The sequence below is a fragment of the Chiloscyllium plagiosum genome, unplaced genomic scaffold, assembly GCF_037043375.1.
Source record: "Chiloscyllium plagiosum isolate Xiang-an unplaced genomic scaffold, Cpla_swu_hap1 HiC_scaffold_35, whole genome shotgun sequence".
NCBI lineage: Eukaryota > Metazoa > Chordata > Chondrichthyes > Orectolobiformes > Hemiscylliidae > Chiloscyllium > Chiloscyllium plagiosum.
The window spans coordinates 61,364,388-61,436,476 of record NW_028270173.1 but is presented as its reverse complement, the minus strand read 5'-3'; the positions used below and the strand labels follow the sequence as shown (position 1 = coordinate 61,436,476).

The 72,089-nt window shown below is 40.6% G+C and overlaps 1 protein-coding gene across 1 annotated transcript; it reads right to left on the bottom strand.

The window, feature by feature from the left end:
* Positions 1–24,184: 24,184 nt before the first annotated feature.
* On the bottom strand, positions 24,185–51,466 carry LOC148141039 (putative G protein-coupled receptor 139). Its single transcript, XM_087979057.1, has 3 exons — positions 51,397–51,466; positions 47,115–48,005; positions 24,185–24,594 (listed from the first exon to the last, which is right to left on the bottom strand). The coding sequence occupies exons 1-3, from the start codon at positions 51,464–51,466 to the stop codon at positions 24,185–24,187; spliced, it is 1,371 nt and encodes a 456-aa protein (XP_087835183.1).
* Positions 51,467–72,089: the final 20,623 nt, after the last annotated feature.

Genomic DNA, 72,089 nt, shown 5'->3' with positions numbered 1-72,089 from the left:
TCTGGATCTTTGCTACGTTGTACACTGTGCCTCTGGAGTAACTTGTTGTTTCTGCTGGTCATTAAATATGTCAAATTATTCATGCTTCGTGGAACAGAATCAGAACAAGTGGGAATAAAGGAATTGAAATGTAATTAAGGAGTTAGATTGTTATCTAGACTGAGACTCACAAACATTGACTGTTACCTCACAAAATCAGACGAGATTCAAAAGACAATATTAAACGGTCAATACAAATACCAGACGATGTTGTTTAAACAGATAAGAAAATAAGCTGATGGTGAGAGCGTAGCTGTTTGTTTCCATGTGCAAATTTCCGTTCGAATTTCTAGCAGCATTTATCTAAAATCAATCAAAGGTGAAAGTGACAGTTAACAAAACTGGTAGCCTGTGACTGCAGTAAGGAGGAGAGCATGGATTTACACAAAAAAAAAATACAGTGTAAAGTTTGTTAGAAAGAAACTGGAATACCAACAAATGAAATTAACTGCTAAATAGAAATTAAAATTTGTAATGTGATAAAACTTGAGAGCAGCCTGTTGTACACTATTGGATAAAGTTATCTGCTGAGCTGACATTTAACGAAACAAGAAACAAGTTATACTTCGGGGAAACACAATTGATTAGACAATAGACAATAGGTGCAGGAGTAGGCCATTCTGCCCTTCGAGCCTGCACCACCATTCAATATGATCATGGCTGATCATCATTACTCAGTATCTTTTTCCTGCCTTATCTCCATAACCCTTGATTCCACTATCCTTAAGAGCTCTATCCAACTCTTTCTTAAATGAATCCAGAGATTGCGCCTCCAATGCCCTCTGGGGAAGAGCATTGCACACAGCCACCACCCTCTGGGTGAAAAAGTTTCTCCTCATCTCTGTCCTAAATGGTCTACCCCGTATTTTTAAGCTGTGTCCTCTGGTTCAGCACTCACCCATCAGCAGAAACATGTTTCCTGCTCCAGAGTGTCCAAACCACTAATAATCTTATATGTCTCAATTAGATACCCTCTCAGTCTTCTAAACTCAAGGGTATACACTCCCAGTCGCTCCAGCCTTTCAGTGTTAGGTAATTCCGCTATTCCAGGAATTGACCTCGTGAACTTACGCTGCACTCCCTCAATAGCCAGAATGTATTTCCTCAAATTTGGAGACCAGAGCTGCACACAGTACTCCAGGTGTGGTCTCACCAGGGCCCTGTACAGCTGCAGAAGAACCTCTTTGCATCTATACTCAATTCCTCTTGTTATGAAGGCCAGCATGCTATTAGCCTTCTTCAATACCTGCTGTACCTGCATGCTTTCCTTCATTGACTGGTGTACAAGAACACCCCGATCTCGCTGTACAGCCCCTTTACCTAAATTGATTCCATTTAGGTAGTAATCTGCCTTCTTGTTCTTGCCACCAAAGTGAATAACCATGCATTATCCACATTAAACTGCATCTGCCATGCATCTGACCACTGTCATAACTTGTCCAGGTCACCCTGTAATCTCCTAACATCCTCATCATATTTCACCCTGCCACCGAGCTTAGTATCATCAGCAAATTTGCTAATGTTATTACTAATACCATCTTCTATATCATTAACATATATTGTAAAAAGCTGCAGTCTTATACTGATCCCTGCGGTACCCCAATGGTCACTGCCTGCCATTCAGAAATGGAGCCGTTTATCACTACTCTTTGTTTCTTGTCAGCCAACCAACTTTCAATCCAAGCTAGTACTTTGTCCCCAATACCATGCGCCCTAATTTTGTTCGCTAACCTCCTATGTGGGACTTTGTCCAAAGCTTTCTGAAAGTCCAGGTACACCACATCTACTGTATCTCCCTCGTCCATCTTCAGAGTTACATCCTCAAGAAATTCCAGAAGATTAGTCAAGCATGATTTCCCCTTCATAAATCCATGCTGACTCTGATCTATCCTGTTACTACTATCCAGATGTGTTGTAATTTCATCCTTTATAATCGACTCCAGCATATTTCCCACCACTGAGGTCAGAATAGCAAGTCTATAATTTCCTGCTTTCTCTCTCCCACCCTTCTTAAAAAGTGTTATAACATTAGCAATCCTCCAATCCGCAGGAACGGATCCCAAATCTATCGAACTCTGGAAAATAATCACCAACGCATCCACGATTTCTCAAGCCACCTCCTTCAGTACCCTGGGATGGAGACCATCAGGCCTCGGGGACTTATCAACTACTCTTTGTTCCCTGTCAGCCAACCAACTTTCAACTCGGGGACTTATCAACAGTCTCTCCAACACCAATTTCTGGCAAATAAAAATTCCCTTAATTTCAGGTCCTTCAGCGACTGTTACTTCAGGGACATCGCTTGTGTCTTCCCCAGTGAACACAGATCTGAAGTACCAATTCAATTATTCTGCCATTTCTGTGTTCCCCATAATATATTCGCCTGTTTCTGTCTTCAAGGGCCCAATTTTAGTCTTAACCTTTTTTTTTTTTGCTTTTCACATACCTAAAAAAAACTTTTACTATCCTCCTTTATATTATTGGCCAGTTTACCTTCGTACCTCTGCATATTTCCTTCTTAGTAATCCTCTGTTGTTCTTTAAAAGCTTCCCAGTTCTCCGATTTCCCACTTCTCTTTGCTATGTTATACTTTTTCTCTTTTAACTTTATATGTTTCTTAACTTCCCTCGTCAGCCACGGCCACCCATGCCTCCGCCTAGGATCTTTCTTCTTTTTTGGGATGAACTGATCTTGCAACTTCTGCATTATACACAGAAATATCCGCCATTGTTCCTCCACTGTCATCCCTGCTAAGGTATTGCACCATTGAACTTTGGCCAGCTCCTCCCTCATAGCTCCATAGTTCCCTTTATTCAACAGAAATATTGTCACTTCCGATTATACCCTCTCCCTCTCAAATTGCAGATTGAAGCTTATTGTATTATGGTCACTACCTCCCAATGGCTCCTTCACTTCGAGGTCCCTTATCAATTCTGGTTCGTTGCACAATACCAGATCCAGAATTGCCTTCTCCCTGGTAGGCTCCAGCACCAACTGTTCTAAGAATCCATCTCTGAGGCACTCCACAAAGTCTCTTTCTTGAGGTCCAATACCATCCTGATTCTCCCAGTCTACCTGCATGTTGAAATCGCCCATAACAACTGTGAGTAACATCTTGCGAAAGGCCAATTCCAGCTCCTGATTCAACTTACATCCGACATGCAGACCACTGTTTGGGGGCCTAGAGATGACACCCAAGAAGGTCTTTTTACCCTTAGCATTTCGCAGCTCAATCCACACTGATCAAACATCCCCTGATTCTAGGTCTCCCAGCGCAAGGGTCTGAATATTAACCATTGCCAACATGGCCACCCCCTCCCTTCTGCCCGTCAGTCTGTCCTTACGATAGCACGTGTAGCCTTGAATATTCATTTCCCCGGCCCTGTCGATTATCGAGATCGTTTGTTAGAATATGTTTCTTGTTTGTGATCTGTAAGTAGTGATCTGGTTTGTGTGGGGATTTACCTTGGTCCAGTTTCTGATAGCAAACAGATGGCTTGTTTTTGTGTGTGGGTGTGTGTGTGTGTGTGTGTGTCCGACTTTTCCTGGTGTTCCTCTCCTTGATGATTGTACTTTAATCGTTGGTCAGTGTTTTTGATTCAGCTAATGTTCCTATTCTTAATCATTACAAGAGATGTTGAATTTGGAAGAATTTTCAACGGACTGGACTTCTGCATCGAAATGCTGTCCTGAGACTATAGGTTAATGCAAGATAAACAGTCAACTCCATCAATATTCAATGGTAATGGATTTGTATGAAGAAATCAGCCCAGAATCCTACTGTGAATGACAACCCAGCAATACATGTTAATGGGAAGGAATCACTCCAGATTTCTAATCCTGATGTTTATTCCGTGGTCCAGCCAAACATGAAGAAATCAGACAGAGTGCTTCTGTCTGATCTCTCATCAGCAATTGTGTTGAGTGAAGGGACAACAACCTGGGAATGAGCTGTCAATCTTTCTCGTGTGGAAATAGTGAAGATAAGTAACGTCACTAGAACACATGTTTAATACCAATCAAATCAGATAATTTTCTGATTCCCTCTGCAAACTCTTGTGGAAACTGAGACTTAATGAATTGGTCCAGAATCGACGGCCTGGACGACCTATCCTTCTTCTGATAATATCATCTGCAGATGACTCTAAATGACACCGTGTCTGTCTGACTCATATTGATGAGCGATGTCTAATATGGTGAACTTGAAGCAACTCAATTTCCCACCCAGTATTTCAATGTGAAATTACAAATGGCAGAAAACTGGTGTGTCATGGCTCAAGTGTAATCTTCCCACAGGATTTAGAAAGTGTGATTGGACCTTGAAGCACTGAATAGGAACAATAGGGCGACACCCCCATCCGCAGAATAATTTTCTGTGGTTTCAGCTATCATGGTTTACCACAGCTAGTACATATAAAAGGAAATGTTCCTAAACCAGGGAACAGGGAGCCGCCAGGAAAGTACATTTCTCATTGAAGTTAATAGGTTTGCTCCTATCCGCAGTTTTGGGTTTCCATAGTAGTCCTGGAACGTAACCCCCACGGTCATGGGGAGACTTGTGTACGTGCCATTAAGGTACAAAGTAGCGTATGGTAAAGCTACCATTAATTGGAGCTATACTTCAGCAGAAAACTGTAAAAATGCGAGATAAAATGGCAAATATTAATTCACAACTATTAACGCTTTGTTTCGAAATTAGTTACCAATTTGCTGGTATTTTGATTTGAAGTTGGAGCCACAAAAAATGTGACACATGGTAAAAAGAAACATTTTTCTCCGAAATGATGATTTCTACAAAATCTAGATTCCAAACATTCTGTCTTTCCTACTTCTCTCTGAAGGATAACAACTTCCCTTAAAACTGAAATAAGCTCGCTCCTTTCAATCACATTCCCAACCAGCATTGCAGGCGTTATGTTCACAATTAATTAATATATACTTACATATATATGAGCTTCAGTTATTTGTTTGCCTCTGCCTCTAAAGATATTCTCTATTTACAATTTTCATTAGACATCAGAATCATATATAATTTTGTTTGGACAATACAAAATGTATTAAGATGGCATCATAACCAGAGAGTCAGGTTTTGTTTATTGCTTAAGAACGGCTTTAACAAGCATTTGAAAAGCAGGGCGAATGGCTATAACAAAACCAATTATCATTGGCAAGCTGATATTCATTTGTGCACATAAAGTACCAAAACACACTCTTGAGGCATCTCAGTACAGTCACATTTCCTATCAATATAAACGCCATTTTCTCAGTGAAATATTTAAATACATCTTCTGACAACAAATGGCGATAAATTGATCAAAGGTAAATATGACGGTGGACCATAAAGAACAGTCTGTTTTCCATATAATAGGACAGCATGGATATTATATACAGGAATGGACTTCACAAAGTAAACCTTCCCCCAATGAGCCAAACGTATATACCTCATCACCAGATCGAGGATAACGATCAATAGATCAGCTGCTGTCATAGCCACCAGTTAGTGGTGACTGATTTGTAAAGTCCATAATTACCCCGTAAGAGGATTAAAATTGCCACTAAGTTAAACGTATGGAGAGGGAATCAAAACAAAATCAGGAGTATTTGGCAGTTGAAGCGGCAGTTCAAAAGAGTTCAGGATAAAATTGAAACTGGGAGAAATTGATGGGTTTCGTTATAAAAATCTTTCGAGTCCGATTTATACAAAAGTCACCACAAACATAGCAAGTATGAGCAAGATGCAGCGTTGAGCAAAACAATATGATATCACTGAACCAAATTATTAAGGGTTGATAATGAAGGGTTAATTGGCTATCACAGTGACCAATTAAATGGAATATTGACCGAGTGCAAAAGCAATCGATTTTGGCTGGGTGAGAAATACAATATTGTGTAATTAACACAGAGAAAATGGGGGTTGTTTCTGAAAAAACTCATGTGCCGGGGACAGGACTGGAAGTATTAGAAAATGTCGTAGCACACATTACTTCGGGTTAAGAATAGTCTTTACATCAATGAATTTGCCCTACTCACTCGACTTTAAGTATTGGGCTGGAGTTTAAGAAGTAAAAGACGATTGACCTTTACCATCAGATTAGGTTTCCAGTAGACGATGATGACATAAAAATCAAAACCAAAGGCTCTGCAAACTCCTCTCTGGCTTCCCAGAGAATTCTAGTATAATTCTAGCATATTTTAAAATATATTGAAATCTTATGTCTCTGAATCGACTATTCTGATCAGACAGTGAATCCTCCCGAAGTCAATGAAGGGTGCAGGAGGGAATGCCTTAAGCAGCACTGGGCTGTTCATCTCGTGAAACATGCACAAGGACCACTTAGGTGCCAACAGCCAAAGCAGCAAGTGAAAGACAGAGTTTATCAGATTTTACGACAAATAATGTCGTAATGTCTACAGTCCAACCACATCCAGCGGTATTCGTGATGGACAGTTCAACAATACAAATCTTGAGATCGCTCCACAACTATCTCCAATCCTCCATGATAGATGAGAACAGGACATCACTGTAAAAGTTCATTGTTAAGCATTCACAGCACTCTTGAGCACAAGCACCAAATAGATGATCAATCTCGCACATCGAAAGGCTCTTTATCCAATTCGATCCACTCCATAGAATATCATTGAATGGCTGGAAGCACTAGCTATTGCAAAGTTTTTGGGAACTCTCAATATGACATGTGGTCCAAAACTTGATTATGATGCACAGCCAAGCTGATCCAGTACACATACAAAATGAGTAATTATCCAGCATTGCAGAGCATGTCCAAGGAGTGTTCTGAACACAAAAAGCACAACAAACCCAATATCGCCCCCATTGGGTGGCTCCCAAGCATCAGAAAAGTGATGCAAGTGCTTTCGTCAAAATTCAGAAATAACCAGCTGACTGAACCTGAGAATCAAGAACAGAAATTACCGAACAAATTCAGCAGGTCTGGCAGCATCAGTAGACAGAAAGTACAGTTAATGCTTCGCATTTAGGGATACCTGTCCAAAACTCGAAACATTAATCTTGCTTCCTCTCCACAGATGCTGCCACACCTGCAGAAATTTCCCATTAATATCTGGGGTTTTTTCTTTCTGTTTTACAGCATCCGTAATTCTTTCCGTTATTTTTTCGTCACTGAAACTTAGTTTGGGTTCTGCTAGGGCTCTCAGCTACTGACCTCATGATACCCTCGGTTCAAACAAGGACAAAAGAACTCAGTTCAAAAAATGAGGTGGGAGTGATTGCACTTGATAGCAAAGTGGCATTTTACTGAGTAAGAAATGAACGAGAGCAAAACAGGCATCAGTTGAAGTCAATGTAAAACCTGCAGCAACTGGAGTTATGTTTGGCACAAAAAGAAGATAGTTGCAGTGGTCGGAGCTCTGTCACTCAGCATTAACACATCGTTGCAGGAGTTCCTTCCAGATACATCCTCTGTCCAGCCGTGTTCAGCTGCAACATGACAAGGCCACCAGTGGGGATGATAATGAAGATTGCACATCTCCTGCATTGCTTGCAAATTCTCAAATACTGAAGCAATCCGTGTCTAAATTCAGCAAAATCTGCACAGTATTGAGGTTTGGGCTGTTATATTCATGTCACACTCAGCTCAACAAGAGGGAGTTGAATTGTGGCCCTTCGACATTCAATGACATTATCATGACGGATTTCCCCGAGTCAGAATTGTCCGTTCACCATCAACAACATTAGCCAGATAAATATTGTGCTTACAAGAATAAGTAAAAAGCAAGAATTACAACAAAGACTAACATATCTCCTGACTCCCCTGAGACTGTCCAGCATTCAGAAGTTACCAGTTCGGAGTATAATGGAATAATCCCCATCTGCCTGGATTAGTGAACACCAACAACAAGTTGTAGAAGTTTGAAATCACTGAGCAAAAATCAGCCTTCGTGATTAGTACCACATACACAATTACCTCTTCTTCCATCTCTCGTCGCAGCAGTGCGTACCATCTCCAACTTGGACTTCAGAATTTCACAACATAATCTTCAGAAAACTCATTTCAAATCCACAGCCACTAAAGGACGTTGTGATAAATATTTGTGAGTCAAAGGTAAACAGAATGATAGGAAAGGAGGGAGGTGGTAGATTAGATTCAAAGTGCATTGCAGTCTTGGCGAATGAGGCTAATCAGAAGGTCCAAGCACAAAACGAATCCATCAAAAACGCAGAAAGTTAAAAGTTGCAATTGCTTTGCTCTGTGTCAGCTGTGGAATATCAACGGTGTATAAACATACACACCAAAACCTTGATATCTCTCTTTGCAGCTCCATTATTTCTTTGAGCGTTGCTTTCTCGTGGGCTGACAACGAGATATATCATGCAAAAGTTCTGGTTTGATGAATTTGCCTTTGACAAGGGTGTGTTCATATGATGTTATATTGGATCAGTTGAGGATTAGTACTTAATTAGTATTTAATTTTAATAAGTATATCAACCGATGAAGTTATGCATTTTTGCTTGCGTGTTTGTATTTTAATTAAAATGCATTTTCCATTCTATCCAATAAATGACCAATCGAATCATATCTAGAACACAGCGCTGACACTTGCATTTAAAAAGTTAAAACTTAGACGCTCATCTATCTTCTTGACATATTTTGAGGGGGTTTAGTTTAGTCCATAATACAATATTACAAAATAGTCATAATGGAACACGTTACGTGCCCAGATGTGGGCTGGGATGCTTGTAGATTATGGACCATGAAAGCGAAAGATGTCCTGGACTGCATGCAGACAGTCTTCCTGTTCCTGGTCCGAAACGAAAACATGACGTGTTGACCCAAAATCAGGGAATACCTGCAATGTGCGAACAGGCCCTTCAGTCCACACTGATCCTCCAAAGACCCATTACTCTACACTTATCCTTGACTAAAGCACCGGACCTGGGCATCTCTGAACATTGTGAGTAATTTAGCATGGCTAATCCACCTAACTTGTACATCTTTGGATTGTGGAAGGAAACCAGAGGAAACTCACGCTGACGCGGTGAGAATGTGTAAACTCGACACAGATAGTCGCCTGAGGCTGGAATTGAATCCCATTTCCTGCTGCTATGAGGCAGCAGAGCTAACCACTGAGACTCAGTGCCTCCACTAAGCTGTTAAAAATTAGGTGCACCAAGACGATCACGTTTCAGTTTCAAAAAAATTGAGTTACAGTAGTCATTGAATTCTTTAGATCACATGATGGCGGAGAAAGGCATACAACTATCGACAATTAGAAATATCAGTTAGCTGACCGTGAATTTCAATAGGCCAACCACAGAGGTGGCAGAATCGATTGGAATGAGAGGTTTTCAGGACACATAAGAACTCCACAATAGGCTACCTTTAAAGGTGAAATGGTTCGAACAAAGTCAATGCATATTCTCTCAAATGAGAAAGTTAGAACAAACAAATTCAGATCACACAGGATGCAGAGGAGATAGAAATTTGAATAATGAAGAAAGCGTGTAGGAGGGATAAGTGCCTGGTAGAAAATAAGATGAACAACCAAGGGGAATATTGAATCTTCAGAGATGATGTGAGAAAGAGAAGTAAAGGTGAATTATGAGAAAACACCTGCAGCCAGCATAAAGAGTAATGCCAAGGTCTTCTATGGCCAATAAAAGCGTAAAAGGGTGGGAGAAGAGGTTTACACTAGGAGGCAGGGGGAATACCTCAAGTGTTAAATGAATGCTTTGCACCTGCATTTAACAAAGAGAAATGTGTTACTCAGGCCATTGTGACAGTAAAGAGAGCACAGTCACTCGAAATCTTCAAAATTGATCGGTCAACGACAATGGGAACTTAAAGTTGACAAGGCAATTGGATCGGATGAGATTCCTTCAAAGGATTTGCAAGAATTGAGGATGGAAATTATACCGGCACAATCTTTCAGACTTTCCTTTACTCGGGACAGGAGCCAGAGTGGTGGAAAATTGCAAATACTATGACTGCATTCAGGAACGTTAATAAGGACATCCTGGCAAATATCTGCACGCCCGTTTACTTTCAGTGGTGGAATGTTTCTAGTGACGCAATTATTCCGGAAAGAATTAGTACTTATATGGGAAAATAGTTGGCTTATTAGGAAGAGGGTTTCTAAAAGGGAACTTCCATGGAACTAACGTGCTGAGCATTTTGGGGAAGTAAAAGATGACTGGTAGGGGTAGTGTTGTTGATGTGGTCAACGTTGATTTTCAGAAGACATTTGGTAGAATGGCACAACAGATGTGTGAAGAGAGGTACCTGTCATGGAATAAATGGATCAGTCTTAACTTTGATCCAAAATTAGCTGGGGCAGAGGAGAGTTTATCCTGGAGATCCCTTGAGGCGTCGCTGTGAATCTGTTATTGTTCTGATACACATCAATGATCTAAACCTTGGCATTGTAAACTTTGTGGAGGACTGTGTAGAATTGCAGAAAACTATGGGCTCGCAAATCGAGTGGGATGATAGTTGGCAGATGAGCTAAAATGCAGAGAAGTGTGAGATGGTGTACTTTGGAATGAAGAATATTTTTTAAAAATCAGCTAGTGAGGTGCACTGCCAAGAAAGATGCAGGAGTGGAGGGGGATGGTGAATTTATGCAAAGTTCATTGAAAGTGACGGGAAAGCTAGAAGGAGCAGGAAGTAAAACATGCAGCGTCTTCAGTTTTATGAAAAGGAGGATAGAGTACGAGAGCACGGACATAATGTTGAACTTGTACAAGATACCTGGATCAGGCGTCAGCTGGAGTCTGGACTGAGTGCAGAAACGTTTTCCAGGGTATGCTCCAGGACTGAGACACGCCAGTTATAAGAATAAATGGAAGTGGTTCGCTTTTCAGAAAAAGACATGAATACTATATCTGAGAGATGTTTTCAAAATCATGATTCGTTTCGATAGAGTAGATAAAGAGAAATTGTTCCTGTTCTTCAGGGGAACAAGAAAAAGAAACAGATGATCGGTTTAAAGTGATTTGCAAACGAAGAAATTGTGAAATGAGGAAAATCGTTTTCGGTCAAAATAGTTTGGGGTATGAAATACACTGCCTGAAAAACTGGTGGAAGCATGTTTAATTCTTTCATTCAAGAAGCCATTGTGCTATTATTTGGTTAGAAATAACGTGCAAGGTATTGGGGGTGAGAATTTGTTTGAGAGGGGACACACAGGTTTACACTCAGTAATGATGCAGATTTAATGATCCAGTTCAGGCAGGATACACCATATCTGGTAAGTGATTACGTGGGTTGAGGAAATGATAGGAGTGATGAAGGACTGTACCTGGCGTAGCAGAGGGGTTAATATTTGCAGAATGCTGACAGTGGAAGGAAGAAGATAGATTTGGTTGGGTCATTCTGCTGGGGTTAGCAGAATTGAAGGAGGATTCAGCAGAAATTTTTAATTCCCAAGACGAATGGTAGGGAAAATAAGGGCATTGCGATACTTAATGTTATTCTTGTAGGGAGGGAAATGGGTGAGGACAGAAATGTGTGATAGCTTTACAAATCCCACACAAGCCAGTCTGACAAGAAAAATGCCCACTTCTTACTCCTGATGTTCACTCTACTTTCTTCGGACCATGTACCTTAGGTTCTGCAGCTCGCACTCGGATGCCACTTCACGATTATACATTCAGCTTGTGTGCAGATAGCGTGTATCACTAAACTGGCGATGTTTCTTGGGTTCTCTGCGTTCCAGTAATTCTCAGCTGCATCAGTCAAATGCTGCTTATGGGATTTCTTAGCTGTACTAAGTCATTATGAAGAAACCAAGGTTTCTGGTATGTCTCCGCGACTAATCTGATTAGCAATACGTACTGCATCCGTTAGTTCCCCCCGACTTCGTTGGCTCCTTACTGCTCAGACAGTAATACTTTTTTTTGGAATGAAAAACTATTCCCCGTCCTCAAACAATTAGATGGCCATGGTTTAAGAGTATCGCCAATAGCTATGTCAGCTGAATATATTGTTAGAGATGGGGTAAACCGTCCTGCTTAATTTAAAATCAGCAACACAGAAAATATTTATCCCATGCAGCAATCTGCAGCACTCGAGTGGCCAAAAACGATTCAAAGTAAAAAATCGCAAATTTATTTGCTAAAGTATAACAGAATAATTGACTCACCACTACTTACAATGTCTTTTTCTATCCCATCGTTTATCTTCCCTTCTATAATTCTAGACTGATAAAAACTTCCAATTAAAATTTGCAAAACAACACTTCTTATCTCAAAACCAGACAGCTTTAGTTCTTGTCTTCGGATTTTCCTGTGTCTTCATCTCTCGTTGTTCGGAATTCCTGCGTTACAGATTTCTGATCGAAAAGGGACTTTTAAGAGCGATATTTCTTTCAAGCAGTGTCTTACATGCTCGGACGTGACATATGTCCTCCCATCCGTTCAATTTTCCTCTGTCTTATACTCCAGAGTATCGGATTGTGTCATTGGCTTTTAAGATTATCAATATAGCCAATTGAAATTTGAAAGGAGTTTGTTATGTTCCGTGTATAATTTAAACTGATCGGACAAATTCGAATTTGTATTTTGTCTCCAAGCAACCAACTAATCGAGTTGTTCAACCCAGTGTTACATTGTTAACTTTTTGAGAACACTGAGTGTTGTGTCCGATAGTTCCACAGATCTAAATCTCTCAAAGGTATACCCACATCTTCGTAACACTTATCAAAACAAGTCCTCAGGATCAGGCACTGCAAATGACTACACTATACATTGGTTCTGTGCCTTCAGTGTATCCAAAAGTAAGGAGGAGATAATTTTTGGCTTTAGTGATTGGTGCATCATTGGATTCAGCTGAACATCTACTGTTTCATATTTCTCCTTTCTTCGTTTCCACGACTCCATCACATTGCTAATGTTGTTGAAGCTCAGTCAGTTCTATCAATTATACTGTTCTAACTATTTTTGTCTGGAATTCCTTGTATCCATTTTTGTGCCATGTGTTGCCATCACCTTCTCCTGTGTATGGAAATCCTTCGAGAGAAAGTGATCAGGAAACTGGGAATCCAAATTCCTGAAACATCAGTCGCATTGTGATTGCGTCAGTGTGTGTGTGTGTGTGTGAGAGAGAGAGAGAGAGAGAGAGAGAGAGAGGGAGAGAGGTGGAGAAATGGATTAAGGAAATACAGAAATGATATGGTTCAGGAGCAAGGACAAGAAAACAAGTGACAGCGTTTAAAAGAGAGGGAAGATGGACTTTGCAGAAATAAAGAGATGTAGGGAGAATATAAATGCTAGACGAGCTGAAACAGAAAGAGACAGAAAACTGCGACAAAGAATACAGGGGATTGGAGATGAAGAAAAAAGAGATACATGTATGTAGAGAACAAATAAATGGAAAAGAATAGAAAAGAGCAAGGGAGATAACAGATTGGAAAAATAGGCTAGTTCAGAGAGCGAGAGATGTCGAGAGACAAATTAGCAGACATGTTGAGAAACCCTGCGAGGAAAGATCTTATGAGGGAGATATATGACTCACCGATATGGGGACGTAGAATGAACCTCCCTCTCTCCCTCTCTATCTCTCTATTCATTTCTCCCTTTGAGCATCTATCTCTCCTCCTATTCTTTTGTCTCGCTGCCTTTTTCCCCTATCTCTGTCTTTTTCATTTGTTTCAATGCATATCTCGCACGTTCCATTTGTGCTCCTTTCTCTCTCCTCTTGTCGTTACCTTTTCAATTTCTATCCATCCCCAGTCTGCCTCTTGTTCCCGCTCACGTGCCATGCGTGGTTAGCTCAGTTGTTTAGAGCGTGGTAAGGTTGTAGATCCAATGGCTCTGCGAGTTATTCCTTTCTCATTAGAGAAACGATATGAAGAAGAGTTCGAAGAAGGTCATAGCATCCACGACACAAACTCTGATAACTCTACATAGATGCTGCCAGACCTGCTTATATTTTATCCAGCAATTTATGTTTTCGCTCTGAATTTCCATCAGCTGCACTTCTTTTGATTTTCCATTTACGTGAGAGTTGTGTGGTACTCGTGTATCTTGTCAGTCAATTTGTGAATGGGAACTGTGGCAGAGGGCATGATGGGCCAAGTGGCCTGCTTGGGCAGGTACAGTGGTGCTCAGTGGTTAGCACTGTTGTCTCACTGCACTAGGGACTTGTGTTTGGTTCCAGCCCCCGATGACTGTGTCTGTGGAATTTGCATTCTCCCTGTGACTGTGTGGTGTTCCAGTTTTACTCCCACAGTTCAAAGATCTGCAGGTTAGTTGGATTCGCCATACTAAATTGCCCCAAAATTTCCACTTGTTGCATGTGGATTTGTCCTGGTAACTGCAGAGATCAGGTTGTAGGGTGGGGGTCGGGTGTGGTTCTGGCTAGAATGCTTTTTGGAGGGTTAGAATCGCCTCTTTCTACACTGTATGGAATCTATAATCATACTTTAGTGTGTTGGCCTTGCTCAAATCTCTCTTCTCTCTTTCCCAGTCTGACTTCCTCTGTTTTTATCTTTCCCAACCATTTTCTTCCATTATATTTACCGATTGCTCTGCCTCTCAGTCTCAAATATCATCCAATATTATGTCTCCCCTTACTCCCTCGATTTCCGAATCTTCATTTCTTTGTTATCGCTTTTTTCTCTCTCATTCTGTTTCTTGCTCTTTCCGAGACAATCAAGAACCTATTTCTCTCAGTCTGATAGACAGTCAATAACCTGTACTCCAATGAATTCATAGATTTACCATTCTCTGGCTGAAGTCTTTTTTCCTTATCTCTGTTATATAAGGTCTCTCTGAGGCCGTGCCCTCGGGTAAAGTCTCTCCTGCCGATAGAAACAGCTTCCCAACATCCAATGTGTCCAGATCATTCAGTATTCTGTAAGTTTCATTAAGGACCCCCTCGTCCTGCCAAACACCATCGAATACAGACCCAGAGTCCTCAAACGTTCCCTATATGTTAAGCTTTTCCTTCCTGGGACCATTGTTGTAACCGGAACTGAACGTTCTCCAGGGCCAGAACATTCTTCCGAATATATGGGGCCCAACACTGTGCACAATGCACCAAATGTGGCCTGACCCGAGGCTTAAGTAGCCTCAAAAGTACATACGTGCTTTAATATTCAAATCCTCCCAAAATAAATAGCTCAGTGATTAGCAGCCCTGCCTCACACTGTCAGGGACTCAGATTCGATTCCAGCCTCGAGTGACTGTCTGTGTGGAGTTTGCTCATTCTCGCTGTGTCTGCATGAGTTTCCTCTGGATGCAATGGTGTCCTTCACACTGTCCAAAGATGTGCAGGCTAGGTGAACTGGCTGAGCTAAATTGCCCACAGTGTTCAGAGATGTGTAGGTTAGGTGCATTAGACAGGGTAAGGGTATCGGTCTGGGTGGGATAGTCTTCAGAGGATTGGTATCAACCTGTTGGGCCAAATGGCCTGTTTATACACTGTACTGATTCTTCGATCATTACATTTGTCTTCCTAACTACCGACTGAACCTGTGTGTTTAGCTTGGGAGAATCCTGCACTAGAACTCCGAAGTATTTTTGCACTTCAGACATCTGAATTGTCTCCCCACTTAGAAAATTGTCCATTCCTCTATACTTACTACCAAAGTGCATGACGTCACATTTTCCCCACATGAAGCTCCATCTTCCAATTCTTTTTCCACTCTCTTAACCTGTCTAAATCCTTGTTCAGCCACCCCAATTCCTCAACGCTAACTGTCTCTCTACCCATCTTTGTATCGTCTGCAAACGTAGCCAGAATGCCCTCAGTTCCTTCATCTTCATCGTTCATGCATGAAGTGAAAAATGGTTGTCCCAACTCTGATCCTCGCAGAACACCACCTGCCACTAGCTGCCTTCTTGAGAAGAACCTTTTTGTCCCCTCTCTCTGCTTCCTGCCAGAAATACATGCTAGCAACTTGCCTCTGCCACCATGGGCCCTTATCTCACTCAGTAGCCTCCTTGAAGCACATTGTCAATGGGCCTTCCGAAAGTCCAGGTAGTTAACATCTATTGGTTGTCCTTGCTCAAACCTGCTTGTTACTTCTGAACCGAGCTCTAGCAGATTCGTCAGGTAAGACCTTTCCTTCCTGAAACCATACTGATTTTGTCCTATTTTACCATACACTTCCAAGCATTCAGAAATCGCATTGTTCACAGTGGATTCCAAGATCTTGCCCACAACCGAGGTTAGGTAATTTGTCTGCAATTTTCTGTCTTGTGCCTTATTATACAGGTCTGCAATGTTAGTGATTTTACACCCCTCTGGGACCCTCCCTGATTTTATTGATTCCTGAAAGATCATCACTAACGACTCCCCTTTGTCTTCAGCTACTTCCATCAGAATTCTGGAGTATAGACCATCTGGTCCAGGAAATTTATCCACCTTCAGGCCATTCAGTTTTTCTAGCAATTTCACCTTGGTGATGGTCACCATACATACCTTTGCCCCTCAATGACATGATTTTTGCCTATCTCAAAGAAACTCTTGCAGTGTTCCTTTATATTATTGTCTAGCTTACCCTCATATTTAATCTTCCCCCTCCTTATCTCTCTACCATTTGACCGAAATCTTCCTTCTTTCATTTCTGCCCTTTCGTTCTGTATTTATTTTTATTTAAAATCCCCCGACTCAGATTTCCCAACACTCTCTCTGAAATACATACTGTTTGCTTCGCTCTTGAATTGTTTCATTATCTCAACCGCTTATTTTTTGCTTGCACTTTTCTTTCTTTCCTTCACCGGCAGTCGATCTTTCCAGTGTTGAGGCATTTACCTATTTGCTCGATTCTCAATCTGTTATTTCTCTAAGTCAAGGTATTCCTACTGTCTCTCTCAGCTTCCTAACCTCCATTTGTCTAATATTCATTCTCTTCTTTCAGTATCTCTGTCTCCAGCTCCTGTTACCCCCACTAACATTCACTAATCAATGTCTCCATTATTCTCTCCCTGTATCTTCTTCTCTGTTTTTGTCCTTTCTTTCTGTGTCCGTTGATCATTTCTGTACCTTTGAATCCCAACACGCAACTTTCTTTACTTTTCTATCAGTTGAACTTTTATTTTCTTATCATCCTGAGTTTCACCATGGTTCTATTTCCTTTTCGAAATATGAGCTACAACTCTACAGCAGTAGAACGACACCAGCTGAGCTCGAACAAAACTAAAGGCCGAAATGGCCTTTTTCTGTGAGGCAAGCATTCCATTGGTACGGTTGATGTTATCTTCACCTCTGGAGAAAAGTATAATTAATAATGCTGATCCCAAAAATGTCTGAGCATGGCTTGATAGTGATCAATTGTATTTCATAATGGATAGGAGCCTTTCTAGTTTGTAAGATTATAGACCAAAGTCTACAATAGAATATCCAAGTTATGAAACCAAGTTATTAAATTTACGAATGCACTCAGTTCTCTGGGTGCCGATCATAATCGATTTCATTCTACAATGATTGTTTGAGCATTAGTATCCGACATCTGTCATGCTGTGAATAGTTTTCAAAACTATGTGTTTTTCGTATGATTTCTCTGGCAGTGCAGAGTGATTGTTTTTGTAAAACCAGACAGCACGTTCCACTTGTGAGGGAGAGCACATTATCAACAATATGACGCAGGACAGAGGGCTGTTTCTAAAGAACCTTCGGTTTTTTTCATGTTTCAATGCGTCTTACAAACAGTTGTGAAGGCACTTTTCACAGTGTTCACAGACTTTATCCTCAACTGAGCCTAGTCACTTCCTCATTATGATTATTTGTGCAGTAACTGAACGACTACGGCATATATCTAATTTCATGTCTATTCAGCATATAGCACATTTAGCAATTGAAACAGTAAAACGCCCCGAGACAAAGAGTAAGACGATGGATCTCCTTCAGTTTTCATCTCTGGATACTTGGAACATTGTCCACAACTGCAAGTTTGGAGACACATGCAATCTCTGTAATAAAATGTGTCAGAAAGTTCATAATTCATGGAAGAAGTTCAAAATAAATGGGAATAAAGAAGTTACATTTTGTGGAGTGAGAGGTGAACAATCTGGAAACGAACTGTGAATATTGAGTTGTGCCTTCCTGCTGGACAGAGTGCAGGCTCGTAATGTTACTGGACTAAACAATTAAAGCTAATCAATGTTCTGAAGTGTGGTTTCAAATCGCAAAGCGACTTCTGTGGCTCAGTGATTAGCACTGCTGCCTCACAGCTCCAGGGTTCTATGTTCGATTACAGCCTTGGGCAACTGTCTGTGTGGAGATTGCACATTCTCACCGTGTCTGAGTGGGCTTCCTCCGGGTGCCTTCGTTTCCACCCACCCATCACAAAGATGTGCAGGCCAGATGAATTGGCCATGCTAAATTGCCCATAGTGTTAGATACATTAGTCAGAGGGAAATGATTCAGGGAGGGTAACTCTTTGGAGAGTCAGTGCGGTCTTGTTGGACCGAAGGGCTTGTTTCCACATTAGAAAAAATCTAATCTTGTGGAAACATATTCAACGAATTGGTGCAGAAACGATGGACTGAATGGCCTGTCTCGATTCTGATGTTAAGATCGTAGCTAACTCGATGTTCCATTAAGAGTGTTTGACACATATGCATGTGCTAATTCTCATATGGCGCACTTGAAGCAGTGCAATTTCTCACTCGGTACGATCATGAGAAAATACATAAGACAGATAGTAACTGGTGTGGCATGGCTCAAAAGTAATATCACCACTGAATTTAGAAATTGTGATTGGAGGATGAAGCACTGAATAGGAAATACAAAGACGTTAGAGTACAAAAGGGAGCATGTTAAAGCTGTCAGTCATTGGAGCTAAACTTTAACAAGACGTCTGCAAATACAATGAGCGAGATAAATTGGCAAATATTAGATCAAAACTGTTAACGTTTTGTTTCGAAAACACTCATTAATTTGATTGTATTTTTATTTGATGTTGGAGCCAGAAAAACATGACGATTGGAAACATATGAATTTTCTCATAATTGACGATTCCTACAAAAACCCAATTCAAAGGTAATCACAAGTGAAGTTTGTGGTAAAGCGCTATTGATTCTGATATAAATTGAATATTGTTCCATGGAAACTGCACTCAATTCGAGATAAACACAGGATGTTGTTTGGATTAATTCTGAATCTGACGCAAATTACTTTGTTAATTTCAGGAAGAAAAGTCTTTTTTTTACTGCTTCGTGGTGGGACATCATTTCTCTATCGATTCAGATCTTTTGTCCATGTTTGAATTAAGATAGGAATGAGGTCAGGAGCTGAGTGGCCCGGGCAGAACGTAAGCTGGGCATCACTAAGCAGTGTATTGCTGATTGGGTGCTTCATTATAGCGCTGTTGATGACATCTTTCATCACTTTCCCGATGAGTGAGGTATGCTAAAACGGCAGTAATTGGCCATGTTGGATTTGTCTGACGTTTTGTGTACGGAACATATATTGTTTAGAATGTGAAGCCATTCTCTCAACTTGTACCTCAGCCATATATTTAATTATCTCAAACTTCATGTCCAAACATCAATCTTACTTCTGACTGGTTGAGTCTTCAGAAGAAAACGTTACAATGTCAAAACTCCTGTCTTTCCAGCTTCTCTCTCAAGGACTAATGCTGATGTTAAAATGGCAATAAGCCGGCTCCTTTCAACACATTCCCAATCTGGAGAGCAGGTACTATGCTCACAATCAACTAATATATATGCACATGTTTAGCCTCAGTTATTTATTTTCCTCTGGCGAGAAAGGCACTCTCTATTTTCAATCGACATCACAATCATATATAAATTTGTTTGGACTATACAACATATATGAAGTTGGTGTCGCAACCAGAAAGTCCTTTTTTCCCCAAACAACGATTTCAACGAGAAATGTAACAACAGAATGAATAGGTATTTCATCATTTTCTTCAACTCTGCGCAGAATTACACTGCATCATTGCATAAATACAAGTGTTGGTGGTGGAACGTAACAGCTGAAGGATAAATTCTATTTCTCTAACTATATAATGCAGTCTGACAGAAATGCATCCCAATCACCACATTTTATAACAGACAGAGAATGTCATAAAAACAGCCCACGACACGAGAAAATTTGTGGATATCGAAAATATGGAAATACTGAATTTTCTCCGGTTCCTCATCTCTTGCTAATGTTAATTGACTGAAATTCACTGGCTCTGGAATCTCTGACGGACTATGTTGGCAGCTATGATGTGTCTGACCGTTAAGAGATGAAACAGTAGAATGAGGACAAATTTGATACAGGAGGTAGTCACATAATGAAGAAGTTAAATTGTTCTCCACAGCAGTGTAAAGCGCACATTCATTGTTACATTGCAAAACTAGGGGTCAGTGGCCAGCCGATATTCACTTGTGTATATAAAGTACTAGAAAATATTCTTGAGAAAGCTCAACACAGCTACATTTCCTATAATTATAGCCACCATTTCCTCAGTGAAATATTTAGATTTCATCTTCTGGCAAAAAATAAATACCCGTCAATCGAAGGTAAATATGACGGTGAACAAGACAGAAGTCTGTTGCTGCATATAATAGGACAGCATTGATATTACACCCACGAATGGACTTTAAAAAATAAAACTGTCCCCAATGAGCTATAGGTATGAGTCTCATTATCAAATCGAGGATATCTACCAATAGATCCGCCGCTGCCATGGCTACCAAGTAGTCCGTGACTGATTTGCAAAATCCACATTGACATCGTTACAATCGCCACTAAGTTTATTGCAAGGAGAGGGGATGAATAAAGTAATTACACAGAAATGTGATATCAAAAGCATCACTTTAGAAGAGCCAGGATAAACTTGAAACTTTGAAGGAATTGATCGATTTAATTATGAAATGTCATTCCAAATTAATTTATTCCAAATTCCTTGGCATTGAATACTCCAAAGATAATTAGCAGGAGTAATATGAGTGTTTAATATTGAGCTTTAAAAATGATATTGCCAAACCAGATTGTTAAAGGTTAATTATTAAGGGTTATGACAATGAACTGGAGTTATATTTCGTGCAAAAGGCAGATAGTTGCAGTGATTGGAGTTATGCCACCTCAGCATTAGCACATCTCTGCAGGAGTTCCGTAGAGCTATGTCCTATGTTCAGCCATGTTCAGGGGCAACAGTGGAGATGGTACTGATGATTGCACATATCCGGCAATCTTTGCAATTTCTCAGATACTGACGCATTCCATGTCTAAATACAGCTCGACCTGCACACTATAGAGGTTTGAGCTGAAAAATGGCGAGTAATATTCATGCCATACATGTGCCAGCTCAGCGACAGAGTTCGATTGTGGCCCCTCGACATTCAATGACATTATCATGATGGAATTCGCCAAAATCAAGATTGTCCATTCACCATCGACAGCATTAGCCAGATAGGTCTTCATCTTACAAGATCAAGTCAAAGGAAAGATATGCTACAATGAGTAACTTATCTCCTTCTGTCGAGGGACTATCCAGAATTTAGGAGTTACAAGTCGGGAGTATAACGGAATAATCATCATTTGCCTGAATTAGTGAAACCCCAATAACAAGCTGTAGAAGTTCTACACTACTGAACATAAGTCAACCTTCGTGATTAGTACCACATAAACAGTTTCCTCTTCTACCACCTGTAGTCGCAGCAGGGAGCACCATCTGCAATTAGCACCTCAAAAATCACAGATACTCTTTAGAAAGCTCTTTTCAAACCCACCACCATTAAACTCTAGAATGACGAATCCAGCAGATCCATGGGAACACTAGGCTCTGCAACGGCCTCCCAACGACCCATAATTCTAATCCGGAAATATATTCGGAGAGTTTGGGTGCACTTGTTGGAGCAAATGTTTGTTTACACCTGTAGGGATTCTATAATATCGCTTTTTCTTCAGTGGTGCATGGCCCTCGTCATGGAAACTGCTCGCAAACAGCATTGTGAGGCAACCACCAAAATGAAAGCACTGGGTCAAGAAGGCAGCTCGTCACCTAGCTTTCAAGATCAAATAGCCAGCCAACGACGCCCACATCCTACGCAAATATGTTTGCAGGTTTAATAAAGCAAAGATTGTAACCCACAGATACTGCGGAATGTTATAGAAATCAGGAGATCAACTGGTTTCTCTTAGTGTCTTGGCATTTGACAAATATTCCTATTCATCAGAATTTTTTGAAAAGTGACAGTGAACTCAAGAACAGTTGTTTCCGGTCAAATATAAGTATTCAGTTCAGAAACATGCTCTGTACGTCTCGTAATTGTAAATTTTGAACGACAAATATATTGAACCAATTAAAACCTTTCAGTCGCTCTCCCTGGTCTTGCAGGGAAGGAAATGCATAAATTGGAATTTTCATCTGAAAGAAGAGTAATTTTCTCAAAACTGCACCATTCTGAAAAGTATGCAATAACAGGGTGTATCTGCATAAATCTTCGAAGGTGGCAAGATTTATTGAGAAATGGCTGAGCAAAAGATTTAATAAATGCATAGAGAACAGGGGAATGATGATGAAATTTTAACAACTTCTAGCTAGATTAAAACTACAATACTTTGTGCCCATAACTGATCATTATACGGATCCGTGACAGGCTACAGAGGAGATTTTTAAGAATGTGTCCAGGAAAAGCAACTTTTATCTGCAAAGACAGGTTTGAAAAATTGGGTTTGTTATTCAAGAAGTGATTAGCGTTTCCTGCAGAGGTGCCAAGGATTATGACATGATTGTATAACTTAGATAAGGACAAACTCTTTTGTCCACAGTTTTACGTTTTTTAATGATCTATTGATCAAGATGCAAATGGCATGCGTATGTTGAACGAACATTGTAATGTGTGGTTACGAGGCATCTTTGCTCTAAGAATCTGGGAAAAAATATGCAGCTTCATTGGTTCCTTATATGAACGAGATTATGTTGGTGCATGGACTTTCCCCAACCCCATAAATTATTTGGTAATAAACATTGAAATAGTCCACGTTAATACATGTCATTAGTTTTTTTTTTACTTCATGTCATACAGGAGTTCTTCCTTCTATTTGTCTTCATCAAAATACCGCCACAATCATTTGTTCTTTATATACAGTTACCCAAACTGTTCCTGAAGAAAACAGATATTTAGTACAGATATTTACATCTACAAAATGCACTGCAAAATTCGAAAAAAACGATTATCAGACAGCGCCTTTCAACCTGCAACCTAGAAGGACCGTCTCAGCACATACATGGAAACACTACCATCTTCAAGTTTCCCTGCAAGCAACTTACCATCCTCACTTGGACATATATCGCAGTTTCTTCACTGTCGTGTCAAAATCCTGGAATTCCTTCCCTGGTGGCTTTGTGGGTCAAACCAAAGCAGATGGATTGATGCAGTTGAAGAAAACAGCACACCCCCACCTTCTCAAAGGCAACTCATGATGGACAATAAATACTGGTCAGTCCGCTATGTGCACATCCCACAAAACGAACATTTTTTAAAAAAATTCGATTTGACTTTCACCGAAATAATTTGTTCCCATTTTCTGACCGTGCAAGTATGCCATATTTATTCTTTTTAACAAACACAGAAAACACTCACCAACACGTTTATATAATAACTAAAAAGCGAATAGAACTTGAAGTGATCAGGAGGAAATTTATTTAAAAAGGAACTATCGTCAAGACCGAGGTGAACTGGGGAGCTAGATTTGATTGATGGATTATAAAAGTTGTGTGTTAAATGAAGCAAGCGAAACGATGAATTAAACGTATATCACAGAAAATGTGGCTGACATTCTCCCACATGTTAGACAGAAGGGAGATGACTGGGAGACGTTAATCAGAGTTAAGAAGGAGTAAAAGGGATATCTTTACAGTTTAAGATGGTCCTCGAAGAGGATAGTGAGTCCTTGTTCATAATTTCCAATTTGATCCAATGTTAGAACAATGTTACAGTCCACAAGAGAATGAAATTGGCAGACAGACCGAATAGTAGAATCATGGATTTTCGCCGATTTTTCAGTTCTGAATCATTCTGCTTCTCAGTTGTTCTCTGGAGACCCTTGCGGATTCTATTAGCAGCAATAATATTTCTCACAGTTAAAACATTGAACAAGATAACTAACAGGATTGGTGTAAGAGGCGTTATGATGCTAGATATCCATTCGAATGCTTTCCACAAAGGTGAAATGAGATAATCATCGGTTACAACACAGTGTCATGGCATGTTATCAATCTTATAAGCTGGTTCACTTATGAAGTAAAATGGAATGCTCCTCACACAGCTGATCACAAACACAGAGGCAATAGCCACGTTTGCTGTTTTGGCAGTGAAATATCTTGATCGTAGTTTCTGACAGCAAACAACTACAAGCCTGTCAAATGTAAAAGTGACAGTGAACCAGACTGAACTGTCAACTGCTACAATATAGGCAACATGATTTACTTTGCACACTGGAGTCAGAAGGAGGAAACTGATTGGTAGGTACATGCTATTAATCCGCAGCAATATGAAATGGATGACAGCTACTGCGAGATCCGCTGCAGCCATAGCCACCAGGTAGTGAGTGATGAATTTGGAAAGATCACACTTGCCTCGTGTCAGGATCAGAATAGCTCCGACGTTCACTGTAAGGCACAGTAAACAGAAGACTTAATAATTTGGTTGACATCATCTTGCAATACTTGTTTCCGACTTACATGTGAAACATTGTTCATTTAAAGACAGCTTTCATTGATAAGGGAAATCTGTTGAGAATAACTTATGCGATGCAGTAGGCAGGCATAAAATTCATGACATCAACAGATACAAAGATGGTGAATGAAAAAAAGAAATGCTGGAATGCTTGAAGAATTCAGTTGTCTTAAACAGACAAAAATTACCACATATTTGCAATAATTGTCTGTCAATAGTTTACCCTGTTTAACAATTTCTGCAAATCCAGGAGACTAAAATGACGTCTTGGTACGTTTTGATGGTTAAAACATCAAGATAAATTGTTGTCCTGATATTAATAATTGGTAGAACGATTAAACAATTTTGGTCTTTTAACTAATGGACTATGCATATAAAGAGCATTCAGCATGGAGACTGCACTTTTCATTAATTCATTGTCGAGCAGTCTGTGCAAAATGGAGAGTGCACCATTATCCCATTCTCACTCGTGTCAAAATGTGGAGAGTGCACAGTCATTGTCTTGACTGATTGTCCGTCCAAGGCGGAGAAGACAGCTAAGTGCAGTCATTCTCATATCTTTCACAACGACATTAGATTATGTATATCACAGTTCCACACCTACCTCCAACGCGATTCTGATACCTACATCACCCTTCTCTGCAAAGTACATATTTAAGTCCTGAGTGATCGAATCTGGTTATCACGCACAGACTGTCATTTAGATCTTCAAACATTTCTTTCATCATGGTCATAGAATCCCTGTTGTGTGGAAGCAAGCCATTCATACATCGAGTCTACACAAATCCCCAAAGGGCATCCCACTCACACCTACTTTCTACGTATCTCTATAAACCTGTATTTTCTATGGATAATCCACCTAACTCACATAACTTTTGACTGTGGGAAGAAACCAGAGCACGAGAGGAAACACACAGCCACAGAAAAAACATGCAAACTCAACACAGATAGTTGCCCATGGTTGGAATCAAAAACAGTCTCTGGTACTCTGCGGCAACACTCAGGTTAATCAATGAGTCACCACGCTGCCCACAAAGAACTGTAAATGCTGGAAATCCGAAATACAAATAGCCGTTGCAAGACAGCCTGGAGACAGTGTCACAACAATTTCTTACGTTGTGATCTGCTTTCAGCTTGGCTATTCCCTTGCCTGTAATATGTCTTTGTATTCTCTTTAATATTATTCATCAGTGTTTTTTTTTATCATGTTTCCTCTTTACTCTCCTAATTTAAGTTTAGTAAAAACCCTGGACTTTCTACGCTCCTTTGGGGCATGCATTCTTCTGACATTGCATCGCATCCATAACATTCCTTTATTAATCATCATACAACTGGACTATAGCTCCCTGGTTTGGCCTTACCACCTTTCGTAAATATTGGTACCAGGTCAGCCAACCTCTAATCTTCCAGAACCTCACCTGTGACTATCTCTGACACAAATATCTCAGCAAGGGACCCAGCAATCACTCTCCCAGCTTTCCACAGTGTTCTTGGAGTCATCTGATCAGGTCCTGGAGATATATCCACTTTTATGTATTACAAGATATCCAGCAGTTGCTCCGCTGTAATATGGACATTTTTCAAGATGTCACCATCTATTTCCCCACATTCTATATCTTCCATGTCCTTGTCCACAGTACACACGAATGCAAAATTCTCATTTAGTATCTCGACCATTCCCTGCGGCTCCACACAAAGGCTGCAGTGCTGATCTTCAAGGGCCCTATTTGCTCCTTAGTTCTCCTTTTTTTTTCCTTAATGAATTTTCTGAGGATTATCCTCAGTACTATTTGCCAAAGCTATCTCACGTCCCCTTTTTGCCCACCTGATTTCCCACTTCAGTATATTCCTACTGCCTTTATATTCTTCGAACAATTCATTCGATTTCTCCAGTCTGTACCTGACATATGAGTCCTTCTTTTTCTTAATCAAACACTCAATTTCTTTAGTCATCCAGCATTCCCTACACCCCCCAGCCTTTCCTTTCACCCCAGACAGGGATATCCTGTCTCTGGACTCTCGTTATCTCATTTCCGAAGGCTTCTCATTTTCCAGTCATTCATTTACCTGCGAATGTGTGCATCCAACCAGCTTGTGGAAGTTGTTGCCTAATACCGTCAACTTAGTCTTTCTCCAATTTAGAACTTCAACTGTTAGATCTGGTGTTTCCTTTTCCATTACTATTTTGAAACTGATAGAATAATGATTGCTGACCACAAAGTGCTTCCCCACCGACACCTCAGTCACCTGCCCTGCCTTATTTCCCAAGAGCCGGTCTTTGCCTTTCCATTTTGCTTCAACGTTCGCTACAATAATTGTGGAGAAGTTATATTTTCCTAATTGAAGCTCTGATTAAGAAAGGCAATTATATTCCACTTGACTCATACGGTCCAACAGGGAATATATGGAATAACACTCCCACATACAAATTCAATGTGTACTACATTATTTCGTTGCCTTACCAGGAATACTGACAGCAGCAAGAATTGGATAATAAATCCGATCTATCTGGTAAATTACAGGGTATCCCATTTTTTTGTGTTCCACACAGGATGCTGACGATATAAGGAATGATTTACACCGAGGATGCCTTATTTATACCGAAGATGATTGTCCACAGAGACAACCACCTTGGCAGTGAGAGCAGAGATATTAGTAACACTCCATTGCATAAACTGAATTGGCAAACTGAATCTTCAGTAATTTGTGTCAAGTAAAATATTGTCATTAATGGATCCACCAAAAAAAATTCATAATTCTATGGCAAATTCAGTTTCATTCCTTGAAATAATCGTGGTTTTGTTCGACAGTCCCATAACGAATTAAGTATGTGTTTGTCGCTGATGCAATCAATACTGTCAGTCACAAAGTGACGAACAGACGTCTTAGTACCGAGGTGGTGAACAATCTGAGTAAGGATAGGCCTGGTGCTGACTTCAATGAACTGTCTCATTAATTAAGCCCTGGATTTGATATGATGAAGAGTCTCATGAACGTTAGCTTTCGCTTTTAGTTGGTTAAATGTGTCAATAATAATGGCCGCACTCTTGATTTTGGAAAAAAATGTTCTGGTGTTGATTTGATTGACCATCTCAATAACAGCTATTGTGTCTATTTCTAACCAATTTCATAAACAATGAACCAGCTGTTAAAGTGATGAAAGCTTTTCCTTGTGGAAAATTGAAGAAGAAAGGACAGCGAAAATGTCAGGGCAACACAAATTAATGGCTCCACTGTGGACCACAGAAGTTGATAACTCATTTCTTTCCGTTTTTATTTTTTGATTCATTCTCGTTCTCTTCTGTTGACATAGGTTGTTCGGATATTAATACTTGCTTTCATTCGTTGAGTGAGAATTCGTCCTTTCATTAGCTTTGAAGATGTTTTATTGTTCTCTCAATAGGGGACTTGCACAGGAAGGTAAGTAGAGCACAGTTTGCTGTAACTGGAGACAGTTTCACTTTGATTCAATCGGGACTTGCAGAGGAAGCTGTGTAGAACACATTTTTTCTGTTACTGCTTCCTTCACGCAGGAGGGAGACATACACATCGCTTTACTTTATGATTTATTTTTGCAGGCTTAATCTCTTTCTGTGAGAACGGCTCCATACATCTATTGTTACCTGGTCAGGCGACGATGAAAAGACTGCTGTCAAACACATATTTCTTCGTTTTGAATCTATCAGCTTTTGGTTTTCTGCCTTTGCTCTCATTGCTTCTACAAAGAATAAAACTGAATAAAATCCTGAACCTGCTCCGCTATAATCACTGCAATAATTTGTTTGCACAGTATCGCTGGTTGAAAGTAGTATCTTTAAATTTTAGTCCACAGTCCAAAATAAAGCAACTCAAATGGCATGGTATTTTAGATTAACATACAGGAAAAAAAACACTTGACAGAACTCAATCAATTCAACTGCGGTTATTCTGTGGCGTTTGGTGTTCAGCAGGATCTATCAATTAGAATATTCACAAGCCACATAAAATAAAGTTGAGAAACGGAAGCAGATTCATGAGAAAATTGCATCGACAGGTTTGTCAATGCTTCATTTTTTCTCAATTTGATTTATTGATCGGTTCTAGAAGTGTCATTGCCATCAAATTCTGAAGAGGTATTCACCTTAATTTTACCAAATGAGTTAAACTGTATTAATGTCATGTCACACCATTTCACTTTAAAATATCACATCTACTTTGCTAATATCTTTGTACCAAGTCATTCCTGAAATATGCAACTCTGTAGTTTCTTTAGACAACGTCATTAAAACACAGTCACACGTGAAGAACATATAAATCAATTAAAGAATATGTTTGAGCAACTGCAGTATGCTGGCTTTGCATTAAAATAAAAACTCGCCAAAAATGACTTCTCACAAACAAGGGCAATTTATGGAGGACATGGAACAAGTGCCACATCTGGAATTCTGGCTACAAACATTTCCCATTCTTAATACAAAATGGAAAATCAGAAAAGCCATCTGAATGTAACCGTGACGTTAATGTGATGCACTGTCCATATAACAATGCTCCTCTTCCTGATTTGCTAAACAGGCACAATGACAACAATCTTCGTATTGATATGATGAACATTCTCAGTGAGAATAGTCCTGGTGTTCAGATTTTATTTTTGGATTTTCAGTATTTTTTTCTTGGTTGCTTCTTGGAGGAAGCAGGTTAACGATTATCTAAAATCTGGTGTAAGTTATCACATTTTAAATTGGATACCTATTGGAGGGTTAATTGTAGTTCGCAAATAAATTGGCAAAGCTTTTGGTGGGTTGCATTTGTCAGGACATTTGGCAGTTAATTAAAAGATTGATGGTTTGTAATCACCCAGACATGACGCACTAGTTTCTCCCCTCGAAGTCAATACTCGTCCGACACTCATGGGAACGTGACCCCGGAAGCAATTCCCTCCGGGGTCACGTGCTCATGAGTGTCGGAAAAGGAGAGTACATAGGATGAATGGTGAACTGGTGTAAGGGGCAGGGATTCGCATTTTGGGCCATTGGACTATCTTCAAGCGTGCATTTGACCTGCATAAGAGGGACAGGTTCCACTTGAATTGGAAGCGGGGGGCAACATCCTGATGGGAGATTTGCTAATACTACTCAGGAGGCATAAAACTAGTAACAGATGAGTTAGAGATGGTGCGGATTCCAAATCAATGGTGAGAAAAGAGAGAAGTGTCAGGTGACGACATTAGAGTAAGTTAAATTGTCAAGGCAGGCAAGAGCACGGCAATGAAGCAGTCAAGACTGATAAACTCAACTGCATTTATTTCAGAGGAAGAGATCTGACAGGCAAGACAGAAGAACTAACTGCACGATTGGATACGTGGAACTGCGAGACCATAGCTATTACAGAAGCATAGCTATCAGGAGGAGATGGGACTGGCAGCTTAATGTTCCAGGGTATAGATGTTGTAGAAAAGATGGAAAGGGAGGAAAAACAGCGAAGGAGTGGTATTTTTGATTGGTAATAACATTATTCTGTACTTTGGGGACAATATTTCTGGAAGAACTTCCAGTGAAGTTATTTGCGTGGAACTGAGAAATTAAAAATATATGATGACTTTATTGAAACTGTACTACAACACACCGCCCCCAATAGTGGGCAGGAATTTGAGAAGCAAATTTGTAAAGAGATACTTAAGAGGAAATCAAAACTGCAAATAGTTTAAGGAGAATCAAAAGGTATTTTACAAATGCATTAAGGGAAAAGGAGCACAACGAAGCAAGAAATCAGGCCCTTAAAGAACAAAAGAGCATCTGAATTTTGGAAGACAGGACATGGGTAAGTTACTAAATGTATATTCTGCGTCGGTATTTACTGTGGGGAAGAACAGATAGGGAACTTGGGGAGATAAGCAGTGTTGTCGTTAAAATGATCCATAAGACAGAGAACGCAATCACATGGATAAACCAGCGGACCAAATCAAGTGGTTCCCAGAACTTTGTTGGGAAACTAAGGAAGAAATTGCTGCGTCCCTTTCTCGAATATCTGTTTTACCAACAGCCACGGATGAGGTGCCAGAGGACTGAAAATTGGCTAATACGAGAGAACTATAGACCAGTAAGACTTTTGTCAGTATGGAGAGATAGGATTTACATGCATTTGGAAAGTCAAGGACAGATTACGGATTGTCAACATGGCTGCATACAAGTAACATCGTGTTTTTGAAGAAGTGACTGAGAAGACTGATGAAGGCAGAGTGACAGACTTTGTTAATCTGAACTTCAACAAGGTATTCAACATGGTTGCGCAAGGGAGATGGTACGCCAGGTTAGAACAAATTGGATACAGGGGCAGCTGGCCAATGGATTCTAAAAATTGGCATGAAAGTAAGAGTCAGAGAGTCGTGGTGCAGTGTTGTTTATTGGGACTAGAGGCCTGTGACCAGCAGTGCACCACAAGGATCAGTGCTGGGTCCAATGCTTTCCCTCATTTATGTGGATGTGAATATCGGCAGTACGTTCAGTAAGTTTGCAGAAACCACCAAAATAGACGGTGTGGCAAACAGTGAAGAAGGTTAGCTGAGAGTACAACGGGACCTGGATTAGATGGGCCAATGGACCGATAAGGAGCAGATGAAGTAAAATTTAGATAAATCTAGGGTAATGTATTTTGCCAAAGTACACAAGGGCAGACAATTTAGAGTTAATGTTGGAGTCCTGGTGTTGCCGAACAAAGACACATAAGTGCTCAGGTGCATGGTTCATTAAAAGTGGAGTCACATATTGATTGGCTGTTGACCCGTTCATTGGACAGTGCATTCAGTATAAGAATTAAGAAGTCATGTTGCTGCTGTGCAGAACATTTGTGAGGTCACTTTACAGTACTGCATTCAATTTTGATCTCCCTACTATAAGAAGGATATTGTTAAACTTGAAAGGGCTCAGAAAAGATTTCCAATGATGTTTCTGGAATTGGGTTGTTGAACTATCGGGAGAGGCTGAGTTGTTTGTGAGTTGTATCCCGGCAGCGTCAGAGTTTAATCTGAATTGATTGATTGATTATTGTCACATGTACTTAGGTCGAGTGAAAAGCTTTGTCTTGCATACAGTACAGAAGGATCATGCAATGCAAGTACATAGGTAAATAGAACACAGTAAAGCCATCGAATCATAGTCAGAGAGAAGTCCAGCACGGAAACTGACCTTTCCATCCAACTCATCCATGCCAACCAGATATCGCAACCCAATCTAGTCCCACCTGCCAGCTCCCGTCCCAAATCCCTCCAAACACTTCCTATTCATATACCCATCCAAATGCCTTTTAAATGTTGCAGTTGTAGTAGCTTCTACCACTTCCCCTGGCAGCCCATTCTATCCACACACAGCCCTCTGCATGAAAACATGGCCCCTTAGGCCTCTTTTATATCTTTCCCCTCTCACGCTAAACCTATGCCCTCTTCTTCTGGACTCCACCAACCCAGGGAAAAGACCCCATCCATGTTGCTCATGATTTTATAAATCTTCAATCAGATCATCCCTCAGTCTCCAATGCTGCAGGGAAAACAGCCCTAGCCGACTCAACCTCTCCATATAGTTCAAATGCTCCAAGCCTGACAACACCCTTGTAAACGTTTCACAACAGCTTTCCGATAGGAAGAAGACCAGAATTGCATGCAACATTCCAAAAATGGCCTAACTAATGTCCTATGCAGCCTCAAAGTGACCTCCTAACTCCTTTTTTAGATTAGATTACTTACAGTGTGGAAACAGGCCCTTAGGCCCAACAAGTCCACACCAACCCACAACCCACCCAGACCCATTCCCGAAGTTTACCCCTCCACATAATCTACAGGCAATTTTGCATGGCCAATTCACCTAACCTGCACTTTTATGGAGGAAACCGGAGCACCCATAGGAAACCCACGCCTGAGACGGGAATTGCACCCCACTCTCTAGCGCTGTGAGGCAGTCGTGCTAACCACTGTGTCACCGTGCTCCTGCGTTCAATACAGATCTGATCTCCAGCATCTGCAGTCCTCACTTTCTCCTGTATTCAATAGTCTGACCAATAAAACAAAGCATACCAAACGCCTTCTTCACTATCCTATCTACCTCCGACTCCACTTTCAAGGAGCTATGAACCTGCACTCCAAGGTCTCTTTGTTCAGCAACACTCCCTTGGACCTTTCCATTCAGTGTGTAAGTTCTGCTAATATTTGCTTTCCCAAAATGCAGCACCTCGCATTTATCTAAATTAAAATCCATATGCCAGTTCTCATTCTATTCGCTGTCCACTACAACTCCAATTTTGATGTTATCTGCAAACTTAGTAAAAATGTTTTAACCCCCGCATCCAAATAATTTCTATAAATGATGAAAAGTAGTGGAGCCAGCACCGATCTTTGTGGCACTCTACTAGTCATAAGCCTCCAGTCTGATGAACAACCCTCCTCCACCACCACCCTCTGTTTTCTACCTTTGAGCCAGTTCCGTATCCAGTTGGTTAGTTCTCCCTGTATTCTATGAGATTTAACCTTGCTAACCAGTCTCCCTTGGGGAACATTGTCAAATTCCTGACTGAAGTCCGTACCGATGTCTACCGCTCTGCCCTCATCAATCTTCTTTGTTCCTTTCTCAAAAAATCTCAAACAAGTTATTGAGACATTATTTCCCTTGGACAAAATCATGTTGACCATCCCTAATCAGTCCTTGCCTTTCCAAATACATTTGCATCCTGTCCCTCATGATTCCCTCCAACAACCACATACTTAAGGCTCACTAGTCTATTGTTCCCTGGATTGGCCTTACCACCTTTCTAAAATAATGAAACCATGTTAGTCAATCTCCAATCTTCCGGCACCATACCTGTGACTGTTGATGTCACAAATATCACAGCAAGGGACTCAGCAATTACTTCTCTACTTCCCACAGAGTTCGAGGATACACCTAATCTGAGCCTGGGGATTTATCCACTTTTATGCATTTCAATACATCCTCCACTTCCTCCTCTGTAATATGGACATTTTTCAAGATGTCACCATCCATTTCCCTGCATTCTATATGCTACATGTCCTTTTCCACGGCATGCACTCTTGCAAAATGCTCGTTTCCTATCTCCCCCAACTCCTGCGGCTCCACACAGAGGCTTGCTGACCTTCGAAGGGCCCTATTCTCTCCCGAGTTGTCCTTTTGTCCTCAGTGTATTTGTAAAAACAACTCCTTGGATTCTCCTTAAATCTATTGATCAAAGCTTTTCCATTCCCCATTTTGCACTCTGATTTCCCTCTTAAATGTATTCCTACTGCTTTTATAATCTTCTAAGGATTCATTCGATCTATCCTGTCTATACCTGACATATGCTTCCTTCTTTTCTTTAACCAATCCCTCAATTTCTCTCGTCATCCAGCATTCCCTACACCTACCAGCGTTTCCTTTCACCATAACAGGGATTTACTGTCTCTGGACTCTCGTTATCTCAATTCCGCAGGCTTCCCATTTTCCAGTCGTCCTTTTACCTGCGAACATCTGCCCTCAATCAGCTTTTGAAAGTTCGTGCCAAATACCGTCAAAATTGGCCTTTCTCCAACATAGGATTCCAACTTCTCGATCTGGCCTATCTTTTTCAATCACGATTTTAAAACTAATACACTTATGGCCGCTCACCCCCAAGTGCTCCCACTATGACACATCAGTCACCTGTCTTGCCTTCTTTCCCAAGAGTAGATCAAGTTTTGCACCTTGTCTAGTAAGTACATCCACATATTAAAATCAGAAAATTTTCTGGTGCACACTTAACAAAATCCTCTCCATCTAAACCTTTAACAATATGGCAGTCCCTCTGTTTGGAAAGTTAAAACATCCTACCATAAACACCCTATAATTCTTATAGATAACTGAGACCTCCATACAAATTTATTTCTCAATTTCCCTCTGACTATTAGGGGGTCTATAATACATCAGAGAAGGTGTCCTTGGAAGCGAGCTTAACATTACATTTGAAACTTGAGGGATCCATTCAGAACTCTCAAAACAGCAGGGAAGAAGCTCTTCTTGATTCTATTCCTCGTTGTATATAAATTTCCATAACTTCTACCCGTCGGTGAGAGATTGGAAGAGAGTAGAACCACAGTGGGAGAAGTACTTGATGATGTTAATTGCCTTCTCGAGGCTTCATGAAGTGTTGATGGTATCAGTGGATTGGAGGCTGGTTTGTGTGATGGACGAGACGATGATCACATCCTCTGTCATTCTCGTGGTCTTGGAAAATGCAGTGACTAAATTCTGCTGTAATGCATCCAGACAGGAGATTTTCTATGGGATATCTCTAAAAGGTGGTAAGAGTTAGTGAGTTTTGAGAAGTTCAGATTAAGGTTCTCGATGTAAATTTGCTCGCTGAGTTGGAAGGTTCATTTTTATACGTTTCAGCACCATGCTTGATAACATTATCAGTGAGCCTCCGGCGAGGCACTAGTGGCATGACCCGCTTTTTATTGATGTGTTTAAATTTCCTTGGGTTACTGATGTCATTTCCTGTTCTTTTTCTCAGGCGTCGTTCTCACTCAACAAGCACATTGACAATGATCCCATTTATTACGGTGATGAAACGTCTGAAAATGAACCTTCCAGACGAGTGAGCAAACAACCAGTTGGTAAGAGTCCTTGTGGACTTGTCTAATTTCCTTAGCCTTCAGATGAAGTGGAGATTTTGTTGTGCTTTCTTGGCCATTGCGTCGATATGGATGGATCAGCGCATATTTTTGGTGATCATCACTGACAGTACCTTTATGCTGTTGTCAAGGTGAGAAGGAAAATGATTCATCGAGTTATATAGATGTAAAGAACGTTAATAGACCCTTCGGTCCAACTCGTCCATTCCGACCAGATACCTCAACCCAACCTGTCAGCACCTGGCCCATTTCCCTCAAAATCCTTCCTATTCATATGCCCATCCAAATGCCTTTTAAATCTTTTAATCGCACTAGCCTCCACCATTTCTTCTGGCAGTTCGTTCCATACAGGTACCACGATCTACTTCTAAACTTTGCCCCTTGGGTCTCTTTTAAATCTTTCTCCTCTCACCCTAAACGTCTGCCCTCTCATTCTAGACTCCACCACAACAAAGAAGAGACGTTGTCTATTTACCCTATCCGTACCACTTATGATTTTATAAACCTATATAAGATCACCTCTCAGCCTCCGACTCTCCACGGAAAACAGCAGGAACATCTGAACATTTCCAAAGACCAGAGGAAGAGACCGCATACATTCACTCAGCCTTCTTCCCACAGATGCTGCCAGATCGACTGATTTCCTCCAGGACTTTTGTTTCAGAATTCCAGCATCTTTAGTTCCTTGTTTTATTTATTATGATGAAAGAATGGGCAGATAACTGAGCAATAATCAGAAAGTTTAAAGCAGGAGAGGAATGCACTCAAGAATGGAACACGGTCACCCTCCTGTAAATTACTTCCCACCCGAAAACATAAGAAGATATAATGAGGGTTTTGAGGATGTGTAGATTTTAACAAAAATTTGTACCTACTTTCAGCACAATAGCCACACCCTAAACCATGTTGCTTTAAAAAAATCCCAGGAAGCCTTTGAAAAGCTGAAAGCAACATTAACTAATGAACCAGTCTTGACTACACCTAACTTTAACAAGTTATTTAAACTGGCAGCACACACTAGCAATTTGGAGATTGGAGCAACTCTCTTACAGGATGACAAGACTGGAATGGAGAAGCCTGTGAGTTACTTTTCCAATATCAGAAATGGCATTCTACCTGAAGTTAATGATCAGCTCTCTCGTTTTGTTGACGTTGTTGGAGATGCTGTTGTCTCTACACCATGCCACTAGGCACTCTGTCTCCTTCCTGTCATTGTTTGCGATCTGCCCTATCAATGATCGGTGGGCTGGAATTTGTCCATACACTCGCAAGTGTTTCAGGAGTATACTTGGGATACGCTATGGCCAATTTGCAGGGCATCACTAATGATAGTGGAGGTGGTGTGTAGCCTATTCTTACAGATGCGTCTATGCGTCTGAAGGTCGAGGAATCCAATGATGGCGGGGGAGCCAGGACCTCGACTTCAGAGTTTAGAGATTAATTTATTTGGACTCATGGCGTTGAAGTCCGAACTGTAGTCGTTAAGCATTTCAGGTTTTCTAGGATAAGTGGAGGACCTGGACAAAGTATCTGCTGTGGACCCATTGCGCTGCTAGGTGAGTTGCAATAGGTCAAGTCAGCCTGGTTGACTGGAGTTCATGAGAACCATCTCGAAGCACATCATAATTATGGAGGTCAGATCACCGGGCAATAATCATTCGGCGCACTGCACGATTTTACTTTGGCACTCAATGATGGTCGTCTTCATAAAGCAAGTCATGACTTCAGATCATAGTAAAATCGACCTTGGATATGTACCTTATACAAGCCATTCATGATATTACAACCTTCTACAAGGTATTTTGTCTCGGGCAGGAGAGTCAAAGAACAGAGGAACTGGGACTGAGATGAGGCGGGAAAGATTTAACAGGTAACTGAGGGACATTTTTTTCATGCAGGGGTTGTGTATGTATGGAACGAGCTGTCAGAGAAATGGTGGTGATTAGTACAATTACAACACTTTATGTGTACATAAATAGGTAGGGTTTAGAGGGGTATGGGCAAAACGTTGGGAAATATCGGATAAAATCATTTTCGGATATCTGTTCAGCACTGACGACTTGGACTAACGTCTGTTACTGAGCTGTATGACTTATGACCCTATGGATAACAGGCAAGCTGACTGAACAATCCAAGAATATTAACAGACTATGCAGAGTGGTTACGAAAAAATGCATTCTTCTGTGGGACAGTCTCGGACTAGTGAGAATAATCTCAGAAAAGGTCTTTGCACAAGGATAAGAATACATTTCTTTTTTCACAGGTTGACGAATCTGTTGAATTCATTACCACGGGTGACTATCACAGCTGGGACATAATTGTTAGTCAGTAGGGAAGTCAAGGTGTACGTGGCAAACGCAGGCAACTGAAGTGCCACAAACACATTAGTTTAAAAAAAGCAGGACAGAGGCTGCTCTTGAGTAACTGACTTCGTGACTCCACAGAACTTGTGCACGTCTGTTCAGGAAACTGAAATCACTCGAGTTCGTTGATAAATATATGGGAAGCAAGAAATACATTAAACAGGCAAAGCTCGAAATATCCGTGAAATATCCTTAGCAAGTAGGACTAAGGAAAATTCCAATGCACTTTATCTGTTTATTAGGAGCACGAGGATAGCTACGGAAAGAGTAGACCCACACCAGGTAAAAGGAGAGAATTTATGTGTGGATCCATGAGACAGTAAGTAAAGCCACTAATGAGTACTTCGCATTGGTATTCAGCAAGGAGAAGGGCATGGATGATCGTAAAATTAGGGCTGCGTTTGTTTCTATTTGAGGAGATATCAACATCAGAAGGAGGAGATTTTGGGTGTCTTGAAATAATTAAAGTAGATAAAACCCCAGGGCCTGCTTGATTCTATCATAGAATACTGAGAGAGTCATGGGAGGGAATTGTTGAGGCATTGACGGTGATATTTATATTCTCTTTCGAAACAAGTGAGGTTCCAGAGGACGGGAGAATATCAAATGTTTTCATTCGTTTGAGAAAGGCAACAGCTATAATTTAGCAAATACTAGTCCAGTGAGCTTTACCTCAGTCGTAGGGAATGTTTTGGAGAAGGTTCTTAGGGTCAGGATTGACTTACCCTTTGGAAAGAGGGGACTTGTTAGAAATAGTCCACATAGCCATTTTGAAGCCTTGTTTCACAAATGTGGTGGAGTTTTTTTTTAAAGAAGTGATTTGTGGGCGGCACGGTGGTACAGTGGTTAGCACTGCTGCCTCGCAGCGTCAGAGACCCGGGTTCAATTCCCGCCTCAGGCGACTGACTGTGTGGAGTTTGCACGTTCTCCCCGTGTTTGCGTGGGTTTCCTCCGGGTGCTCCGGTTTCCTCCCACAGTCCAAAGATGTGCAGGTCAGGTGAATTGGCCATGCTAAATTGCCCGTAGTGTTAGGTAAGGGGTAAATGTAGGGGTATGGGTGGGTTACGCTTCGGCGGGTCGGTGTGGACTTGTTGGGCCGAAGGGCCTGTTTCCACACTGTAAGTAATCTAATCTAATCTGATGAAAATAATTGTTGAGGTAAAGGCAGTGGATGATGTCAACATGGACTTTACTAAAGCCTTTGACAAAATAACCCATGGTAGGCTGCCATAAAACATTAAGTCACATGGGATCCACGGTGAGGTGGTAAAGTTGGATACAATATAGACTTTGTCCTAGAAGACAGAAAGTAGTTGTGGAGGGGTATTTTTCTTGCTGAATGTGCGTGATCGTTGGTAATCCAAAAGGATCAGTGTGGGTAACTCTGGTGCTTGGAACATGTGTAAATGATTTGTGCGAAAATACCTGTGGTCTATACAGTAGTTTTTATACACACGATAAATGGTGAATGTGTGAGCAATGAGGAAGGTTCTCTTGGAATATGGCAAGTTATAAGATCAGTTGGAAAGTTGGACTGAGAAATGGCAGATGGAGGTTTATCTGAACAAGTGTGTTGTCGTGCATTTTGGATGGTCAAATACAAAGGAAAGTAGACAGTAAGTGGGAGGCCCCTTAGGATCAAAAAAATGCAGAAGGACCTTTCGAACCAAATCACAGCACACCGAAAGTGACAAGTGCCTTCATTGGTTCGGAATAGCCTGCATAACGTAGCAAGTCATGCTAGTGCTGTATAAAACTTGAGTTAGGTCGTATTTGGAGTATTATCTGGAGTTCTGGTCACTACAATATAGGAATGATAAGGAGACGTTGGAGAAAGTGTGAAAGAGGTTCACCAAGATGTTGCCTGGATTAGGGTATATTAGATATAAGGTGAGATTGTACAAACTTGCCTGATTTTCACTGGAACGTCAGAGGCTGAGATGACATACTAGTAGAATATAAAATTAAGATAGGCTTGGAGAGGGCAGATCGTGGAGTATTTTTCCCAGGGTTTTAATATCTAATACTAAGGGATATAACTTGAAGTTGAGATGGGGAACGTTTTAAGGAGATGACAAAGACAGGGTTTTTAGACAGAGGGTGACAGGTGCCAGAACACTCTGCCACAAGAATTGGTAAAAGCACATATGTAGCTTTTGCACAGACACCTGAACAGGCAGGAAAGAGAGAGGGATGGATTATGAGCAGACATGTGGGATGAATTTAGAATGATATCATAGTCAGCGCAAACATAGTAGGCAAAATTTCGATGCCAGTACTGTACTGTTCTGTGATCTCCGTTCTATGTTCTATGTTCTCCGCTCTATGCTTTACTTTCTGTGTTCTGTGTTGTATGGTCTTTGCTCCATGCTCAATGTTCTATGTTCTATGTTCTGTGACTATGTTGTCCTCTCCTGGTGATCAGTGCCATCTGCACTGACCTCTCTAGATCAATGTGATTAGGAACACCTGCACTGCCCTCTCCTGGACCCAAGTGATCAGCAATGTCTATACTGTGCATACCGGGGCCAAAGTGGGCAGCACCATCTACATTGCCCACTCCAAGTTCTAATCGCCATCATCTCAACATCCCCAAAGTCCTGACGACCAGCATCATTTGAACAAAACTCACCCAGATCCTGGTAACCAGATTTTGCACAACCCGCCTTCAAATTCCATTGATCAGCGCAGTCCACACTACTCTCGCCTGGACCATGATAATCAGTACAGTCTGCACCACACTCTAGACCTGAGAGAACCAGCACAATCTGCATTATCCTTGCTATTCGCCGAGTGACATGAACTATCTGCAACACCCTCACTCAGCCCCCAGTGATCAGTACAGCCTGCACACTCATAACCCAGGCCACAGAGAACAAGCACAATCTGCACCACTCTCACTCAGACCCTGGTGACCAGCACAGTCTGTACCATACTCGCACATAGCCCAGTGATCAACACTATCTGCATCACCTTACTGCAGACCCCGGTAATCAGTGCAATCTGTACCAATCTGACCCAGACTCTGCTGATCAGCACCATTTGCACGACATTCTCCTTGATCTCTCCATGATGATACAACGATTTTGAGAGGCTTATTTGTCCTTCTTTTGTTTGAAGAGAGACCTAAGGCAGAGGTACTGAGCACTCTTCCCAGAACCTTGCCTGAATCGTGAGGTCTTGAGTTCCTTTTATCAAGTTGAAACAATTGAAGCAGACTGAGTGAGTCTTGTCATGCTCTCACAGAAACAGGATTTTCAGTTTCTCAGTTTTTCAATACCAGTTGCTGATATGGTCTTGTTTCCTTCTCTTCATTTTAGTTAAAACCGGGAGATCAGCTTCCTACTGTTGGAGCTCCATTTGAGACAATCTGTTTTTTTCTGAATTTGCCTGTTGCCAAGGCATTGTTTACGGAATGTTACTTAAGTGGAACAGAAGGTTAGCAATAGTTACTGTATCTATTATTTCATTAAGCATTTCTGTACAGTTGCACCTTAGCCAATCTTATTTCTTCTTTTGTTGTAATTTGACTATTGTCCATGAAAAAAATTGTGTTTTCATTAACATCGAGTAATTTGACAAATCGAATTGCATCTGGAAAGCAGATAGTGTAATTGACATTTTATGAGCTGTGGAAGTAAGTTAGTCTTTGATAATGAGAGATGAGGATAACAATAATTCGGATGTAATATTGCGAGAGAAGATGGCAATACGTGGAATTCATGGTGAGAAGCGCAGTTATCGCTGAGAAGCGCAGTGATCGCTGAGAAAAGTAAATTTGGAGAGTTCAATGAAAAGTCGAGCGGTGTTTCTACGAGTGATAGAGAAATTCTCGGTTCCAGAAACACAGTTGATCGTTGGAATGGTATAACTGGAAGACAGGTGGAAATGATGCAAACTGTGGTTGAGAGACCTGTGGAAAATGTGAATACACATCCAGTGGAAAATAATGATGACTATCCTTTGATTTTTCTTGACTGTGTAGGAACAAGATTACAAAGCTACAGTTTGAAGCAGGAGGAGAAATGTAACATACGGAGAGTCTGAACAGACTAGGGCTGTTTTCCCTGGAGCGTCAGAGGTTGAGGGCTGACCTTATAAAGGTTTACAAAATCATGAGCGGCATGGTTAGGATATCGTTGGTGTCAGGGAGTCCAGAACTAGAGGGCATTGGTTTAGGGTGAGAGGGGAAAGGCATAAAATAGACCTAAGGGGCAACGTTTTTCACTCAGGGCGTGGTACATGTATAGAATGAGCTGCCAGAAGAAGTGGTGGAGGCTGGTACAATTGCAACATTTAAAAAGTATTTGGATGGGGATATGAATCGGAAGGGTTTGGAGGCATGTGGGTCGGGTGCTGGCAGGTGGAACTAGATTGGGTTGGGATATCTGATCGGCATCGACGGGTTGGACCGAAGGATCTGTTTCCATGCTGTGCATCTCCATAACTCTATGACTGTATTAAAGGTAAAGAAGTTGAAGTTCATTTTTCAGACACCATGTTTGATCGAATGGTTCAGAAAACAGACAAGAAAACATTGAGGGTAAAATGCATTTTATGAACTCAGAGAAATTAACTTAATTACAACAGAAAGATGAAAATCTAATGCAGTTGTATCAAAATGTGTACAGAGAAAAAATCTCACAGTATCATATAATGTAACTATTTTAATAATATGGTCTTCATGGGAAAATGGAGACCATCACGTATTCAGGTGGATGAGAAATGGGCAGAACGTCAACATGTTGTATAACCAATGGCAGACATGAAGTGTTCCGGGTAGCACATGAATTACCAACAAAACTGAAACCAAAATATAAAAACTTTTTTAATCACCTGGACTGCGTAAGGCTGTAGTAGACTTTTGCCAGACATTTCATACATGCCAGAAAATTGGAAAACCTCAGGCAGCGATGAAACCAGCACCTTTAATGCCCATTGTCACATTGTAAGAACATATTACAAGGATTTTAATTGACTATGCATGATCCCAGCCTAAAACAAAAAGTGGGATCAGTATGTACTGTCTATAATTGATGTATCTATCACAGGATTGCAGAGGAGTTACTCAATTTTCTTACTAGATACGGACTACCCAGAGGTACAATCGGATTCATGTCAAATTTGGCACCAAAGTTATTCAAGGAAGTTATAGATTGCTTCGGAATAACACAGTTTAAAGCCGCTGCATGCCATCCAGAATCACAGGGAGCATCAGAATGGTGGTATCAAATTTTAAAGACCATGTAGAGGACTTAAAGTTTAGAGGATTGGAACAAAGAATTTTTATTTGTCCGTTTTGCAATGAAGGATGCACCAAATGAATCTATCCAATTCAAAACATTTGAATTAATGTTTGGGCATGAGGTGAGAGAATCACTGAAATTAATAAAGAGAAATTAGTGAGTTAGAGGTCAGAGATCACGTATTTGGAATAAGTTTCAAACTTTAAGGAAAGATTAAACAAAGCGGGTGAGTTGGCTCGACAGCATTTGAATGTTGCGCAGGATGTGATGGAACAGGAAACAGACAAGATATCAAACGTTAGCAATTTTGCTAGTGGCGAGAAAGTGTTTGTGTTACTACCAATGGGAGGAGAACCGTTCAAAGCATGGCTTACTGGGCCTCATCAAATCGAAAGGAAATTGAGTGAGTTGAAATATTTACTAACAACACTGGGTAGAAAGACATCTCGCAGTATACCAATGCTCAAAGGTTATTGTGTTAGGGAAGGAAAGCAACTGGAGAATGTGTTACTTGTTAAAGTGAAGAACCAAGTTCAGGTAATTCCGAATTACACATTCCTCAAATTAATTTGGAAAATGAGGAAGTTCTCAAAGATTGGGATAAATTGTAGAGTTACCTTCCAGAGGAAAACTCAAGTGACCTGAAAGAGTTATTGCAATCAGATGGGGAGATTTGTGGGAATTAGCCAAGGAATAACCAAATTATGCACGATGAAGGAATAGGAAATGCTGCTCCAATTAAGCAACATCCTTCTTTACTTAATTCTACAAAGTTGGCTCAGGTTCCAAAAGAGGTTGAATCAAAGTGAATTAGAATGAATTGCAGTGACCGCAGTTCACACATAGTCATGGTGTGAAAATTAAATGGCGCCCAAAAATTATGTCTGGACTATCACAACGGCAATACCATTGCAAATCAGATTCATATGCTGTTCCACATTCAGAACACTGTGTTGTGAAGCTCGGACAAGCAACGTATATTTTTAAGTTCGACTTACTCAGATACTGGCAGGCAACTTTATGCGTAAGAATAAAGGAAATTTCGGATTTCGTGACACTGAATGGTTGTACTAGTTTCAAGTTCTACGTTGTGCCATGAGAACTGTGCCAGCCACATTTCAACGACTAACTAATAAAGTCATTCACGGATTACCCAATTGTGTGGTGTAGATCGACGACTTTTGGAAGAGACATTTGCAGCATCTTCCAGAATTGGTCATTCAACTTTAGAAGACAGCCTTTGTGGTAAACGTGGTTAAGAGTGAGTTCACAAAAGCCCAAGTCATGGTCCTGGGCCATGTCCCTGCACATGGACAGATGGTCCTACGTGATGTGGAAACAAAGATTACTCAGGAGTATTCTGCAATATTGACGAAAAGGAAGTAGTACAGTTCCTGGGATTCAGTTTTTATTGCCAGTATTTAGTACCAAATTTTAGCAGTGTAATTTCTCCACTGACTGACGTATTGCAGTGGTGCAGAAAGTTTCAGTGAACGGAAGACTGTGAGAAGGCATTGACAGCATGAAGGCTGTGTTAACCATTGTCCCCAGTATTTGCCACTCCTAATTATGCAAACACATTCAAGGTGGCTATTAGCGTGCGTGATATGGTTGTTGCTATTCTACTCTTGCAAGAAGACGATGAGGAGTTCGAAAGACTTATCAATCTCAGAAAATTGAATACACATCTACAGAAATTTCTCAGAGAATCAAAGTTTTTAGGGTTTGTTTTAAGAGTAGCAGTTGCCTCAAGGGTATTGAAGAAGTGGAAGTTGTCTATTCCCTGTCTCATTTAAAATTGACTGCTGAGGTTTCCCTTCCTGCTGCTGGAGTTCCATATGAGACAGTCCGTGTTTCTGTTGTTAAGATTGTGTTTATGGGATGTTACTATATTAGAACAGTTAATTAGTAATTGTTACTATATGTATTATTTTGTCAAACATTTCGATACAATTGCAACTTAGTCAAATCTTTTCTTTTTTTATAATGAAATAAATATAGTGGATGAATAAACTCTGATTTTCTTAATGTTGAGTAATTTGACCAATTGAATTGCATCTGGAATGCACCACTTCGTGTTTACCCTCATAATAGGAAATAGGGAAGGTCGAGGCTATCTTCTGAACATATTTTCACGGGGTTTGGCCTGCTCCATAATATTCAGAACCATCTGACGTGCGATATGACAAGACACTGGTCATCAGCAATATCTGTACAATTCTATTCCAGGTCTTGGTGATCAACATCATTTGTACCACATTATCTCACACCCTGGTAATCAGCACCATCTGTATCGCCCTCTCCAAGTGATCAGCAACATTGTTAACACTGACTGCACTGCACTCTTCTGGGGTCGAGTACTCACTATCACCTGTCATGCCCTCACTTGACCCAACTACACGACAATTTCCCAAATCCCACTGATTAACATTATCTGCACTGCCATCTTTATGATTCCAGTGATCACTATCGTCTGCACCGCCTCTCCCAGCAAATAGCGCCGACGAGACTGCCCTCCTCCAGTGTTATTTTCATGACAGGTATACCTTTCCCCAGACTCCAGTGCATACTACCATACGTGTTGACCATGTCTAAGGCCGAGTCTGTTCAGTTGGCTGCAAACCTGATTGGTGATACAGAGTGATACAAACAGCATAGAGTTTCTTTTTCTTGTCATGCAGTCCTTCTCAATGTAGCCCTCATCTGTGGCAAGCTAACATTCATCACCAGACAACTTTCTCTACTGATAGGGTAGAACTATTTTCCTGTGAGCTGTGGTGGCTTTTACTTTTACATGTCACATCATATCGAGTATACATTCCTGTCAACTCCTGATAACTGCTGGCTCTCATGTTAGCAAAACTTCCATCTAAAAACTCATTGAGATTATTCAATCCACTGCTCTCAGGAGTAGCAGAATGCAGACATGGTAAAATTCAGCTGAAAATGGATACACTCAAAATGACATTGTTCTGAATAGTTCCAAAAAAAGTGACATAAGAACATATATGCATAAAGTTTTGAAGGTGGCAAGATTAATCGAGAGAGGGGTCAGATAAACACCTCAGGATACTGAAGTGATACTGAAACGTTATAAACTTACAGTGGGACTCTTTTTGTGGAGGTATCACGGATTAGGGCAGATTTGCTTACCCTCGAAAAGGAAAATCTGTTCCAATTTTCAAATCGAGCTGGTGTCCCATAATTAATCTCATTCGCAAATTCAAAAGAACTACACGCCCAAAATGTAGCATTCAGACACAATATAAAACTCGAATATAAATTAAGGTAAACTTCTGAAAATTTGCCTTAAAATAATTTCGGGTCAAGTCCAAGATCACATGCAGGCTTGGATTTAATTGACAAAAGTACAAAGTTGTGTGTTGAAAAGGAAATGAAAGAATGAATAGAATGTTCATTGCCAATCATATTCTCTCACGTCTAATATTGGAATAAAATGAGTGGGAACGGATTTTTAGAGACTAATGGAAGTTACAAGGATTGCAGGGGGTATAGTTACACTTTGAGATAATTCTCAACAAATGTTCACGTGGAGGACAGTAACTCTGAAACTAAGATTTCCAAGCTAATTCATTGTAAGAACAAATGTACGCAGACTGCCTGCCTTGGTAAGGGTGCAAATGTGCGAATCCAAGCTCCGTGCTTTTCTTTGAAAGTAGACAATAAAGTCAATACAGGCAAATAATTGTTTACTTCGAATTTGATTGTCTTCTGGTTTCTTTTGTCTGCAATTTTAACCTTTTTACTGAGGTGAGCAGTTTAGGAAGCAAATGGCGTGCCATGAAATGTACTATGGAATAGAGCTTAAGGATCTAGTAACAGTGTTCAGCATCATCGCATCTTTATGTGAATGAAATTACTATATGCTAGTGCATGCCCTTGTCCCAACAACCATAAATATATTTGGAAAATAAACATTGAAATATTCAATTTTAGATTCACCTGAATATTGATATATTCCAATTAACATACGCATTCTTAGGTTTTGATTTCATGTCATGCACACGTTCAGACTCCCATTTATGCAGTTTCACACCACTCCAAAATAATTGGTTACTTATATCCAGTTATCTAAAATGCTGTTGACTACTATAAATCTTCTACTTAACTTTCACCTGACTTCAGACGTTTCAAAATTATAAATGACATTTAAAATTATAACCTCTGATCCAGGTCGATTCTATTTTTCTGCCATTTACATATTCTCCCATTGAGAGTGAATAAAAACTTCACACCAGTTTTCAGCTCCTCTCTGAATTTACTCTGAGTCAGACCATAGATGCAAGTGTTTGTGCAGCAACTGAGAAGCTGCAGCATGAACCCAACTTGCTGTGTAATGTAAATCGGGTTGCTATAATATTTGTCCTTGTAAAAATAATTGATCACGGGCCAATTAATTGAATGTATGACATGCACAAACCACAAGAGTATGAAATTGGCAGAAAGACTAAAAAGTAAAATCATGGATTTTCTCCGACTTTTCATCTCTGAATCATTCTGATGATCAGTTGTTCTCTGGAGACCCTTGCGGATTCTATTAGCGACAATAATATTCCTCACAGTTAAAGCATTGAACAAGATAATTAACAGGATTGGTGTAAGAGGCGTTATGATGCTGTCAATCCATTCGAATGCCTTCCACGAAGGGGAAGTGAGATAATCATCTGTTACAACGCAGTGCCATGGCACGTTATCAATCGTATAAGCTGGTTCACCTATAAAGTAAAATGGAATGCTCCTCACACAGCTGATCATAAACACAGAAGTAATAACCACCTTTGCTCTTTTTGCAGTGCAATATCTTGATCGTAGTTTCTGACAGCAAATAGCTACAAACCTGTCAAAAGTGAAGGTGACAGTGAACCACACTGAACAATCGACTGCTACAATGTACGCAACAACATTCACCTTGCATACTGGTGTGAGAAGGAGGAAACTAATTGGTAAGTACATGCTATTAATCCGATGCAATATAACGTGGATGACAACCACTGTGAGATCCGCTGCAGCCATGGCCACCAGGTAGTGAGTGATGCATTTGGAGAGACCACACTTGCCTCGGGACAGGATCAGAATCGCCACCAGATTAACTGTAAGAAGCAGGAGGCAGGAGACTTAACAAATTCACTCATATCATATGGCAATATTTGTTTTGTGCTTCCAAATTCAATTTTGTTAATTTAAAGACAATTTTATTCATGATTCAAAACCTGTACAGTATCGGAAACTAATTTATGAGATGCAATCATTAGGAATAAATGTCATGACATCAACAGGCTCAAAGATGATTCATAAAAAAATTCTGACATGCCTGAAGAATTCGGTTGTCTTAAACGGACAACAGTTATCACATAATCGTTGGCAAACATAATATTTTCTAAACTGTTTCATTCTGTGTACTGCTGGTTTCCACATGCAGGAGTCGAAAATGTTGTGTAAGTTCTCCTTCATATGTGAAATCAGGACAGCACATTGCCATCCTAAAAGCAATGATTCGTGCAACGTTGATATTGCACTGCTCCCCCCACCCCTTTTTTTGCCTCATGGGCTGTGTCATTGGTGAGCGTTCAGCTTGGAGACTGCATTCTTGCCTTGTGGGACAGTCTGTGCACTGGAAAGTGCGCTGTCATTCTGTCATTAATTCCAGGTGCACCATGGAGTGTGCACGAGCTCTATGTTGGCTGACAGTCTGTATAGGGTAGAGAAGCCTGCTAAAATCAGTTACACCTTCTCTCTCACAATGTCAATTATTTCAATTATATCACAGTTCCCCCCTCCCTGATTTCTATACCTGCATCGTTTTTCTCTACAGTGAACATAGATGCAAAGTACGATTTAAAACCTCAACCATGACTTCTGGAACTGTGGCTGCTGGAAGTCTGAAACAAAGATAGAGTCTGAAAGGTATCCTGATCTTACCCAACAATTTTTATTTTGAGCCCGACCGTTTCCTTGTTTATTCTGTTGCCTTTTATAAACTTACAACATACAGTAGTTTTAACTTTTCCTTAATAATACCCACCAGTATTCTTTTCATGACCTCTCTTCGCTGTTAAGATTTTAAATGAAAGAAGCCTTTCTGTGCTCTTGTACAGATTGCTCTCTTCTGAGCACTTTGCGTCTGACACAATATTCCTTTATTTTGCCTTGTGCAATACTGTACATCCTTTGACATCCAAGGATTTTGAGACTTCTTTTTTTTTTACCTCGCCATTCTCCTTTACTGATCACGTTGGCCCATGTCCTTGCAAGATCACCGTTTTTTTCCTTGCATTCCCATGCCACAGATGGATTTTTCATGTGCGTATATGCTCTCGGTCCACGTTTGGCAGGTTATGTTTTATCAGATAAACATTTACCATCCTTAACATCCTAATTTTTAACCTCCTGCTATCACCAAAGTTATTTTCCACTTCTCTACCTATAATTTGCATGATTTCGTTCCGCAGCACTGTCCATTATTTATCAGGCCTTGTACATGCTCACTTAAGAAGCCCTCTTGAACACCTTTCAAGAATTCTGCCGCCTCTAAGCCTTTCGCACTTTACCTATCTCACTTATTATTGGGGGAATTTTAATCTACATCTTCTTTACACTTCTTGTCAATTTGCTTCCATATTTGTCTTTCCATCTCATTCAGGCTGCTGACACATGTACAATGTACTGCAACAATGTGATTGCTGACGTTTTTGTTCTTAATTCAACCACATAGCCTCATTGAGGAAGTATCCAAGGTATCTTACCTTACTGCATTCACTAACATCTTGATCAATATTGCAATATCACGCGTTTTTTCTCTTGCAGATGTACTTCTGTGTCTTCAACCGATGTTCAAGTACCAACATCTGGTGTTCAAGCAGGTAAAATCTATACTTCCGAAAGGAGTGGCCTTCTAGTTTGCCAAGAGGATTTAAGAATTCCCATGTATTACTGGTTATGATGCACAAGGTTCTGAGCTCCCCTGCCACATCGAGTCTTAAACATACTTACCTTCTGTAAACTTTATTCTCTTTTCCTTACCCTGCATTTCGCTTAGTTCTGTCGAACACACATTGCCGAATTCCTCTTCAGATAATGCAAGAAGCATATAAGCTGAAATCAATGGCGTGTACATAGAGAAAATTGTGCATAGAAGTCAAACATAAACTCGAAATAAAGTTAAAAGCTTTGTTACTTCAAACGATGCACATTTGACAAATGTAACCCACCAAAGGACATGAGGAGATTAAAGGGACTGATCGATTCCTCATCTAGTATTTCTTTTAACTCTGAGCATGAGGTTTGAACAATATCAATGTTGCCTCAACATTCGCTTCACATTTAGAGCCATGATACTTTTAAATTAAAACTCATATTAAGAAAACAAAACAATTACAGAGATGTTCTTGATATATGGTAGTGTGGCTAGTCCTTTGGGTTGCGGCACGTCCTCGTTCCGTTGTCTTTCCCTTAGGCATCTGTTGATGAAATTGCGAGGATATCCGTTTTTGGCGAATACCTTGTATAGGTGTTCGTCTTCTTCTTTTTGCAGTTCTGGTGTGCTGCAGTGTGTTGTGACCCTTTTGAATAGTGTCTTGATGCAACTTCATTTGTGTGTATTGGGGTGGTTGCTTTCATAGTTCAGGACTTGGTCTGTGTGTGTGGCTTTCCTGTGTACCTTAGTGGTGAATTCTCCGTTTGGTGTTCTCTGTACCCTCACGTCTAGGAATGGGAGTTGGTTATCCTTTTTTTCCTCTCTCGTGAATCTCAAGAACATCTCTGAAATGACAGCCAGACTACTGCGACCACTAGGACTTATAACAGCACACAAACTAACAGCCACACTCAGACAACAACTCACCAGAACGAAGGACCCGATACCCAGCATGAGCAAAACTAATGTAGTATACAAAATCCCATGCAAGGACTGCACAAAACACTATATAGGACAAACAGGAAGACAGCTAACGTTCCGCATCCACAAACATCAACTAGCCACGAAACGACACGACCAGCTATCCCTAGTAGCCACACATGCAGACGACAAACGATATGAATTTGACTGGGACAACACTACCATTATAGCGCAAGCGAAACAAAGAACAGCCAGGGAATTCCTAGAAGCATGGCACTCATCCACAAACTCCATCAACAAACACATCGATCTAGACCCAATATACTGGCCACTACAGCGGACAGCTGAAACTGACAACCGGAAGCGGCAGGGACTGGCCACTATAAATGCCGGAGGAAACACTACAGAAGCGCTTCACAGGAGGCTCCCAAGCACGAAGGATGTCACCGAGACAGGGGATGAAACGTTTGCAACAAAAACTTCCAGCTCGGCAAACAGAACCACAGCAACGAGCACCCGAGCTACAAATCTTCTCACAAACTTTGAACAATCACATTGCAATTGACTCACACTGCCAAATAGGGAATTCATGATATAACACTCCCATATGTACGTTCAATGTATAGTACTTTGTATCATTCTCTTACCAGGAATACTGACGGCAGCGAGGATTGGGTAATAAATCCGATCTATTTGGTAAATTACAGGGTATCCCATTGCTTGTGCTCAACATAAATGCCTGCCTTGCCTGACAAGTACTCTAACAATATGTACAGAGAATTACTCCGAGGGAGCATTATTTATAACAAACAGGATTGTCCACAGAGACCGTCAGCTCTGCACTGTGAGCAGAGCTATTAGTAACACGCTAGAGAACCAAGTGAGTTGACACATCACCATTGCTTGATCAATTCACATTCAGGAGAAAATACACATTAATGGATATGTGAAAAAAAATTAATAACTGAATCTTGTGCATTATCTGAAATGTTTACGTCTTTGTTCAACAATCTGAAAAGTAATAAATTAGGTGCTTGAGATTGATGTGACGAACATTCTTCATAAGAAAATCCTTGGTACTGAGGTGGTGAACAATCTGAACGACATAATCCCTGACGTTGATGTGATGTACTGTCTCATTCACTATAGCCCTGGTGTTGATGTGATGAACAATCTCAGTAATATTAAGCATGCTGTTGACGTGATGAAAAGTCTCGCTAGCATAAACCCTCACATTTTTCTCAAGTTCTCAGCGACAACGGCTGCACTGTTGATTTCTGAATAAGTCTCAGGAACTATTTCCTTGTTATTAACTTGAATGACGGCTTCAGTAACAATAGCTCCAATGTTGATTTCTGAACAGTTCCATGAACAACGTGCCCTTCTGTTAAAGGGGTGGATATTATCCCTTGAGGAAACCAAAAGAAGGAAAGGAAGGGAAAGTATCAGGAAAATTCCAAATCAAAATGGAAGTTGCTAATTTCATTTTTTTTATAGTTTAAAATGATTCTTTCTAATTAGCCTTAGAAAAATTAGAATCAGGTTCATTATCATATGTATGCAATTACAGAAGTACAGGAATACACTGAGAAATTTACAATGTAGTTCCTCAGGGTGCCAGATTAGGTACAGCTACTTCGTTCCGGCCCTCAACCGCTCCAAGGTAAGTTTTCTTTACAAAAACTTTAAAATGTTTACAAAAGAGAGAGAGAGGAAGAAAAACAAGAATGTAAAAGCAAGCACATGGACGTGCACTGGGCTGAGAAACCCGAACGCTGCATTTTAATTGACATAAGATTGTTTTCACATTGATGCTTTCTTTCATTCTTTCGTACAGCATTCAACTTTTCACTGTTTTTGAAGATTTTTTATTCTTCCTTCAAAAGAGGACTTGCAGAGGAAGGTGGCTAAAAGATCATTCTCTCTTCACCTAATCCCTGCATTACAGATCGAGGATCATCGAATCTTCCAAGAGCATCCCAACCGGAACTGGAACTGTCACCCTGCATTTAGCATTGCTCATCCTCCTGGCTTGCACATTCCTGGACAGGTGCAACTTAGCATGGCTGATTCACCTCACCTGCAAATCTGTTCCTCAGACACGGGGAGGACATGCATATTTCACACAGTCACCCAAGCAGGGAATCAAATCTTAGTTTCTGGTGCTTTGAGGCAGCAGTGCTAGCCACTGTGCCAGTTGCGCCAGCCTCTTACTGGAGACTTGCCGGAATCTCTATGCAAGAAGGAGAGGTACATACACACCGATTATTTATGGTTTCTCTTTGCAGGCTAGGTGTTTTTCTGTTATGTTGGCCCCATACATCAATGGTCACCTGGTCAGAAGCCAATACAAATCTTGCTCGCAAATACACAATCCTTCATTTTGAATCGACCGGCTTTTAGGCATCTGCTTTTGCTCTCACTGTTCCTGGCAAACTATAAAACTGAATACAATTGTGTTCCACGAAACAGAAATTTGAAAACTATCGTCACCTGCTTGGACAGTATCCCTAGTTTAAAGCTGTATCTTTATTTTTAGTCCACAGTCTAAAATAAACAAAATCAAATGAGAAGGTATTTTACATAAGATACTGTGAAAATACCTGACTGAACCTCAATAAAGCAACTGGAGTTATCTGGTTGCGTTTATTGCACAGCTGGATGTATCGCATAGATTCTTCATTCTCCACTGAAAAGCAAGTGTAGAAACAGTTTCGTACCCAGTTCGTCAGTAATTGTAAGATTGCCTCCATAGGGTGGGCAATGCCTTGTGTCTTTCTAAGATTGATCTACTGAAGACGTGCTGGCAAGCGCAATTGACATCAAATTCGAAAGCTTTATCCACCTTTATCTCACAAATTATATTACATTAATGTGAGGTCAGGGCAGTTGTGTTTAAATCAACGCATCGACATGACAACTACTTATGAATAGCCATACCTGAATATCTGTTATTTACATAGCCAAATTCATTAAAATACAGTGATACAGGCGAAGAACATTAAAACTGATTAGAGAATATATTTAAGCAATTGCATTTTTCTGGCTTTAATTTTTAAAAACCGGCGAAAATTGACTTCACATAAAAAAGGGAAAATTACCGAAGCCATATCATAGGGTTAACATTGCGAGGAGTTTCAATGCAAATGCTCCAATTGGCATTCCTGTTCCTAAAATTATCCATTCTTAATACAAAATGGCAAACAGAAGGATTACATTACATGTTAATGTTACGAATATTTTCATTAACAATGTCCCTGTTGCTGATGTGCTGAACAGGCGCCATAACCATCCCTGGTGTTAATGTGCTGAGCAGTCTCAGTGGCAATAAACCATGTGTTCAGATTTTTGTTTTAACCTTAAAACAAAACGTATTTGTTTCTCTCTCTCTATTTCGTTATTGAGTGAGCAATTTCAGGGGGTTATCTCAAAGTGAATGAATTAGCTATTATTCTTCCTGTGTCTTCGGGTCATCTAGTCTCAAAGATCATCATAACAAATCTGAGATGTAAATAGGAAGTCCTTCAGTGCTGTGGTGGTTCTGTGGTGAAAGTGATAAAATCCACATTTCAGATCCGTTTTTACTTACGGTCATCAACATACATGTTTCCTCTCATTGTTTCCTTGTTTTTCCCTCTCCACAGATACCGTCAGCTCATTTCAAATTTTTCAGTCCAAAGCATAAGCAAGCGAGGAATTCGACGAACACGTTGAATGCTATCACTGCAAAAAATGTATGAGCCATGTTCGACTTGATGGAATTGATTTTCTATTTCCTATTATGCAATTCTGCAATTTATGTCCATGACACAGATTTAGGATAAGAGAGGTCTGTTTTTCCACTGTTGAAATGACTTTCTCCTCACTGTAATGAATATAGTGGAACTGACTTGTTTTCCCAGTCTCTGTGGTTCCTGTGCATTTCGTGCAGGATCAGTGTTGTTACTCCAAATGATTGGCAAACCCATGCCTTGAAAAACCTGTGAACTGAAGTTGGTGCTGAATGTTCTGAGCATATAGAGTGGGTGGTTCACTGACTATACCTAATTTTACAATCTGATGACTGAAATGAGGTAGAACTGCTGTAGAACCAGATTGAAAGATTGGCTGGAGCTTTGAAAGCAAATAGCCTCGTGGTCGACATTATAAAGAACAGATCAAACAAGCAGTAATTGAAGTTGAAGTTTAAATTGCAGTTGATGTGGAGCCAAGTACGCATACTGAAACCATGCTCGTTGGCAGCGAAGAATTTGTTGGTCTGTGGACAAGTGAGTGAGAGTTATGAGTGACAGAGATCTTTTCGTTGCCAATAACACTGTGATTGCCTGTTGGATGAATGAACAAGGAGTTGGGAAAATGGAACGGAGGCACTGGGGGTGGCTGAGAGTAAAAGTATGCACATAGTCTATCATCCCAGAACCTATGTCTTCTCTGCAGTCAAAATCCGTGTCTAAGTGAAGTAAGCTGGTTACTTTTTCTGCAGTAGTTACTGTAAGCTGTGAGGTTTGAATTGATAAAGCAGATACACCCAGCCTCTCTGTGTTTCTTTAAAAAAACAAATGAAGCAACAGAGAATGACTCCTGAACAGCAAGAATTCTGGTCTGCCGAAGAATGAGTATCTCAAAGTTCGAACAGGGAGGCAAAGACCACTGAACTGGTCTTTCCTCCACTTGCACCAACAATCTTTTTCTCATACTTGTTTGTGTTTTTGAAGTGGAGTTTACAAGACGACTATAGTTTAAGTCAATAGTATTGTATGCTACCTGTTTATCTGTAGTTATAGTCTCATCACTTGCAATAGACCATTATTCTTGATCAGTCCAGAAATCTGGCCCATGTTTCCTATTAGCGTTATTTTGAAAGTTAGGGAAGTTGGGTTGCCGTACATATCTTTACAAGAAAACTTTGAAATTTGTTACCATTCCAGGAATAGTGAATCTTGATCTATGGAGCACTGCCTCATTTGTTCGTAACATCTGTCACCGAGACTGGAAGGAGTGCCTGAACATTGCTGTGAACGCTGACAACTCTGGAACTCTGTGCTCCAACGGATATTTCTCACAAATTACAGCGTTGTGTTCATATTATAACCAATCAGTATGACTGAACAGGACAACAGAGGATGAGACTCCAGTATCTCAAACATCACCCGACTCCCCACCCCTTCGTGAGTTTTACCCCCTTTTGAGGAAGTTGATTGTTTTGCATCTAAGTTCTGAGGTGTATTTGGCCTGGAAATATTTCGTTCTAAACCACATTCCCTCTTCCCTGTTAAAAGTGTATTCTTGTGCAAAGTACACTATCGGTTCCAGAGAAACATTGTGTTCAAACAAATGTAGATTTTTGAATGTTAGCAGGAGCGTCACAGGAGGTTGACGAGGCAATGGAGCCAGATGAGATTAATCTCAGGACGTAACAGTAATTGAGGGTGTGGATGAATTGTGGAGGAACTGGTCACAAACTTTCAGTCTTCTCTCAACTCAGGAGAGGTATCAAAATGCTGGACAAATGAAAACGCTGCTCTCGTTCAGAAATGTTAATCAGGATAAGACCAGTAGCTATGGGCGTGTCTGTTTAATTTCGGTGTTGGAAAAGTTTCTAGAGATAATTATAGGGGACAGAATTAACAATTATATGGAAAATTGTTGTTTGTTTAGGAATGAGTATTGTGGATTTCTAACTGATGTGCTTGACATTTTTTTCGGAAGGTTAACAGATGACTCAATAGGAGTCATTATGCGGATATGGATTTCCAGAAGGCATTCGATACAGTGACACAACAGACTTTTGTGGAGTGATACACCTCATAGAATGAAAGGATCAGAAGTAGCATTGATCCAAAAGTGGCCAAGCTAGACGAGAGTATGTACTAGAGTTCACTGGGGGGCATTGCTGCCCTACTACTTGTTCTAATACACATTGTGATTTAAATCTTAGTGGGGGGGGGGGGTGTTTAAAACTCTTGAAACAAAGAATATAAATTGGGCGGTACACTTCTCAGGAAGGTACAGGAGTGATGGGGCATGGTGACTGTGTGTGTGTGAGAGAGAGGGGGGAAGAGAGAGAAATTTGAAAGTGGCATGAAAGGTATCATAAAGCTTCTTAGATTTTATTAATGGGTGATATACTACAAAATCATGGAGGAGATGTTCAACTTTTACAAAACACGTGTTTGACCTCAGCTTGGTTTGGGGAAGAGTGCAAAAGAGAGTTACAGGAATTGTTACAGGAACGAAATGCAGCAGTTAGATGGATAGATTGAAGGGGTTGTCATTGTTATCCTTGAGAATTCAAGGCTAAGAGCAAACTTGAGAGAGGTTTCCAAAGTCCTTATTGGCCTGGAAAGAAAAGATAAGGAGTAATTGTTCATGCTCTTTAATGAACAAGAAAAAGACAGCATGAATTTAAAGTGATCTGCAAGCAAGGAAAATGTCAAGCTTAGAAAATTGCTTTCACGCAACGACCGGTTAGGGTATGCATGCAATGCCTGGAAATCTGGTCGAAGCACGTTCAATTCGGCCGTTTAATGAGCCATTGGATGATCATTTGCATGAAAAAAGTATGGGGTTTTGGCTGAAGTAGCCGGAGATCGCACTTCGTAATGCTACACTAGTCAAGACCCAGTTCATACAACAGGCACAAAAACCGTCTATACCCTAACTACCAAGTGATTCCCTGGGTTCAGGAAATTTTAGGAGTGGTAATGAATTGGACCACGAAGGAGGGTAGTAGAGGGGGCTGTATTCGCAGAATGCAGACATTGAACGGGAGAAGATATGTTTGGTGGGGGCATGCTGCTGGAGCAGAAATGACAGAGAATTGAGTGGAGGATTTTGAATGCGAAGATAGATGGCGTGGAAAGTAATGACAAGTAAAACTGTATCGTTATTCTTGAAGAGAGGTGAAAGTGTGAGCACTGAAATGTGTGATTGTTTTAGGATTCCTTTAAAAGCTATTCTGACAGAAAATGCCTTATTGACCTCTTACTACTGGTGTTTCACTCTACTTTCTTGGGATCATGTCCCCTGGATTCTGGACATCATGCTTTTACACCTGTTCATGATCACACTGTCAGCTTGTGTGCAGATATCTTGCATCACTAAGGTATGGTAATGCTCCTGGGGTTCTTGGATTTCCAGCAATCTGGAGCTGCACCAGCCAAATACTGCTTGTGGGTTTCCTTAGCTGTACTAAGTTATTAATGAGACGGAGGATCCTTCCGAGTCTCCAAGGCACACATAAGATCTGATCTAGTTAGCAACACCTAGCTCCATACATTACCTCCCTTGACTTTTCTGACTACTAACTGCTCAGAGAATTTGGAACGAAATATTTTCCACCTGCCTCCAAGCATGTAGTGGCCACAGTCTGAGGGTCTCACGAATAGTTATGTAAGCCGACTCTACAAACATAAAATATGAGGATCAGACCGCTGCATATGATCATACTATACACAGGTTGTGTGCTTTTAGGATTGTCCAAAGGTGAGGAGGCTATCATTGTAGACATTGAGCAATTGGCCCGTTATTGGATTCAGCTGACCATCACAACAGATGTCAGGAAGGATATTTTCTTATTTGTGCATATGTCCATCTAATATTACCAGCGTGTGTGAGAGAGGGGTGTGAAACAGAGAGAGACAGAGAGAGAGAGGTACAGAAATGCTATGTTTCAAGACCAAAGGCAGTAAAGAATATGAGGTAAAAGAAAGGGAAGAGAGAAAGATGGACAGGACAGAATAAAGAGATGCAGGGAAATAATAAGAATAATGGTTAGAAGACAGCTGAAAGTGAAAAAGAAAACACCAATAGATAAAAAAAGAGAGACTGGGGATGAAAGAAACAAAATAGGCATACGGAGATCATATAAATGGAAAACACTAGAAAATTACAAGAAGAGATAGTTGGGTAGACAGCAGACTGGAAAAGGCAAATAATGTCAGAGAACGAAAGATGTAGAAAGACAGATCAGCAGACATAGTTAGAAATGTGCTAAGAAAGATTTTGTTGGGGAGATATGTATCTGGTCGATATAGGGAGATGGAGTCCACCTCTCTGTCTCTTTGTCTATCCATTTCTCTATTCATGCACTTGTTAAGGCACAAGCGTCAGAGCTCACTACTATGTAGCCTTAAATTTTCTTCCCTTCTGTAAATTTTACTCCTCTTCCTTTACCCCGTAGTTGAATCATACCTGCAGAGCACATATCAATGAATTCCCTTTCCACATAACGCAAGAAGCGCATAAGCTTGAATTAGGAGCTTGTAAATAAGAGAAAATTATGCAGGGACGCCAGATATAAACATAAGATAAGGTTTAAAAGCTTTGTTATTTTTTTAAATGCCCATATAACAAATGTTGTGCATTTATGAGCGACAGGAGACTGAATATTTCTTATCAATTCATGATCTGATACTTGTTTTACCTCTGAGTATGAGGCTGGAACTACACCTATGTTGCTTCAACATTCACTTCAACATTCGGTGAAATTATGTTTTCTTAATTAATATTCTGATGAAGAAAACATTCCACTTGACTCACACTTGTCAAACAAGTAATATGACATAACACTCCCAAATACACATTCAATGTGTATTACCCTGTTTCGTTGCCTTATCAAGAATACTGACGGCAGCAAGATTCGAGTAATAAATCCGATCTATTTTGGCAAATTACCGGGTATCCCATTGTTTTTGTTCCACGCCGGACGCTAATGACATAAAGAGCAATCTACATCTTTGCAAGGTTTACGAAGGTTTGTAGCTCAGGTTGAGGTTTAGGGTGTAGGTTTGCTCGCTGAACTGTAGGTTTGATATCCAGACGTTTCATTACCTGGCGAGGTAATATCATCAGTGGTGATCTCCAAGTGAAGCGAAGCTGTTGTCTCCTGCTTTCTATTTATATGTTTGTCCTGGATGGGGTTCCTGGGGTTTGTGGTGATGTCATTTCCTGTTCGTTTCCTGAGGGGTTGATTGATGGTATCCAGATCTATGTGTTTGTTTATGGCGTTGTGGTAGGTGTGCCAGGCCGCACGGAAATCTCTGGCATTACTTTGCCTTGCCTGTCCCAGGATAGGAATGCCATCCGAGAGAGTTCCACCCGCGAACAACTGTACTTCCTGCATGAATGTTTGAGAAAACAGGTACGTCCAAAATGTCTCCAATACAAGCCGCCGATAAAAACACCTCAAGCCAGAAGTTCAACAGAACGAAACGGCCGCAGAATGCTCCGATAACTAATCAATGACGTCCACCACAGACTCCGAAAATACAACCGGGAAATTGCGCGCCAAAAACCGTTATTCAAACAAGCAACAAATCGAGAATGGACAGACGCGGTAGAACGAGCCATAAACACCAAACAACGACAAAAACAGACAAAGAAAAATCGGGACCTGAAGGAAAACTTGACAAACTCACAAACAAAGACAAAATTGATAACACGGGGGCATGGATAAAGAACTTATCAGACCGAACCCTACCAGACACAGAAGAAGCGGTACTAGTAAAAGGACTAAATTTCACTTACCGAGACGCTGACAAGGAGGATTTCCTAGCGGCATTAGAAACCAAATTGAAGGACAACAAACTCACGGAAGAAACACAACAAACGATCAGACAGACAGTTGCATCTACTCTGATCCAAAAGAGGGAAGGAAATAAACCGAACACACAAGAAAAGAAAGCCCTAGAAAACTTCAAAAAGGCAAAAACATCGTCATATTACCTGCAGACAAAGGTCGGCTCACAGTCATCCTGAACAGAAGGGACGACATCGAGAAAGCCAATGCACTACTTGCAGACACCAACACCTACCAATAGGTGACGCTAGACCCGACCCCACAACTAGGAAACAAAATTACATATCTCCTAAGAAAATTACACAATTCCAGACAATTACACAAGACGAAATTCCAGAAAATGAAACCCGATGGGACCAACGCCCCACGTTTCTACGGACTACCAAAAATCCATAAACCTGGAGACCCCCTCAGACCCATAGTCTCACGACCCAGCACACCAACTTCCAGACTGGCCAAAGAACTACACGCAAGACTGAAATACCTAGTAGAAGAGTCACAGCACTCCATCCACTCCACCAGGAATTCCTAAAAATCGTCCAAAACACCAAAATAGAGGAAGACAAAACAATGATCTCATTCGACATAATAGCACTGTTCACCTCCATCAACATCGACTTGGCAAAGGAAACACTTGCCACACGTTTAGAAGAGACCATCACACACATCCCAACCACCATCAATCACATTACCAACAAAAACATCATGAAGCTAGTGGACCTGTGCCTCACTACCCACTTCACCTTCAACAACATAATCTACAAACAAACCAATGGCACACCCATGGGATCTCTGCTATCAGGATTCATAGCAGAAGCGGTAATGCAAAGACTAGAACAAGCAGCCCTACCAACCATCAGACCAAAAATTTGGGTCTACTTCGTAGATGACACCTTTGTCATCACAAAACAAAACAAGATAGAAGAGACATTGAACATAATCAACAACACCATCACAGGCATAAAGTTCACCAAGGAGGAAGAAACCGACAACAAACTCGCATTCCTGGACGTCACAGTTGAAAGAAAGGACAACGGAGAACTACAACCTGCGTTACAGAAAACCGACAAACACTGACCAAATACTTAACTACACCAGCAACCATTCCAACACACACAAACGAAGCTGTATCAGAACACTATTCCAACAAGCCACCACACACTGCAGCACAGACGAACTTCGGAAAACAGAGGAGAAACACCTATACAACGTATTCAAGAATTACGGATACTCAAAAAATACAGTCCGCAGATTCCTCAAGAACGAACCACGACAAGCAGACCAAACACAGCCAAAAACGCTAACCACCTTGCCAAACATCAAATAAGTCTCAGAAATGACAGCCAGACTACCAAGGGCCTTCGGAATCCTAGTAGCTCACAAACTCACAAACACTCTCAAACAAAAACTAAAAACTTAGAAGACCCTTACAACCCATGGACAAAGCTGAAAATGCGTTGCTGGAAAAGCGCAGCAGGTCAGGCAGCATCCAAGGAGCAGGAGAATCGACGTTTCGGGCATGAGCCCTTCTTCAGGGCAAAACCCATGGACAAAACCAACGTCATCGACAAAATACCATGCAAGGACTGCCACAAACACTACGTAGGACAAACAGGAAGAAAGTTAGCCACCAAGATACACGAACACCAGCTAGCCACAAAAAGACACGACCCTCTCTCCCTCGTAGCCCTACACACAGAGGAAAAAAATTGCAAAATTTCGACTGGGACAATACTATCTATCCTGGGACAAGCTAAGCAATGACATCCCAGAGAATTCCTAGAGGCCTGGCACTCCAACCACCACGCCATAAACAAACACATAGATCCAGATGCCATCTATCAACTCCTCAGAAAACGAACAGGAAACGACATCACCACAAAACCCAGGGATCCTATCCAGGGAAACATATAAATAGAAAGCAGGAGACAACAGCTCTGCATCACTTGGAGGTCGCCACTGATGATGATACCTGGCCATGTAATGAAACGTCTGGATATCAAACCTACAGCTCAGCGAGCAAACCTACACCCTAAGCAATCTACATCGAGGATGCCTTATATATACCAAAGAGGATTGTCCACGGAGAAAACCACTTCGGTAGTTTAAGCAGAGGTATTAGAAACGCGCCATAGAAATAACTGAATGCCAAACCACGTTTTTTGAGCGATTTTTGTCCATTACAATACTCTTATTATTGGAACGACCAAAAAAACACATAATTCTATCCCAACGTCAGTTGCATTACTTGAAATAATCGTGGTTTTGTTCAACACTCCAAAAATGAATTAATTGTGTATTTGTCGTTGATCTGGTGAATACTGCCAGTCACAATGTGATGAACATAAGCCTTGGTACGGATGTGATGAGCAATATCAGTACACGTGGACCTGGCTTTGATTTCGATGAATTTTTTCATTAATTAATCCGTGTTTTTGATGTGATGAAGAGTCTTAATAATATTAGCTTTCTTATTTAGTTGATAAAATGCGTCAGCAACAATGGCCACGCTCTTGATTTCAGAAATTGTCTCCCTTTGTTGACTTGGTTTTCAGCCTCAGTAACAATAGCTCCTGTGTAAATTTCTGAACAATGTCTTGAATAATGGACTTACTGTCAAGGTGATATTCCTTATGGAAAACAAAGGAAGAAGGAAAGGGAAAATGCTAGGAAAACACAATTTAATGGCTGTACACCAGACCATGTGAGTTGATAACTTATTTCTTTCAGCTTTTGTTTTCTGATTCATTCTACTTCTCTTCTATTGACTTAGGTTGTTTGTATACTGAGAAGGAAGTGAGGACTGCAAATACTGGAGAACAGAGTCGAGAGAGTGTAGTGCTGGAAAAGCACAGCCAGTCAGGCAGCATTCAAGGAGCAGGAGAATCGATGTTTCGGGCAGGAGTCGAGAGTGACGTGCTGGAAAAACACATCAGGTCAGGCAGCATCCGAGGAGCAAGTGAATCGATGTTTCAGACATAAGCCTTTCATCTGGATTCCCGATGAAGGGCTTATATCCAAACCATCGATTCTCCTGTTCCTCGGATGCTGCCTGACCTGCTGTACTTTTCAAGCACTACACTCTCCATTCTGATCTACAGTCCTCACTTTCTCCTAGTTTAGGGCATGAGCCCTTTATCGGGAATGAGGTATACTGCAAACTGATACTTGTCTTCATTCTTTGCGTGAGAATTAGTTAATTTATTGTCTTTGAAGGTGTTTTATTCTTCTCTCAATTTGGGACTTGCACAGGAAGGTAAATACGACACAGTTCGCTGTAACTGGAGACTGTTATTCATCCACATTTCTCTGTTAGTGGTACCCCCTCGCAGGAGGGAGAGATACATACACACCGATTATTTTTTCTGTTTTATTTTGCAGGTTAAGTCTCTTTCTGCTGTATTGGCCCCAGACATCCACGGTCACCTGGTCAGAAGACAGTGAAAAGGTTGCTGTCAAATACATATTCCTTCACTTTGACTATGTCAGCTTTTGGGTGTTTGCTTTTGCTTTCACTATTCGTGCAAAACCATAAAAATTAGGAACGTGAAAAGCGGCAATTACTGTAAGCATTAGTTTGTACAGTAGCTCTGGTTTAAAAAAGTATTTTTTTAAGTGCACAGTCTAAAATAAAGAATATCAAATGACACGGTGTTTTACATAACATACTTGGAAAACAAATGACAAACCTCAACCAAAGCAGCTACAGTTATTCTGTGGTGTTTGTTGTTAAGCTGGATGTATCAATTAGATTCTTTATAGACCGCAGAAAATAAAATACAGAAACGAAAGCAGGTTTGTGTCAGTTGCACTGTGAGAAGATTGCAGCGGCAGGGTTATCAATTTCTTTTATTTCTAAAATTGATTTATTGATCGGTTCTAGCAAACGTCATTGACATCAAATTCTGAAGCGATATTCACGTTCATTACACCAATGTTATACTGCCTTAATGTCCGGTCATACCATTTCACTTTAATGCACAGCATCCACATTGCCAATGCCTATGCATCAAGTCATATCTGAACAACCAACTCTGTAGTTTCTTTAAACGAAGTCATTAAAATACAGTAACACATGCAAATAATACATTAACTAAATAAATGATATGTTTAAGCAATTGCAGTATGCTGACTTTTATTAAGATAAAACCTGGCCAAAAATAACCTTGCACAAACAAGGGAGGCTTATCTAGGACATATTGGAAGACAATTGTAGATATTGTAAAGAGTTTCAAATGTGAAGGCTGCATTTGGAATTCTGTTGCCTAAAACTTCCCATTCTGAAACAAAATAAAAAATCAGAACAGCCTTACCAATGTAACCGTGGTGTTAATGTGATAAAATGTGTCAATAACAGTGTCCATATTTCTGCCGTGCTAAACAGGTACAATGACAATCGTCTTTGTGTAAATATGATGAACAGTCTCAGTGAGAGTAGCTCGGGTGTTCAGATTTTTCTGTTAGAATTGCAGTTTCTTTTTATTCTGGTTGTTTCTTGGAGTAAGCAGTTTAAGGATTATCTAAAAGCAGCAATAAGGCCTAACGTTTTAAATTGGACACCTATTAGAGAGCTAGTTAGTTGTCGTTCGCATATAAATAGACAAAGGATCGATGGATTGAATTTGTCGGGACATGTGGAAGTTAGCTGAAAGATTGATGGTTTCTAATCATCAGAGACGACGTACTTGGGTCGAACTTGGAGGGCAGGACAGTCTGCATTACTCCCGGGGTCACGTGCTCACGAGTGTCGAAATAGGTGGGTCGAGCAAATGAATGCGTGGTTGGGAAGCTGTTATAGGGGGCTGGGATTTGTATTTTTACCATTGGGATCTCTTCTGGCGTCCAGGTCACCTGCGTAAGAGGAACGGGTTCCAGCTGAATTGGAAAGGTGGGCAACATCCTGGTGGAGAGATTTGCTCATGCTACTCAGGAGGCTTTAAACTCGTAAGATATGAAGTTGTGGTGTTGGGGATTACGAATAGATCGTGTGAAAAGAGATACGTCTGAGGCTAATACAGGCGATATATGGAGCAAGTTAAATAGTCAAGGCAGGCAAGACCTTGGTAGAGAAGTAACCAAGACTGATAAAGTAAACTGCGTTTATTTCAATGCAAAAGGCAGAACAGGCAAGTTAGAGGAAATTACAGCACAATTGGGAACATGGAGCTGGGATACCACAGCTATTACATAAACATTGCTGAGGGAAGGACGGGACTGGCAAGGTAAAAAATGCTTTAGAAATTGAGGATACAGCTGAGGGAGCGTGGTGGTTTTGATTAGGGATAAAGTTTCTCTGTACTTTGGGGAGGATATTCCTTGAAAAAAGTACAGTGAGGTTATTTCATAGAACCCAGGCAGTATGGAAACAGGCCATTTGGCCCAACACGTTCACACTGCCCCTCTGACGAGTATCCCACCCAATCCCACTCCCCTACCCTATTACTCCACATATCCCCTGACAAATGCAACTAACACATACCTAGATACTATGGGCAATTTTGCTTGACCCATTCACTTAACCTGCATATCTTTGAAGTGTGAGAGGAAACCGGAGCACCCAGACGACACCCATGCAGACACGGGGAGAATGTCCAAACTCCACACAGACAGTCGCCCGAGGCTGGAATCAAACCTAGGCCCCTGGCACTGTGAGGCAGCTTTGCTAACCACTGAGGCACGTGCCATCAACCACTGAGCTAGCGTGGAACTGACAAATAATAAATATAATACAAGGATTAATGGTGTAATTGGAACTGTACTGTAGCCAAACCTCTCCACCCCTCCCCCCAACAACAGTCAGGAGGAAATTGCAAAGCAAATCTCTCAGGTGATTTGTGAGAAAAGTACGGTTGTAATGGAGCAGATTTTAACTTCCAAGTAAACAGGTACTGTGATTCTATATTCTGGAGGGGTGGTGCTGGAAGAGCACAGCAATTCAGGCAGCATCCAACGAGCAGCGAAATCGACGTTTCGGGCTAAAGCCCTTCATCAGGAATAAAGGCAGAGAGCCTGAAGCGTGGAGAGATAAGCTAGGGGAGGGTGGGGGTGGGGAGAGAGTAGCATAAAGTACAATGGGTGAATAGGGGAGGAGATGAAGGTGATAGGTCAGGGAGGAGAGGGTGGAGTGGATAGGTGCAAAAGGAGCTAGGCAGGTCGGACAAGTCCGGACAAGTCAAGGGGACAGTGCGGAGCTGGAAGTTTGAAACGAGGATGAGGTGGGGGAAGGAGAAATGAGGAAGCTGTTGAAGTCCATATTGATGCCCTGGGGTTGAAGTGTTCCGAGGCGGAAGATGAGGCGTTGTTCCTCCAGGCGTCTGGTGGTGAGGGAGCGGCGGTGAAGGAGGCCCAGGACCTCCATGTCCTCGGCAGAGTGGGAGGGGGATTTGAAATGTTGGGCCACGGGACGGTTTGGTTGATTGGTGCGGGTGTCTCGGAGATGTTCCCTAACGTTTTCTGCTAGGAGGCGCCCAGTCTCCCCAATATAGAGGAGACCACATCGGGAGCAACGGATACAATAAATGATATTGGTGGATGTGCAGGTAAAACTTTGTGGATGCTAAATTACCCACGTGTAAGGTGAATAGGTCTGGGTGGGTTGCGCTTCGGCAGGTCGGTGTGGACGTGCTGGGACGAGGGGCCTGTTTCCACACTGTAAGTAATCTAACCTAAACCTATTTAGTGATTGGTTGAGGACAGAGTGCAAGATGACTTTAAAGAATTTATTTGCAAGTCTAAGATTTACTCGGATCTGCCACGCGCGACATTTGAAGAGTTATGGAAGTAAGTCAATCTATGATGGTGAGAGATGAGGACATGAGTAATTTCGACGAAATATTGCCAGAAAAGATGTTTAATATGTGGAATCCATATTGAGAACAGCAGCGATCTATAGCATAAAGTAACGTTGTGAAACGTCCAGCGAAACGTAGAGAGGTGGTTATATGAGTAATAGAGAAATTCTCTGTTCCACGAACAGTTTATCTTTGGAATGGTATGACTAGATGACAGGTGAAAGTGCTGCGAATTTTGGTTGAATGGCAATGGAAAATCAACCAACTGAAACATTAGATGAAGTCTATCCTTGAATTTTTCTTGGTTTGGAGATGCCGGTGTTAGACTGGGGTGTACAAAGTTAAAAATCACACAACACCAGGTTATCGTCCAACAGGTTTAATTGGAAGCACACTAGCTTTCCAAGCGACGCTCCTTCATCAGGCGATAGTGGTGGGCTCGATCATAACACAGAATTTATAGCAAAAATTTACAGTGTGATGTAACTGAAATTATACATTGAAAAATTGATCGTCTTTTAAGCTTTTCATCTGTTCGAATACAGTGATAGTTTCACTTCTTTCATGTGTAAATCACAAAACCTTTTTTTTTAAGTTGCATTACCGGGTTAGCTGTTAACAATGGTGAGAGCTAGACAATATGTTGAAGGTGTTAGCCCCCTGTGTTCTCTGTCTTTGCGATGATAATTAGATTGATTCTAATCTAAAAAGTGAGATAACGGAGTTTTACATAAATTCATGCAGTTTTTGAGCACAGAGTTCTACATGAATGCATGCAGTTTTTGTGCAAAGTACAATGTAACTCTGCAAGTACAAATTCACCCCACAAAATATATGTGTACATGTAGTTCTTTGTCTGTGTGTGTGTGTGTGTGTGTGTGTGTCTGGGTGGGGGTTGTAAGTGTGAGAAAGTGTGTGTGTGTATGTCTAGTGAGTGCAGAGTGTCTTCAGTCTGTGAAGGGGTGCATGTGTGAGTGTGGGAGTGTGTGTCTATAAGGGTGTGTGTGGGTGTCTGTGTGCGCGTCTGTGTGTACCTGTGTCCGTGTGTATGTGAGAGTATGTGTGTGTCGGAATATCTGTGCGTGTGTGTAGTTCAATGGTGGTCACCTGTAATGTGACATGAACCAAAGGTCCTGGTTGAGGCCCTCCCTATGAGTACCGAATTTAGGTATCTGCCTCTGCTCGGCCACTTTTCTCTGCTGCCTGTCCCGAAGTCCACCTTGGAGGATGGTCACCTGAAGGTCCGAGACTGAATGTCCTGCACCAATGAAGTGTTCCCTCTGTGGTAACAGCATCACAAAGCCACAGGTTGAAGCAGGAGGACAAATTAAACATTGACGGTAAAGAATTCATTTTACAAATGCCACGTTTTATTAAATTGTTCAGAAAAAAAATAAGAAGAGATGACCAAGTCGATAATTTTATCTCAGAGAAATTAACTGAATTACAGCAGAAAGAGCATTTCAAAAGTGGAAAGAAAATGAATCTAAGTGCATCGTGCAATGTTGCTATCTTAAAAATGTCATTTGGATGACAAAATGGAGACAATCACGTATTTCAGCAGATGAGTAATAGGCTGAAGTTCATCAATTATATAACCACTGTGTAAGAGAGAGGACGCATTCTGGGTAGCACATGAGTTACCAGAAAGATTTCATTTAGGAGTAAGGAAAATTCAAATCAAAATAGAAAAACGTTTTTATTGGCCTCGATTGTATCAGGAAGTGGTTGAGTTTTTCCAGACATTTCATACAAGTCAGGTAATTGGAAAACTTTCAGCAGCGATGTAATCAGCACCCTTAATACCCATTACCACATTGGAGGAATCTATAACAAGTGTTTTAATTGATTGTGTGGAATCACTACTTAAAATAAAAAGTGGGAATCAGGATGTATTGTCTATAATGGATGTGTCTAACCGATTTCGAACGGATATTCCATAACAAAGTATCACAGCTGACATGATTCAAGAAGAGTTAGCTTTTTTTTACTAGATAAGGTCTACATCGGGAGGTGCAATCAGACGAAGAGCCAAATGTTGCATCAAAGTTATTCCAGGAAGGTATGGATAGATTCGGAATGAAACAATTCAAATCCAATGCATACCATCGAGAATCACAGGGAGCATCAGAATAATGGCATCAAATTTTAAAGACCACGTTGAAGGCTCAAAGTCCAGGCGATTGGAATAAAGGATTTTCATTTGTACGTATTGCAATTCAGGATGCAGCAAAAGAATCTACCTAATTCAGTCCATTTGAATGAGGTTTTGGGCATGAGATGAGAGGATCTCCTAAATTAATTCAGGAGAAATTAGTGAGCTAGAGTTCAGAGACCATATATTTAGAATATGTCAAACTGTATGGAAAGAGCTGCTGATCTGGTTAGACTGCATTTGAAAGGGTCGCAGCATGTGATGGAAAGGAATCAGGCAAGAAATCAAACATTCGCAATTTTGCTAGTGGCGATAAACTGTTAATGTTACGAGCAATGACAGATGAATTTTTAAAATCGTAAGTAAGTTGAATTTTTAAAGAATTTTTAAATTTCATTAGCCTCATCAAATCGAAAGTAAGTTGACCGAATTGAACTCTTTAAAAAGAATGCTGGAGAGAACGAAATATCAGAGTGTGGCAATCCTCAAAAGTTATATTGATTGGGAAAGAAAGCAGAAGGAGAATGCATTCGCTGTTGCGATACAAAGTGAAGAACCATGTCCAGGTGATTCTGAATTGGACATTCCTCCAATTAAATTGAACAATGGGGAAGTTCTCAAAAATTGGAATTAATTCCTGTGTTACCTTCCAGATGAAAATCCAAGTGAACTGAAAGAGTTATTGCAATCAAATAAGGAGAGTTCTAATTTAATTACACATGATAAAGACGACGGAAATACTGTTCCAATTAAGCAAAACCTTATTGATTTAATCTTCCAAAGTTGGCACACGTTCCAAACGAGACTGAACTCAGTCTCAAGACAACATATTCAAAGTGAGTTACAGTGTCTGGAGCTCACCCAGGTAGTGGTGCCAAAATCAAATGGAACCTAACGATTATGTGTGGACTATTTCAATGGCAATGCCATTGAAAATCAGATTCATAAACTTTTCCACTAGTACACATACTGTACTAGATTGAAGGCCTAAAATTTGATATGCACAATTGGCTAGCCACATTTAAAAGACTAAATATTAAAGTCAATTATAGATAACTCAATTGTGTCGTGTACATCGACGACCTGACGATTTTTCATCTCACGTGGAAGGGACATTAGAAGCATTTTCGGAATTGTTCAATCAACTTGTCCAAAGATGTGCAGGTTAAGTGAATTGGCCATGCTAAATTCTCCATATTTTTCAGGGGTGCGCAGGTTAAGGGTAAATGTAGAGTCGTAGGAAATGGGTTTTGCGTGGAAGACTCTTTGGCGGATCGGTGTGGACGTGCAGAGCCGAAGGTTTTGCTTCCACACTGTAGGAAGTCTATTCTATGAAACTTTGGAAAGCAGGCTTGGTGATTAATCTGATTAACAGTCGGTTCACAAAATCTCAAGTCACGTTCCTGGGCCATGTCATTGGACATGGAGAGATGGCCCCACACAATGTGGAAACAAAGGCTACTGGGGAGTTTTCACATTATCGATGAAAAGGGAAATACTATAGTTTCTAGAATTAAGTGTTTTTGACAGTTGTTCGTACCAAATTTTGGCAGTGTAGTTGATCAACTGACTAGCATATTGAAGAAGTGCAGAAAGGTTCGGTGGATGGAAGTCTGTAAGAAGGCATTTGATAGCATGAAAGCTGTGTTAACCACTGCCCTGGTATTCTTCATTCCTAACTAAGCAAAGCCATTCAAGGTGGCTATTGATGTGAGTGGTATGGCTGTTAGTGCTATACTCTCGCAAGAAGACGATGACAAGACAGAAAGTTGGATCAATTCCAGAAAACCGAATAAACATGAGCAAAAATGTTCCCCAATTGAGAAGGTGATTGTGACATTGGTCTATCATTTCAATATTTCACATTGTAACAAATATATCTGAAATAATTCAATAAACTGATCATAATCCCTTAACGTTTTTGGAAATATTTAAGGACAAGATTCCAGGCTGTTTCGTTGCAGTTTGTTATTGCAGGCAATAAATTTGCATATTATACACTTGACAGGATGAAAGAATGTATTTGCCAACACGTTGTCTTAACTTTGATGAAGGAAGACAAAGGTGTTCGATGGAGGAAAAAAACAGACTGAAATGGACTGCAGTAGTGAATGTTTACAAGCTTAGAGTAAATGTAATGTATGCGTATTGTAGTGTGCTAATAATGTAAGACTAAAGGGACTTAACAATGAAGCCATATTTCTACAGCGGTGATTCTTTTTTCAAGGGGGGAGGAGTAACGATGCAATAGCATTGAGAGGTCTATTTTGTCATTTATTTTGAAGAAAGGTTTTCAGGAAGAAGTACTGAGCAGTCTCCACAGATCCAGTAGAGTAAGTACATTACTGTAAGGCATTGGGTTCTTCTTTTAAGTTGGAACATTGCAAGCATTCTAATTGGTTGTGGTCAAGGTCTCAAAGAACCTGAAATTTTTGATACTTTTTTTTTCAGTAGCACTTGCCAAAGGGGTCCGGAAGCGTAGAAGCTATCTACTCCCTCTCTCAGTTACAAATAAAAGCTGAGGTTTCCCTTCCTGCTGCTGGAGTTGTTGGTGAGACAATGTGTGTTTCTGCTACCAAGGCTGTCTGCATGGGAGGTTACCATACTGGAACAATTACTTAGTAATAGTTAATATATCTATCATTTTATTAAGTATTTTGACAGTTTTATTCTTTTCTTACACTGTTTTTGTAGTATTATAACTATCGTGCATGAATACATTCTGATTTTCTTAATGTGAAGTAGTTTGACGAACCTAATTCCATCTGGAAAGTACCACCTTTAAAATAAGAAATAAGTCAAGCCTAGGTTATC

Coding starts and splice junctions, on each gene's coding strand:
- LOC148141039 (XM_087979057.1), bottom strand. CDS start 51,466: ATGGGATACCCTGTAATTTACCAAATAGATCGGATTTATTACCCAATC. Junction 48,006..51,396: donor CGCTGCCGTCAGTATTCCTG/GTAAGAGAATGA, acceptor TGCTTCTTACAG/TTAATCTGGTGGCGATTCTG. Junction 24,595..47,114: donor CACTCTCAATGGGAGAATAT/GTAAATGGCAGA, acceptor TGTGCCTTACAG/TGAACGTCGGAGCTATTCTG.